The 67,744-nt window shown below is 47.0% G+C and overlaps 3 protein-coding genes across 3 annotated transcripts in view; all 3 read right to left on the bottom strand.

Moving 5' to 3' along the window:
• Positions 1–197: 197 nt before the first annotated feature.
• Positions 198–14,581, bottom strand: LOC307043502 (reticulon-3-like). Its single transcript, XM_079687992.1, has 8 exons — positions 14,421–14,581; positions 12,939–13,089; positions 12,617–12,673; positions 12,374–12,512; positions 3,595–3,664; positions 1,537–1,583; positions 1,211–1,269; positions 198–991 (listed from the first exon to the last, which is right to left on the bottom strand). The coding sequence occupies exons 1-8, from the start codon at positions 14,503–14,505 to the stop codon at positions 943–945; spliced, it is 657 nt and encodes a 218-aa protein (XP_079544118.1). The 5' UTR covers positions 14,506–14,581; the 3' UTR covers positions 198–942.
• A 6,494-nt stretch (positions 14,582–21,075) lies between these two features.
• On the bottom strand, positions 21,076–46,287 carry srsf7b (serine and arginine rich splicing factor 7b). The gene is made up of 8 exons (XM_079687983.1): positions 46,129–46,287; positions 35,628–35,808; positions 33,372–33,551; positions 32,831–32,896; positions 29,199–29,273; positions 28,864–29,013; positions 21,376–21,414; positions 21,076–21,275 (listed from the first exon to the last, which is right to left on the bottom strand). The coding sequence occupies exons 1-8, from the start codon at positions 46,157–46,159 to the stop codon at positions 21,242–21,244; spliced, it is 756 nt and encodes a 251-aa protein (XP_079544109.1). The 5' UTR covers positions 46,160–46,287; the 3' UTR covers positions 21,076–21,241.
• A 19,043-nt stretch (positions 46,288–65,330) lies between these two features.
• sos1 (son of sevenless homolog 1) overlaps positions 65,331–67,744 on the bottom strand; it is a 38,142-nt gene continuing 35,728 nt past the window's right edge. The window contains exons 22-23 of the mRNA XM_079690598.1: positions 67,373–67,543; positions 65,331–66,192 (exon numbers count right to left, since the gene is read on the bottom strand). Of these exons, the coding sequence (XP_079546724.1) occupies positions 65,812–66,192; positions 67,373–67,543 (552 nt within the window). The 3' untranslated portion in view covers positions 65,331–65,811. The remainder of the gene's footprint in view (positions 66,193–67,372; positions 67,544–67,744) is intronic.

The following is a 67,744-nucleotide window of genomic DNA, read 5'->3' as shown; positions in this document are numbered from 1 at the left end:
CATTCATGTAGCCTTTGTTTCTGCTAAAAGAGGTGTCGACCAGCTGGGGAAACAAGAACATCGGCTAAATCGAGTGTGACTATTAAAAAATAAATAATTATTATATTAATTCTGACAATAACAACCGGCCGTCGGGGTAGAGCATCTGCCGGGGAGCGTTCTCATGACGTCTATTATCAACGCTATGGGAGGTCTATGAAGGTCTATGGGGTACCCTGTCCGTAATAGAGTGACGGGGAGGGGCCCTGACCGTCCGTCAACATGTGACGGGCTGGGAGTGAGAACGTGTTGGTGGTACACATTATACAGAGGGCGATCTCGGTATGAATTTGATTGACAGCTCTCTGATCAGTTTCAGATCTGATTCAAGTCGTAAAATAAACCTCAAACTCGTTTCTAGAGAAATTAATAAACTTTATTTTTAACGAACGCTCGGGTACAGATTGATTAGCTGATTGCGTCCTGATGGGGGTCCTGACGAGGGTCCTGATGAGGGTCCTGATGAGGGTCCTGGTAGGGGGTCCTGATGAGGGTCCTGATCGGGGGTCCTGGTAGGGGATACTGATGGGGGTCCTGATGGGGTCCTGATGGGGGTCCTGATGGGGGTCCTGATGAGGGTCCTGATCGGGGTCCTGGTAGGGGGTCCTGATGGGGCTCCTGATGAGGGTCCTGATCGGGGGTCCTGGTAGGGGGTCCTGATGGAGGTCCTGATGAGGATCCTGATAGGGGGTCCTGGTAGGGGGTCCTGATGGGGGTCCTGATGAGGGTCCTGGTAGGGGGTCCTGATGGGGGTCCTGATCGGGGGTCCTGATGAGGGTCCCGATCGGGGGTCCTGGTAGGTGGTCCTGACGGGGGTCCTGATCGGGGTCCTGGTAGGGGCTCCTGATGAGGGTCCTGATCGGGGGTCGTGGTAGGGGGTCCTGATGGGGGTCCTGATGGGGCTCACTCAGCTTTGGTTTTCTTCACCGCTCCAGGTAGACGGTCCTGCAGCCTGAAACACACACAGATATTACTTTAGATAAAGTCTGTAACTAATACTCTATATACTGTATATCAGTGGTGAACCGTCAGGGCCTTCAAGGTATTCAGAGTCTACAGGAGGGGGGGGGGGGTGTCTACAGGAAGGGGGGGTCTACAGGAGGTCCAGCTGGGATACACACGGTTCAACACTGGGATATAATAACAATAGTTAAAACTCGATGTAACTCACTTGTTCATCTTCTCCTCGACTCTGGACCGAGCCAACAGCACGTACCCATCAATCTGAGTCTGCACACACACACACACACACACACACACACACACACACACACACACACACACACACACACACACACACACACACACACACACACACACACACACACACACACACACACACACACACACACACACACACACACACACACACACACACACACACACACACACACACACACACACACACACACACACACACACACACACACACACACACACAGTTTATAAGGTTCCTTCTCTGGTTCTTGGTTCTGGTTCTGTCTGTAATCAGATTACCTTCTTCTTCCGGTAGAGGAGTGGCGAGGTGAAGAACAGGATGTCGGCTGGAACCAGAGGAGAACCTTCGTTAGGGTTTCGTTTCTTAACGAGATGATTTAACGAGATGGTTTAAAGGGGACCTATCATGCAAAATGCACTTTTTTATCTCTTCTCTAAATCACCATGTGTCCCCAGTGTGTGCCCGGTGTGTGCCCGGTGTGTCCCTGGTGTGTGCCCGGTTTGTCCCTGGTGTGTCCCCAGTGTGTCCCCGGTGTGTCCCTGGTGTGTGCCCGGTGTGTGCCCGGTTTGTCCCTGGTGTGTCCCCGGTGTGTCCCCGGTGTGTCCCTGGTGTGTGCCCGGTGTGTCCCCGGTGTCCCCCCGTTGTGTCCCCGGTGTGTGCCTGGTGTGTGCCCGGTGTGTCCCCGGTGTGTCCCCGGTGTGTCCCTGGTGTGTCCCCGGTGTGTCAGGGAACTCACGAAGGGTCAGAAAATAAAGCCCTCTCTCAGTTCCTCCGTACCCACATCTCTAAACAACGGAGCTGATCCAGATTTGCGGCGATTTGAGGTAATATCGGCGTCGGACCCACAGCACGACTGTTTTGGACGTAATATGGCCTTGTTAATCGGATCAGTCATTAGCCCGCATGGTTTTTCATACCACTGCTACGCTGACGACACCCAACTCATTCTGTCCTTTCCCCGCTCAGAGACCCAGGTCGTCACACGCATCTCTGCTTGCCTAGCAGACATCTCTCGGTGGATGTCTGCTCATCACCTCAAGCTCAACCTTGACAAGACTGAACTGCTTTTCCTTCCGGGAAAAGATTGTCCCACTCTTGACCTAACAATCAACATCGGCCCCTCTGTTGTTTCCCCGACTCAGACTGCAAGGAATCTGGGTGTGACCCTAGATAACAAACTGTCCTTCACTGCAAACATCTCTGCTACAACCCACTGCTGCAGATACACTCTTTACAACATCAGGAGGATACGTCCCCAGCTGACCCAGAAAGAGACGCAGGTTCTGGTCCAGGCTCTCGTCATCTCACGCCTAGACTACTGCAACTTCCTCCTGGCTGGTCTACCTGCATGTGCCATCCGACCTCTGCCGCTCATCCAGAATGCAGCGGCTCGTCTGGTCTTCAACCTTCCTAAATGTTCCCACACCACGCCGCTCCTCCGCTCCCTTCACTGGCTTCCAGTAACTGCTAGAATCCACTTCAAGACACTGGTACTTGCGTACCATGCTGTGAATGGATCTGGCCCTTCCTACATCCAGGACATGGTTAAACCGTACACCCCAGCACGTGCACTCCGCTCTGCATCAGCCAAACAGCTCGCTGCACCCGCACTGCGAGGGGGACCCAAGTTCCCATCAGCAGAAACACGTGGGTTTGCTATCCTGGATCCAAAATGGTGGAATGAGCTCCCCATTGAAATCAGGACAGCAGAAAGCTTACACATCTTCTTCAGACTGAAAACTCATCTCTTTGGACTCCACTTCCAGAGATAGAATTACTAACAAAGCACATATACTAATAAAGGGCTGGCTTATCTAAAGCCAGTTGAGTAGCACTTGAAATGTTTGGCTCTATGAAACCTGATGAACTTATATGATTCTGTTTTCTTCAAGGTTGTATCTTGTTGGTCGAACGCACTTATTGTAAGTCTCTTTGGATAAAAGGCTCAGCTGTGTTTAAATTAGCATGGCTAACACTCAGAGCTAACCTGTACTGGAGAACATGTGTGTGAAGAAGCAGGAAGTAGAAAGGAACTCCTTTGAGCTCCATACTGTATCAGAGAGAATCCTTGATAATCCATGATATGGCGTTTCATCACGGCAGCATTTAGTTTAGACAGTAGCTGCCGGGTCCCCCATGAGCTCAGACCCCTCCTCTTTAAAGCTTTATACCCAGAATCAGCACTTTAGAAACAGGAAGTGAAATAGAGGGATATGAGGCGTGGCTAGAATGGGTAATCTGTTTGGAGCAGAACCGTTCATAGACATGCTTCTATAGATCTGAGACCTGTTGCCTCACTTAGCATGCTAGCTGAGCTCTAAGGAGAGGTGACTCACCGAGGATCAGCAGCGTGACGCCGTTAAAGATCGAGCCGACGTACGTCAGCATCCACATCCCCCCTGCCAGCTGGAACACAAAGAACATCAGAGAACAATTTAGAACATTTGAGAACATCTGAGAACATCACAGAACATCAGAGAACATCAGAGAACACTCAGAGAACATCAGAGAACATCAGAGAACATCGCAGAACATCTGAGAACAATTTAGAACATTTGAGAACATCAGAGAACATCAGAGAACATCTGAGAACATCAGAGAACATCAGAGAACATCAGAGAACATCTGAGAACATCAGAGAACATCGCAGAACATCTGAGAACAATTTAGAACATTTGAGAACATCTGAGAACATCTGAGAACATCAGAGAACATCAGAGAACATCTGAGAACATCAGAGAACATCGCAGAACATCTGAGAACATCGCAGAACATCAGAGAACATCAGAGAACATCAAAGAACATCACAGAACATCTGAGAACATCGCAGAACATCAGAGAACATCAGAGAACATCTGAGAACATCAGAGAACATCACAGAACATCTGAGAACATCACAGAACATCTGAGAACATCAGAGAACATCAGAGAACATCAGAGAACATCTGAGAACATCACAGAACATCTGAGAACATCACAGAACATCTGAGAACATCAGAGAACATCAGAGAACATCAGAGAACATCTGAGAACATCACAGAACATCTGAGAACATCACAGAACATCTGAGTACATCAGAGAACATCAGAGAACATCTGAGAACATCTGAGAACATCTGAGAACATCAGAGAACATCAGAGAAAAATTGAGAACATCTGAGAACATCTGAGAACATCAGAGAACATCTGAGAACATCAGAGAACATCAAAGAAAAATTTAGAACATTTGAGAACATCTGAGAACATCAGAGAACACTCTGAGAACATCACAGAACATCTGAGAACATCAGAGAACATCAGAGAACATCTGAGAACATCACAGAACATCTGAGAACATCACAGAACATCACAGAACATCAGAGAACATCAGAGAACATCTGAGAACATCACAGAACATCTGAGAACATCACAGAACATCACAGAACATCAGAGAACATCAGAGAACATCTGAGAACATCACAGAACATCTGAGAACATCACAGAACATCAGAGAACATCAGAGAACATCACAGAACATCTGAGAACATCACAGAACATCACAGAACATCAGAGAAAAATTGAGAACATTTGAGAACATCTGAGAACATCTGAGAACATCTGAGAACACTGAAAAAACTGAGAACATCAAAGAACATCAGAGAACATCACAGAACATCACAGAGAACATCACAGAACATCACAGAAAACACCACAGAACACTAAGAGAACACCACAGAACACTCAAAGAACACCACAGAACACTCAGAGATCCTCACAGAACACCACAGAACACTCAGAAAACACCACAGAACACTCAAAGAACACCACAGAACACTAAGAGAACACCACAGAACACTCAAAGAACACCACAGAACACTAAGAGAACACCACAGAACACTCAGAGAACACCACAGAACGCTCAGAGAACACTCAGAGAACACCACAGAACACCACAGAACACTCAGAGAACACCACAGAACGCTCAGGGAACACTCAGAGAACACCACAGAACACTCAGAGAACACTCAGAGAACACCACAGAACACTCAGAGAACACTCAGAGAACACCACAGAACACTCAGAGAACACCACAGAACGCTCAGAGAACACTCAGAGAACACCACAGAACGCTCAGAGAACACCACAGAACACTCAGAGAACACCACAGAACACTCAGAGAACACTCAGAGAACACCACAGAACGCTCAGAGAACACTCAGAGAACACCACAGAACACTCAGAGAACACCACAGAACGCTCAGAGAACACTCAGAGAACACCACAGAACACTCAGAGAACACCACAGAACACTCAGAGAACACTCAGAGAACACCACAGAACACTCAGAGAACACTCAGAGAACACCACAGAACACTCAGAGAACACTCAGAGAACACTCAGAGAACACCACAGAACACTCAGAGAACACTCAGAGAACACCACAGAACACTCAGAGAACACCACAGAACACTCAGAGAACACTCAGAGAACACCACAGAACACTCAGAGAACACTCAGAGAACACCACAGAACACTCAGAGAACACCACAGAACACTCAGAGAACACTCAGAGAACACCACAGAACACTCAGAGAACACTCAGAGAACACCACAGAACGCTCAGAGAACACCACAGAACACTCAGAGAACACTCAGAGAACACCACAGAACACTCAGAGAACACCACAGAACACTCAGAGAACACCACAGAACACTCAGAGAACACCACAGAACACTCAGAGAACACTGAGAGAACACTCAGAGAACACCACAGAACACTCAGAGAACACCACAGAACACTCAGATAACCTCGCAGAACACTCAGAGAACACTCAGAGAACACCAGAGAACACCACAGAACACTCAGAGAACACCACAGAACGCTCAGAGAACACTCAGAGAACACTCAGAGAACACTCAGAGAACACCACAGAACGCTCAGAGAACACCACAGAACACTCAGAGAACACTCAGAGAACACCACAGAACACTCAGAGAACACCACAGAACACTCAGAGAACACTGAGAGAACACTCAGAGAACACCACAGAACACTCAGAGAACACCACAGAACACTCAGATAACCTCGCAGAACACCACAGAACACTCAGAAAACACCACAGAACACTAAGAGAACACCACAGAACACTCAGAGAACCTCACAGAACACTCAGAGAACACCAGAGAACACTCAGAGAACACCACAGAACACTCAGAGAACACCACAGAACACTCAGAAAACACCACAGAACACTCAGAGAACACCACAGAACGCTCAGAGAACACTCAGAGAACACCACAGAACACTCAGAGAACACCACAGAACGCTCAGAGAACACTCAGAGAACACCACAGAACACTCAGAGAACACCACAGAACGCTCAGAGAACACTCAGAGAACACCACAGAACGCTCAGAGAACACTCAGAGAACACCACAGAACACTCAGAGAACACTCAGAGAACACCACAGAACACTCAGAGAACACCACAGAATGCTCAGAGAACACTCAGAGAACACCACAGAACACTCAGAGAACACTCAGAGAACACCACAGAACACTCAGAGAACACCACAGAATGCTCAGAGAACACTCAGAGAACACCACAGAACACTCAGAGAACACCACAGAATGCTCAGAGAACACTCAGAGAACACCACAGAACACTCAGATAACCTCGCAGAACACTCAGAGAACACCACAGAACGCTCAGAGAACACTCAGAGAACACCAGAGAACACTCAGAGAACACTCAGAGAACACCACAGAACACTCAGAGAACACTCAGAGAACACCACAGAACACTCAGAGAACACCACAGAACACTCAGAGAACACTCAGAGAACACTCAGAGAACACCACAGAACACTCAGAAAACACCACAGAACACTAAGAGAACACCACAGAACACTCAGAGAACACCACAGAACACTAAGAGAACACCACAGAACGCTCAGAGAACACCACAGAACGCTCAGAGAACACTCAGAGAACACTCAGAGAACACCACAGAACACTAAGAGAACACCACAGAACGCTCAGAGAACACCACAGAACACTCAGAGAACACCAGAGAACACTCAGAGAACACTCAGAGAACACCACAGAACACTCAGAGAACACCACAGAACACTCAGAGAACATTCAGAGAACACCACAGAACACTCAGAGAACACCACAGAACGCTCAGAGAACACCACAGAACACTCAGAGAACACTCAGAGAACACTCAGAGAACACTCAGAGAACACTCAGAGAACACCACAGAACACTCAGAGAACACCACAGAACGCTCAGAGAACACTCAGAGAACACCACAGAACACTCAGAGAACACTCAGAGAACACCACAGAACACTCAGAGAACACCACAGAACGCTCAGAGAACACCACAGAACACTCAGAGAACACCACAGAATGCTCAGAGAACACTCAGAGAACACCACAGAACGCTCAGAGAACACTCAGAGAACATCACAGAACGCTCAGAGAACACTCAGAGAACACCACAGAACACTCAGAGAACACCACAGAACGCTCAGAGAACACCACAGAACACTCAGAGAACACCACAGAACGCTCAGAGAACACTCAGAGAACACCACAGAACACTCAGAGAACACTCAGAGAACACCACAGAACACTCAGAGAACACTCAGAGAACACCACAGAACACTCAGAGAACACTCAGAGAACACCACAGAACACTCAGAGAACACTCAGAGAACACCACAGAACACTCAGAGAACACCACAGAATGCTCAGAGAACACTCAGAGAACACCACAGAACACTCAGAGAACACTCAGAGAACACCACAGAACACTCAGAGAACACCACAGAATGCTCAGAGAACACTCAGAGAACACCACAGAACACTCAGAGAACACTCAGAGAACACCACAGAACACTCAGAGAACACTCAGAGAACACCACAGAACACTCAGAGAACACCACAGAACGCTCAGAGAACACCACAGAACACTCAGAGAACACTCAGAGAACACCACAGAACACTCAGAGAACACCACAGAACACTCAGAGAACACCACAGAACGCTCAGAGAACACTCAGAGAACACCACAGAACACTCAGAGAACACTCAGAGAACACCACAGAACACTCAGAGAACACTCAGAGAACACCACAGAACACTCAGAGAACACTCAGAGAACACCACAGAACACTCAGAAAACACCACAGAACGCTCAGAGAACACTCAGAGAACACCACAGAACACTCAGAGAACACTCAGAGAACACCACAGAACACTCAGAGAACACTCAGAGAACACCACAGAACACTCAGAGAACACTCAGAGAACACCACAGAACACTCAGAGAACACCACAGAACACTCAGAGAACACTCAGAGAACACCACAGAACGCTCAGAGAACACCACAGAACACTCAGAGAACACTACAGAACACTCAGAGAACACTACAGAACACTCAGAGAACACCACAGAACACTCAGAGAACACCACAGAACGCTCAGAGAACACCACAGAACACTCAGAGAACACTACAGAACACTCAGAGAACACCACAGAACACTCAGAGAACACCACAGAACACTCAGAGAACACCACAGAACGCTCAGAGAACACCACAGAACACTCAGAGAACACTACAGAACACTCAGAGAACACCACAGAACACTCAGAGAACACCACAGAACACTCAGAGAACACCACAGAACACTCAGAGAACACCACAGAACGCTCAGAGAACACCACAGAACACTCAGAGAACACCACAGAACACTCAGAGAACACTCAGAGAACACCACAGAACACTCAGAGAACACTCAGAGAACACCACAGAACACTCAGAGAACACCACAGAACACTCAGAGAACACTCAGAGAACACCACAGAACGCTCAGAGAACACCACAGAACACTCAGAGAACACTACAGAACACTCAGAGAACACTCAGAGAACACCACAGAACACTCAGAGAACACTCAGAGAACACCACAGAACACTCAGAGAACACTCACAGAACACCACAGAACACTCAGAAAACACCACAGAACGCTCAGAGAACACTCAGAGAACACCACAGAACACTCAGAGAACACTCAGAGAACACCACAGAACACTCAGAGAACACTCAGAGAACACCACAGAACACTCAGAGAACACCACAGAACACTCAGAGAACACTCAGAGAACACCACAGAACGCTCAGAGAACACCACAGAACACTCAGAGAACACTACAGAACACTCAGAGAACACTACAGAACACTCAGAGAACACCACAGAACACTCAGAGAACACCACAGAACACTCAGAGAACACTACAGAACACTCAGAGAACACTACAGAACACTCAGAGAACACTACAGAACACTCAGAGAACACCACAGAACGCTCAGAGAACACCACAGAACACTCAGAGAACACCACAGAACACTCAGAGAACACTACAGAACACTCAGAGAACACTACAGAACACTCAGAGAACACCACAGAACACTCAGAGAACACCACAGAACACTCAGAGAACACCACAGAACACTCAGAGAACACCACAGAACACTCAGAGAACACTCAGAGAACACTCAGAGAACACTCAGAGAACACTCAGAGAACACCACAGAACACTCAGAGAACACTCAGAGAACACCACAGAACACTCAGAGAACACCATAGAACACTCAGAGAACACTCAGAGAACACCACAGAACACTCAGAGAACACTCAGAGAACACTACAGAACGCTCAGAGAACACCACAGAACACTCAGAGAACACTACAGAACACTCAGAGAACACCACAGAACACTCAGAGAACACCACAGAACACTCAGAGAACACTCAGAGAACACTCAGAGAACACCATAGAACACTCAGAGAACACTCAGAGAACACCACAGAACACTCAGAGAACACCACAGAACACTCAGAGAACACCACAGAACGCTCAGAGAACACCACAGAACACTCAGAGAACACTCAGAGAACACCACAGAACACTCAGAGAACACCACAGAACACTCAGAGAACACCACAGAACGCTCAGAGAACACTCAGAGAACACCACAGAACACTCAGAGAACACTCAGAGAACACCACAGAACACTCAGAGAACACTCAGAGAACACCATAGAACACTCAGAGAACACTCAGAGAACACCACAGAACACTCAGAAAACACCACAGAACGCTCAGAGAACACTCAGAGAACACCACAGAACACTCAGAGAACACTCAGAGAACACCACAGAACACTCAGAGAACACTCAGAGAACACCACAGAACACTCAGAGAACACTCAGAGAACACCACAGAACACTCAGAGAACACCACAGAACACTCAGAGAACACTCAGAGAACACCACAGAACGCTCAGAGAACACCACAGAACACTCAGAGAACACTACAGAACACTCAGAGAACACTACAGAACACTCAGAGAACACCACAGAACACTCAGAGAACACCACAGAACGCTCAGAGAACACCACAGAACACTCAGAGAACACCACAGAACACTCAGAGAACACTACAGAACACTCAGAGAACACCACAGAACGCTCAGAGAACACCACAGAACGCTCAGAGAACACCACAGAACACTCAGAGAACACCACAGAACACTCAGAGAACACCACAGAACACTCAGAGAACACCACAGAACACTCAGAGAACACTACAGAACACTCAGAGAACACCACAGAACACTCAGAGAACACCACAGAACACTCAGAGAACACCACAGAACGCTCAGAGAACACCACAGAACACTCAGAGAACACTACAGAACACTCAGAGAACACCACAGAACACTCAGAGAACACCACAGAACACTCAGAGAACACCACAGAACACTCAGAGAACACCACAGAACGCTCAGAGAACACTCAGAGAACACCACAGAACACTCAGAGAACACTCAGAGAACACCACAGAACACTCAGAGAACACTCAGAGAACACCACAGAACACTCAGAGAACACCACAGAACACTCAGAGAACACTCAGAGAACACCACAGAACGCTCAGAGAACACCACAGAACACTCAGAGAACACTACAGAACACTCAGAGAACACTCAGAGAACACCACAGAACACTCAGAGAACACTCAGAGAACACCACAGAACACTCAGAGAACACTCACAGAACACCACAGAACACTCAGAAAACACCACAGAACGCTCAGAGAACACTCAGAGAACACCACAGAACACTCAGAGAACACTCAGAGAACACCACAGAACACTCAGAGAACACTCAGAGAACACCACAGAACACTCAGAGAACACCACAGAACACTCAGAGAACACTCAGAGAACACCACAGAACGCTCAGAGAACACCACAGAACACTCAGAGAACACTACAGAACACTCAGAGAACACTACAGAACACTCAGAGAACACCACAGAACACTCAGAGAACACCACAGAACACTCAGAGAACACTACAGAACACTCAGAGAACACTACAGAACACTCAGAGAACACTACAGAACACTCAGAGAACACCACAGAACGCTCAGAGAACACCACAGAACACTCAGAGAACACCACAGAACACTCAGAGAACACTACAGAACACTCAGAGAACACTACAGAACACTCAGAGAACACCACAGAACGCTCAGAGAACACCACAGAACACTCAGAGAACACCACAGAACACTCAGAGAACACCACAGAACACTCAGAGAACACCACAGAACACTCAGAGAACACTCAGAGAACACTCAGAGAACACTCAGAGAACACTCAGAGAACACCACAGAACACTCAGAGAACACGCAGAGAACACCATAGAACACTCAGAGAACACTCAGAGAACACCACAGAACACTCAGAGAACACCATAGAACACTCAGAGAACACTCAGAGAACACCACAGAACACTCAGAGAACACTCAGAGAACACTACAGAACGCTCAGAGAACACCACAGAACACTCAGAGAACACTACAGAACACTCAGAGAACACCACAGAACACTCAGAGAACACCACAGAACACTCAGAGAACACTCAGAGAACACTCAGAGAACACCATAGAACACTCAGAGAACACTCAGAGAACACCACAGAACACTCAGAGAACACCACAGAACACTCAGAGAACACCACAGAATATGTTGAAATAGGAATGTGTTTTAGTGACCTTGAGAGAGTCCACCAGGTCCTCCACCAGCAGCAGGCGCCGGCTCTCTCGGATGACCCGGTTCAGATAAACTGTGCTGAGATCAGCCAGCTGACGGACTGACTCTGAGGACAAGGAGACGTCCCTCTGGAGAGAAGACCTGGGGGGAGGGGGGGGTAATGATGATGATGATGAAGGTGATGATACACTTAAGAGAGACAGGAGCAGCGATACACTCAATAAGGCAGGGGGGGGGGGTGTTACCTGAATGGATGACCTTCTTCTGATTTCTGGACGGCCTGAATGATGGATTTATAAACTCTGCAGACAGGAAGCAGACTGTGAGAACACACACACACACACACACACACACACACACACACACACACACACACACACACACACACACACACACACACACACACACACACACACACACACACACACACACACACACACACACACACACACACACACACACACACACACACACACACACACACACACACACACACACACACACACACACACACACACACACACACACACACACTACGTGAGGAGAGCTGCTCTGATTGGTCCTCACCTGAAGGTGATGGTGATGCAAAGGACGGCCAGCAGCAGGTAGGACACCACGCTGATGACGGACAGCGTCGCCACAGAGACCAGAACCAGCAGAGAACCAATGAACGCAGCCGCTGACTTCTTAGGTTCCTGCCATTGGACGAGCTGTAGGGCTGAGAGAGAGAGAGAGAGAGAGAGAGAGAGAGAGAGAGAGAGAGAGAGAGAGAGAAGAGACCAAGAGACTAATCACCAAGATGGAGAGGACTAATCACCAAGACGACTAATCACCAAGATGGAGAGGACTAATCCCCAAGATGGAGAGGACTAATCACCAAGATGGAGAGGACTAATCACCAAGATGGAAAGGACTAATCACCAAGATGGAGAGGACTAATCCCCAAGATGGAGAGGACTAATCACCAAGATGGAGAGGACTAATCACCAAGATGGAGAGGACTAATCACCAAGATGGAAAGGACTAATCACCAAGATGGAGAGGACTAATCCCCAAGATGGAGAGGACTAATCCCCAAGATGGAGAGGACTAATCACCAAGATGGAGAGGACTAATCACCAAGATGGAGAGGACTAATCACCAAGATGGAGAGGACTAATCCCCAGTGTTGGAGGACACAGAGCTGATTGTTCTCAGCTGAGAGTCCTTAGCCCTCTCCTCTGGAGGAATGCAGATAATCTCAGTGTGACCGGATTACACCTCAGGACCTGCATGTTGTTCCTCTGAGGACACATTCAACTCCCAGTTCATCATTTCATTCCAGTTGTCTCTGAATTAAATCAACAGAACATTTAGTTTGGTGTGGTGGTTGTGCAGAGGTGCATCATGGGAGTTGTAGTCTAAATGTATATAAATATATAAAGTGGTAAAAACAGTGAATAAAGTTTCAGTTTGAGGTCACAGACAATCAGCTGATCGAACCCCCGGTGGGTTTCTCTCAGAAGTGTTACTGCAGTAAAGTGGAACACTCAGAAGTTTTACTGCAGTAAAGTGGAATACTCAGAAGTTTTACTGCAGTAAAGTGGAATACTCAGAAGTTTTACTGCAGTAAAGTGGAACACTCAGAAGTTTTACTGCAGTAAAGTGGAACACTCAGAAGTTTTACTGCAGTAAAGTGGAATACTCAGAAGTTTTACTGCAGTAAAGTGGAATACTCAGAAGTTTTACTGCAGTAAAGTGGAACACTCAGAAGTTTTACTGCAGTAAAGTGGAACACTCAGAAGTTTTACTGCAGTAAAGTGGAATACTCAGAAGTTTTACTGCAGTAAAGTGGAATACTCAGAAGTTTTACTGCAGTAAAGTGGAACACTCAGAAGTTTTACTGCAGTAAAGTGGAATACTCAGAAGTTTTACTGCAGTAAAGTAGAACACAGCAACATGTTGTAACAACCTGAAGTAACAGCAGAATAAATACTCAAGTATCTCAGACCTCAGTGAAAGTACTGGGTTACTCTCCTGGTCACATGACGCTGAGCAGGTGGAGGTTACCTGAGTGTGAGAGGTCTGTGAGGGAGGAAGACGAGTGGTTGGAGGAAGGCGGTGATGAAGAGCTAGTGCTGCTGGAGTCGGCCATCTTCTTCTTCTTCTTCTCCTCAGTGTGCAGCTGCAGGTTTGAAGCTCTGAGTCTGAGCTGCTGACTCCACTCTGGGGGCGGGGGTTATACTGAGGGGGCGGGGCATGTGTAGTAAGTTTCCAATTCGCTGTCAAATTCTGAGTTTACCTCCACATCATCTTCAGAAAGGTCTTCCTGTTCCACTTCACCGTGTTCTTCTAATGCATTCCACTCTCATCCATTATTAACCCCAAGGCTCTCTGAGCAGAATATCTTTTGGCATGTTGCCGGTAGATGATTGTAGTTCTGCATTGACCCGAACCTCTTATGAAGGACAAAAATGCGGGCGGGCATTTTTTCATAAGTGGAAATTTTTTTAAAACATTCCACGTTTCCTTCACAATAAATAAGTCCCTGAGTTTCAGGTTCAACGAAAATATCCCTATATCTTTTTTTATTCATTGAAAATAGAAATCAGGTCAATTTGACCCGAAGACCGCACAAGGGACAATTCACCTCAAATGAAAACTACCAGAGGGTCAGGAATGAGTCCTGAACCCTGAGTCAGCATGATGAGTCCTGAACCCTGACCTGAGTCAGCATGATGAGTCCTGAACCCTGACCTGAGTCAGCATGATGAGTCCTGAACCCTGAGTCAGCATTATGAGTCCTGAACCCTGACCTGAGTCAGCATTATGAGTCCTGAACCCTGACCTGAGTCAGCATTATGAGTCCTGAACCCTGACCTGAGTCAGCATTATGAGTCCTGAACCCTGAGTCAGCATTATGAGTCCTGAACCATGACCTGAGTCAGCATCATGAGTCCTGAACCCTGAGTCAGCATCATGAGTCCTGAACCCTGACCTGAGTCAGCATCATGAGTCCTGAACCCTGACCTGAGTCAGCATTATGAGTCCTGAACCCTGAGTCAGCATTATGAGTCCTGAACCCTGACCTGAGTCAGCATTATGAGTCCTGAACCCTGACCTGAGTCAGCATTATGAGTCCTGAACCCTGAGTCAGCATTATGAGTCCTGAACCATGACCTGAGTCAGCATCATGAGTCCTGAACCCTGACCTGAGTCAGCATGATGAGTCCTGAACCCTGACCTGAGTCAGCATTATGAGTCTTGAACCCTGAGTCAGCATTATGAGTCCTGAACCCTGAGTCAGCATTATGAGTCCTGAACCATGACCTGAGTCAGCATCATGAGTCCTGAACCCTGACCTGAGTCAGCATTATGAGTCTTGAACCCTGAGTCAGCATTATGAGTCCTGAACCCTGAGTCAGCATCATGAGTCCTGAACCCTGACCTGAGTCAGCATTATGAGTCCTGAACCCTGAGTCAGCATTATGAGTCCTGAACCCTGAGTCAGCATTATGAGTCCTGAACCATGACCTGAGTCAGCATTATGAGTCCTGAACCCTGACCTGAGTCAGCATTATGAGTCCTGAACCCTGAGTCAGCATTATGAGTCCTGAACCCTGAGTCAGCATTATGAGTCCTGAACCATGACCTGAGTCAGCATTATGAGTCCTGAACCCTGACCTGAGTCAGCATTATGAGTCCTGAACCCTGAGTCAGCATTATGAGTCCTGAACCATGACCTGAGTCAGCATCATGAGTCCTGAACCCTGACCTGAGTCAGCATGATGAGTCCTGAACCCTGACCTGAGTCAGCATTATGAGTCTTGAACCCTGAGTCAGCATTATGAGTCCTGAACCCTGAGTCAGCATTATGAGTCCTGAACCCTGAGTCAGCATTATGAGTCCTGAACCCTGAGTCAGCACTATGAGTCCTGAACCCTGACCTGAGTCAGCATTATGAGTCCTGAACCCTGACCTGAGTCAGCATTATGAGTCCTGAACCCTGACCTGAGTCAGCATTATGAGTCCTGAACCCTGAGTCAGCATTATGAGTCCTGAACCCTGAGTCAGCATTATGAGTCCTGAACCCTGACCTGAGTCAGCATTATGAGTCCTGAACCCTGAGTCAGCATGATGAGTCCTGAACCCTGAGTCAGCATTATGAGTCCTGAACCCTGAGTCAGCATTATGAGTCCTGAACCCTGAGTCAGCATTATGAGTCCTGAACCCTGAGTCAGCATGATGAGTCCTGAACCCTGAGTCAGCATTATGAGTCCTGAACCCTGAGTCAGCATGATGAGTCCTGAACCCTGAGTCAGCATTATGAGTCTTGAACCCTGATATAGAAAATAAATAATTCAGAACTCTGAGGGAAAAACAAGAAATTGGACGTAACCCTTAAAACAGTGGTGGGGAACCTCCGGCCTCCGGGCCGTATACGGCCCGCGAGACCATTTGGTACGGCCCTCGAGGTAATTTATAAACACACGCAAAAAAAGAAAAAAAGCGAGTGCCTGTTTTTCCTGGCCAAGATCAGGGTACTTGAACACAACACGAGCCTAACGTGTCTGACAGGGGTGCAGTTTGGACAGAGAGCACCGGAAAGCCAGAACGCCGCTCCCGCACTTGAGAAATGTCAGTACCCATAAGGAGCCGTACACATAGTGATTTGTAAAATATCCATAAAGAAAAATAAATCTGCTTCCAGTTGTGTTTCATCTGGTGTTGAGAGATGGATCCATAGATCTCTCCATGTTGCTCTCTGAGTGCAGCAGATTGATGCTTTTAACTTCAATATTTAAAAACAAATCTTCCCGGGGAGCATCCCCCCGGACCCCCCTAGAGGGTGTGGGGTACCCCCCCACTTAAATCATGTCCACATGGATATGAAACTAAATACATTTTCACACATCTTGTGTCCATATCTTTCTGTTGTGGTGGTCATGCCATACCGTGCACATGCACGTGCATGCATACACGAGTCATGGTGAGATCTCTGGATTCAGAGGTTTCTGTTTCTTTGCACGGGATGAAGGAAAGGTGAAATGAATCTGCTGTGATTTTAGTTTTTTTAAGCAGAGGTCAATAATTTGTACGGCCCTCGGAGGATGTTGAAAAAATTGAAATGGCCCTTGAGAGGGAAAAGGTTCCCCACCCCTGCCATAAAGGTCCCATGTCCTGCGTCTCTGGTTCTGACCCGTCCCCTTGTGTTCTGTAGCTCCTGCATGTGACCGGTCTGCAGACCCTCAGACCCTCAGAGGGCCCCCTGTAGGGAGTAACACTCTAACACAGAAGACCTGTCTGCCCCTGAACGCCTCGTTGGACATTTCTCTTTTCCCATTGTTTACTTCCTGGGTACTCTGACGTGGGGATAGAGACCCACTCTCTCTCTCTCCAGACCCACTCTCTCTCTCTCCAGACCCACTCTCTCTCTCTCTCCAGACCCACTCTCTCTCTCTCTCCAGACCCACTCTCTCTCTCTCCAGACCCACTCTCTCTCTCCAGACCCTCTCTCTCTCTCCAGACCCACTCTCTCTCTCTCCAGACCCACTCTCTCTCTCCAGACCCTCTCTCTCTCTCCAGACCCACTCTCTCTCTCTCCAGACCCACTCTCTCTCTCCAGACCCACTCTCTTTCCACAGACCCACTCTCTCTCTCTCCAGACCCACTCTCTCTCTCCAAACCCACTCTCTCTCTCCAAACCCACTCTCTCTCTCCAGACCCACTCTCTCTCCACAGACCCACTCTCTCTCCACAGACCCACTCTCTCTCCACAGACCCACTCTCTCTCCACAGACCCACTCTCTCTCTCCAGACCCACTCTCTCTCTCCAGACCCACGCTCTCTCTCCAGACCCACTCTCTCTCCACAGACCCACGCTCTCTCTCCAGACCCACTCTCTCTCTCTCCAGACCCACGCTCTCTCTCCAGACCCACTCTCTCTCTCTCCAGACCCACTCTCTCTCTCTCCAGACCCACTCTCTCTCTCCAGACCCACTCTCTCTCTCTCCAGACCCACGCTCTCTCTCCACAGACCCACGCTCTCTCTCCAGACCCACTCTCTCTCTCCAGACCCACTCTCTCTCTCCACAGACCCACGCTCTCTCTCTCTCTCTCTCCACAGACCCACTCTCTCTCTCTCCAGACCCTCTCTCTCTCTCCAGACCCACTCTCTCTCTCCAGACCCACTCTCTCTCTCCAGACCCACTCTCTCTCTCCAGACCCACTCTCTCTCTCCACAGACCCACTCTCTCTCCACAGACCCACTCTCTCTCTCCAGACCCACGCTCTCTCTCCAAACCCACTCTCTCTCTCCAGACCCACTCTCTCTCCACAGACCCACTCTCTCTCCACAGACCCACTCTCTCTCTCCAGACCCACTCTCTCTCTCCAGACCCACGCTCTCTCTCCAAACCCACTCTCTCTCTCCAGACCCACTCTCTCTCCACAGACCCACGCTCTCTCTCCAGACCCACTCTCTCTCTCTCCAGACCCACGCTCTCTCTCCAGACCCACTCTCTCTCTCTCCAGACCCACTCTCTCTCTCTCCAGACCCACTCTCTCTCTCCAGACCCACTCTCTCTCTCTCTCCAGACCCACGCTCTCTCTCCACAGACCCACGCTCTCTCTCCAGACCCACTCTCTCTCTCCAGACCCACTCTCTCTCTCCACAGACCCACGCTCTCTCTCTCTCTCTCTCCACAGACCCACTCTCTCTCTCTCCAGACCCTCTCTCTCTCTCCAGACCCACTCTCTCTCTCCAGACCCACTCTCTCTCTCCAGACCCACTCTCTCTCTCCAGACCCACTCTCTCTCTCCACAGACCCACTCTCTCTCCACAGACCCACTCTCTCTCTCCAGACCCACGCTCTCTCTCCAAACCCACTCTCTCTCTCCAGACCCACTCTCTCTCCACAGACCCACGCTCTCTCTCCAGACCCACTCTCTCTCTCTCCAGACCCACGCTCTCTCTCCAGACCCACTCTCTCTCTCCAGACCCACGCTCTCTCTCCAGACCCACTCTCTCTCTCCAGACCCACGCTCTCTCTCCAGACCCTCTCTCTCTCTCCAGACCCACTCTCTCTCTCCAGACCCACTCTCTCTCTCCAGACCCACTCTCTCTCTCCAGACCCACTCTCTCTCTCTCCAGACCCACTCTCTCTCTCCAGACCCACTCTCTCTCTCTCCAGACCCACTCTCTCTCTCCAGACCCACTCTCTCCCTCTCCAGACCCACGCTCTCTCTCCAGACCCACTCTCTCTCTCCACAGACCCACTCTCTCTCTCCAGACCCACGCTCTCTCTCCAGACCCTCTCTCTCTCTCCAGACCCACTCTCTCTCTCCAGACCCACTCTCTCTCTCCAGACCCACTCTCTCTCTCCAGACCCACTCTCTCTCTCTCCAGACCCACTCTCTCTCTCCAGACCCACTCTCTCTCTCTCCAGACCCACTCTCTCTCTCCAGACCCACGCTCTCTCTCCAGACCCACTCTCTCTCTCTCCAGACCCACGCTCTCTCTCCAGACCCACTCTCTCTCTCCAGACCCACGCTCTCTCTCCAGACCCACTCTCTCTCTCTCCAGACCCTCTCTCTCTCTCCAGACCCACGCTCTCTCTCCAGACCCACTCTCTCTCTCTCCAGACCCACTCTCTCTCTCCAGACCCACTCTCTCTCTCTCCAGACCCTCTCTCTCTCTCCAGACCCACGCTCTCTCTCCACAGACCCACTCTCTCTCTCTCCAGACCCACACGCTCTCTCTCCAGACCCACTCTCTCTCTCCACAGACCCACGCTCTCTCTCTCTCTCTCTCTCCACAGACCCACTCTCTCTCTCTCCAGACCCTCTCTCTCTCTCCAGACCCACTCTCTCTCTCCAGACCCACTCTCTCTCTCCACAGACCCACGCTCTCTCTCTCTCTCCACAGACCCACTCTCTCTCTCCAGACCCACGCTCTCTCCACAGACCCACGCTCTCTCTCTCTCTCCACAGACCCACGCTCTCTCTCCACAGACCCACGCTCTCTCTCTCTCTCCACAGACCCACTCTCTCTCTCCAGACCCACTCTCTCTCTCCACAGACCCACGCTCTCTCTCTCTCTCCACAGACCCACTCTCTCTCTCCAGACCCACTCTCTCTCTCCACAGACCCACGCTCTCTCTCCAGACCCACTCTCTCTCTCCACAGACCCACGCTCTCTCTCTCTCTCTCCAGACCCACTCTCTCTCTCCAGACCCACTCTCTCTCTCCACAGACCCACTCTCTCTCTCTCTCTCCACAGACCCACTCTCTCTCTCCACAGACCCACGCTCTCTCTCTCTCTCCACAGACCCACTCTCTCTCTCCAGACCCACTCTCTCTCTCCACAGACCCACGCTCTCAGCGTTATAAACCTTTTTCTTACTCAATATGAAGCCACACTTGTTTTAACTTCGGCTGTTGTTTAATGTAAACCTATATTGTAAAAAAAAAAAGTGTTGATCATCTTTTCAGAATGTTTCTTCCTAAACCTGAGGGAAAAAACGTTGTTTCAGATTTCTTTTTCAGACTTAAAGAAAATGTCAGACGTTTTTTTTCAAGTCATTTTTTTTCTTCTGACGGTTTCTGAGAATCGAGCAAAAATCTAAATGACCGCTAAAGTAGACAACAGTTTTTAATAGAATATGATCATGCTTTTCAAGAGATCTCTATATATGAGCCTCTCAGCCAATCAGCAGTCAGAACACATGTTGTATAAATCTTTATTGTTTGTTAACAGGAAGGAAACTGAGCTGCAAACATGATCAAATACAAGAGAGAACAGTGTGTTCATACAAAAACTCCTACTACCCAACATCAACTGAATATTTCAAAATAAAAGAATTCACAGAAACTCGAGGTCGTCGTCGTCGTCAGTCCCGGCCGCGACTCCCGGCGCTCGAGGGACTGCAGAGAGGGAGGGTTTCATGAGCAATCAAACATTACTGAGTGTGTGTGTGTGTGTGAGTGAGTGTGTGTGTGTGTGAGTGTCTGAGCCAGGACTCACCTCCTGGCTGGAGATCCAGAGCGGCCCATGGACCCGGACCTGCAGACACAGAGGTCACATTTATTGTGAAGGAGACAAGAAACCACTAAACTGACATCTGAGTCTCTTATTGTGAAAGTCTCCCCTCAGTGATCAGGGCTCTTATTGTGAAAGTCTCCTCTCAGTGATCAGGGCTCTCACAGCTCCTCATATCTGTTCAGAAACTAGACAGAAGTTAAACAAGTACAAACTACAGACAGTCTGTGTCATGGCGAATACAGTCGCTGGTTTATTTATGTCTGTATAGGCCGTTGTTGTTGCTATGGAAACAACGTGATGGAGATTAACGGAGAAAAGTAATATCTACATATAAAGACGGAGAAAGTAAACGTTAAATTGTATGGTTAAGTGTTAGCACTCCCCGAAGAGACACAAGCTCTTACGTTGATATCGGATATTTCAATATTTCAATTCAATCAAAAACGGGAAAAAAACAATCTGTACGGGTCAGCAGCAACACCTCAGACCCCGATCTGTACGGGTCGGCAGCAACACCTCAGACCCCGATCTGTACGGGTCAGCAGCAACACCTCAGACCCCGATCTGTACGGGTCGGCAGCAACACCTCAGACCCCGATCTGTACGGGTCAGCAGCAACACCTCAGACCCCGATCTGTACGGGTCAGCAGCAACACCTCAGACCCCGATCTGTACGGGTCAGCAGCAACACCTCAGACCCCGATCTGTACGGGTCGGCAGCAACACCTCAGACCCCGATCTGTACGGGTCAGCAGCAACACCTCAGACCCCGATCTGTACGGGTCAGCAGCAACATCTCAGACCCCGATCTGTACGGGTCAGCAGCAACACCTCAGACCCCAATCTGTACGGGTCGGCAGCAACACCTCAGACCCCGATCTGTACGGGTCGGCAGCAACACCTCAGACCCCGATCTGTACGGGTCAGCAGCAACACCTCAGACCCCGATCTGTACGGGTCGGCAGCAACACCTCAGGCCCCGATCTGTACGGGTCGGCAGCAACACCTCAGACCCCGATCTGTACGGGTCGGCAGCAACACCTCAGACCCCAATCTGTACGGGTCGGCAGCAACACCTCAGACCCCAATCTGTACGGGTCGGCAGCAACACCTCAGACCCCAATCTGTACGGGTCGGCAGCAACACCTCAGACCCCAATCTGTACGGGTCGGCAGCAACACCTCAGACCCCAATCTGTACGGGTCGGCAGCAACACCTCAGACCCCGATCTGTACGGGTCGGCAGCAACACCTCAGACCCCAATCTGTACGGGTCGGCGGCAACACCTCAGACCCCGATCTGTACGGGTCAGCAACACATCAGTGTTAGGGTTAGGGTTATATATAGATATATATATATGTATTTGTATGTATATACAAATGCCCCCCTCGAAGATTTATTTTTAAATATTGAAGTTCAAAGCATCAATCTGATGCACTCTGAGAGCAACATGAAGAGATCTATGGATCCATCTCTCAGCACCCAGATGAAACAGAACAGTCAGCAGATTTTTCTTTTGGGATATTTTACGAATCCCCTTTCAAACTCTATTCTTGTTATTTTTAACAACTTTTGTGTCATATAGTATTTTATACCTGTTTTTCATTTAGTCTCTAATGCCCCGTGCTGACACCCTCTCTTCCTCCACTTCCACTCTATGCAGTTCATTCCTCCAGTTTTTCTCTTTGACAAAATCCCTGCCATGAATCTCTCCCTATCCGCTGCATCTGACACACAAACATCCCCCCCATCATCCACCGCCACAATTCCTCCCTCCATCTCCCTTGACCTCCTGAGCCCTCCTCCCCACGGCATTCTCTCCCAGTTCACTCTGGTTACCCCCCCTGAAATACTCCAACTGATCAGCTCCTCCAAACCCACAACCTGCTCGCTTGACCCTCTACCCACCCCTCTTCTGAAGTCCTGCCTCCCCGTCCTCTGCCCCTACCTGGTCAACCTTTTCAACTCCTCCCTGTCCCAAGGAACCGTTCCCTCTGCCTTCAAAACTGCTGCTGTCACTCCCATCCTCAAGAAACCCAGTCTGGATCCCTCCTCCCTCAGTAATTACCACCCCATCTCCAACCTCCCCTTTCTCTCTAAAACAATAGAACGGATCATCTCCAAACAACTCCACCGCCATCTCCAAACCAACCAGCTTTATGAACCCCTTCAGTCTGGTTTTCGTCCTCACCACAGCACAGAAACGGCCCTCATCAAAGTCCTCAATTCCCTCCTCACCTCTGCTGACACCGGTTCCCTCAACATCGTCATCCTCCTTGACCTGAGTGCAGCCTTCGATACCGTGAGCCACACCATCCTGCTTACCCGACTCCGGGATATCGAAGGTACTGCACTCAGGTGGCTCCAGTCCTACCTGTCCGACAGATCCCACTTCATCTCCCTCAACAATCACTCCTCTACCACAGCTTCAGTCACCCAAGGTGTTCCCCAAGGTTCAGTACTCGGCCCCCTCTTCTTCATCATCTACATCCTCCCCCTTGGTCAGATTCTCCGCCATCACAACCTGGACTTTCACTGCTATGCTGACGACACACAGATCTACCTCGGCACCAAATCCCCCCACAACCCCCCCCTCACCCACATCGAATCCTGTCTGACAGCAATCAAATCCTGGACGCAACACAACTTCCTCAAACTCAACAGCAATAAAACTGAACTCCTCCTCATCGGCTCCAAATCCACCCTCAGCAAAACCCCCAACCTGACACTCACCATCGATGGCACCCCTGTTTCCCCCTCCACCCAGGCACGCAACCTTGGCGTGATATTCGACCCCACCCTCTCCCTCGACCCCCACATCCGCCAAGTTGTAAAAACCTAATTTTTCCACCTCCGCAATATCGCCAAACTCCGTCCCTCTCTCACCCGCCCCGCAGCTGAGCGACTCATTCACGCCTTCATCTCCTCCCGCCTTGACTATTGCAACTCACTCCTTTTCGGCATCAGCTCCACCTCCCTCAACAGACTCCAGCGTGTCCAGAACGCAGCCGCCAGACTCCTCACCCACACCAAATCATGGCGTCACATCACCCCGGTCCTCAAAGAACTCCACTGGCTTCCGGTCTCACACCGCATTCACTACAAACTCCTGGTCCTCACCTATAAAGCCCTCCACCATCTGGCCCCGCCCCTACCTCACTGACCTCCTCATCCTTTACCAACCACCCCGGTCCCTCAGATCCACCTCAGCTGGTTTGCTCTCAATCCCCAAGGCCAAACTCCGGAGCTTCGGGGACAGAGCCTTCTCTGTGGCAGCCCCGAAGCTCTGGAGCTCCCTCCCCCAAGACCTCCGTGAGTCTGATTCCCTCACCCTGTTCCAGTCCCGTCTCAAAGCCCACCTCTTCAACTCTGTTTATCCTTAAACCCGCCCCTCCCCCCTCTGAACCAACATCCTCCTGACTGCTTTTCTGTTTTTGTTTGTGTTTTTGTTCTTGTTTTGTTTGTTGACCTTACTCGTAATGTAAAGCGTCTTTGGGTCTAGAAAAGCGCTATATAAATCCCATTGAGTCTCTAATGTCTCATTAATAATAATAATGATCATATCAAGGTGTGCCTGAACCTCACTGAGCTGAGGTTATTTGAGCCTCTCAGGAGAGAGCTCTCTTCCACCTGGTTGTAGTAAAGCTCTTTAGATTCGTTAGCATAGCTAGCTAACCAGATGCTAATAACAACAGATCGCCACTGTGCTTACAACTAAAGACACAGCCTCGTAAACACTGCGGTGTGTACGGCTCCTTATGGGTACTGCAATATCTGAAGAGTTGGAGCGGCGTTCCGGTGCTCTCCGTAAGCACTCTAGTCTAGGGGTGGGCAGATCGATCCCAAAATATTGATACTTCCGATATTACATTACGTTTCAAAATATAGATACTAGAGTCAATAGGATCGATACTTTTTTCCCGTCTCCTCTACTCGTCAATTTCTTCAAAAAACTATGTGCAGACGAACAGAAGTATATGCTCTTTTCTTCTCTCTCCATGCTGTCCTCCTCTCCTGGAGGCACGCGCAGCGCGCTCCCTGCCTGAACGCCGATTATCAAGCTGACTGACAGCAGGCCAGTTGGTCTCTTATTGTGAAAGTCTCCTCAGTGATCACTATGTCTCTTATTGTGAAAGTCTCCTCTCAGTGATCACTATGTCTCTTATTGTGAAAGTCTCCTCTCAGTGATCACTATGTCTCTTATTGTGAAAGTCTCCTCAGTGATCACTATGTCTCTTATTGTGAAAGTCTCCTCTCAGTGATCACTATGTCTCTTATTGTGAAAGTCTCCTCAGTGATCACTATGTCTCTTATTGTGAAAGTCTCCTCTCAGTGATCACTATGTCTCTTATTGTGAAAGTCTCCTCTCAGTGATCACTATGTCTCTTATTGTGAAAGTCTCCTCAGTGATCACTATGTCTCTTATTGTGAAAGTCTCCTCTCAGTGATCACTATGTCTCTTATTGTGAAAGTCTCCTCAGTGATCACTATGTCTCTTATTGTGAAAGTCTCCTCTCAGTGATCACTATGTCTCTTATTGTGAAAGTCTCCCCTCAGTGATCACTATGTCTCTTATTGTGAAAGTCTCCTCTCAGTGATCACTATGTCTCTTATTGTGAAAGTCTCCTCTCAGTGATCACTATGTCTCTTATTGTGAAAGTCTCCTCAGTGATCACTATGTCTCTTATTGTGAAAGTCTCCTCAGTGATCACTATGTCTCTTATTGTGAAAGTCTCCTCTCAGTGATCACTATGTCTCTTATTGTGAAAGTCTCCCCTCAGTGATCACTATGTCTCTTATTGTGAAAGTCTCGCCTCAGTGATCACTATGTCTCTTATTGTGAAAGTCTCCTCTCAGTGATCACTATGTCTCTTATTGTGAAAGTCTCCTCAGTGATCACTATGTCTCTTATTGTGAAAGTCTCCTCTCAGTGATCACTATGTCTCTTATTGTGAAAGTCTCCTCTCAGTGATCACTATGTCTCTTATTGTGAAAGTCTCCCCTCAGTGATCACTATGTCTCTTATTGTGAAAGTCTCCTCAGTGATCACTATGTCTCTTATTGTGAAAGTCTCCTCTCAGTGATCACTATGTCTCTTTTTGTGAAAGTCTCCTCTCAGTGATCACTATGTCTCTTATTGTGAAAGTCTCCCCTCAGTGATCACTATGTCTCTTATTGTGAAAGTCTCCTCAGTGATCACTATGTCTCTTATTGTGAAAGTCTCCTCTCAGTGATCACTATGTCTCTTATTGTGAAAGTCTCCCCTCAGTGATCACTATGTCTCTTATTGTGAAAGTCTCCTCTCAGTGATCACTATGTCTCTTATTGTGAAAGTCTCCTCTCAGTGATCACTATGTCTCTTATTGTGAAAGTCTCCTCTCAGTGATCACTATGTCTCTTATTGTGAAAGTCTCCTCTCAGTGATCACTATGTCTCTTATTGTGAAAGTCTCCTCTCAGTGATCACTATGTCTCTTATTGTGAAAGTCTCCCCTCAGTGATCACTATGTCTCTTATTGTGAAAGTCTCCTCAGTGATCACTATGTCTCTTATTGTGAAAGTCTCCTCAGTGATCACTATGTCTCTTATTGTGAAAGTCTCCTCTCAGTGATCACTATGTCTCTTATTGTGAAAGTCTCCCCTCAGTGATCACTATGTCTCTTATTGTGAAAGTCTCTCCTCAGTGATCACTATGTCTCTTATTGTGAAAGTCTCCTCAGTGATCTCTATGTCTCTTATTGTGAAAGTCTCCTCTCAGTGATCACTATGTCTCTTATTGTGAAAGTCTCCTCTCAGTGATCACTATGTCTCTTATTGTGAAAGTCTCCTCAGTGATCACTATGTCTCTTATTGTGAAAGTCTCCTCTCAGTGATCACTATGTCTCTTATTGTGAAAGTCTCCCCTCAGTGATCACTATGTCTCTTATTGTGAAAGTCTCCTCTCAGTGATCACTATGTCTCTTATTGTGAAAGTCTCCTCTCAGTGATCACTATGTTTCTTATTGTGAAAGTCTCTCCTCAGTGATCACTATGTCTCTTATTGTGAAAGTCTCATCTCAGTGATCACTATGTCTCTTATTGTGAAAGTCTCCTCTCAGTGATCACTATGTCTCTTATTGTGAAAGTCTCCCCTCAGTGATCACTATGTCTCTTATTGTGAAAGTCTCCTCTCAGTGATCACTATGTCTCTTATTGTGAAAGTCTCCTCTCAGTGATCACTATGTCTCTTATTGTGAAAGTCTCCTCTCAGTGATCACTATGTCTCTTATTGTGAAAGTCTCCCCTCAGTGATAACTATGTCTCTTATTGTGAAAGTCTCCTCTCAGTGATCACTATGTCTCTTATTGTGAAAGTCTCCTCTCAGTGATCACTATGTCTCTTATTGTGAAAGTCTCCCCTCAGTGATCACTATGTCTCTTATTGTGAAAGTCTCCTCTCAGTGATCACTATGTCTCTTATTGTGAAAGTCTCCTCTCAGTGATCACTATGTCTCTTATTGTGAAAGTCTCCTCTCAGTGATCACTATGTCTCTTATTGTGAAAGTCTCCCCTCAGTGATCACTATGTCTCTGATTGTGAAAGTCTCGCCTCAGTGATCACTATGTCTCTTATTGTGAAAGTCTCTCCTCAGTGATCACTATGTCTCTTATTGTGAAAGTCTCTCCTCAGTGATCACTATGTCTCTGATTGTGAAAGTCTCGCCTCAGTGATCACTATGTCTCTTATTGTGAAAGTCTCCCCTCAGTGATCACTATGTCTCTTATTGTGAAAGTCTCCTCAGTGATCACTATGTCTCTTATTGTGAAAGTCTCTCCTCAGTGATCACTATGTCTCTGATTGTGAAAGTCTCGCCTCAGTGATCACTATGTCTCTTATTGTGAAAGTCTCCCCTCAGTGATCACTATGTCTCTTATTGTGAAAGTCTCCTCAGTGATCACTATGTCTCTTATTGTGAAAGTCTCTCCTCAGTGATCACTATGTCTCTTATTGTGAAAGTCTCCCCTCAGTGATCACTATGTCTCTTATTGTGAAAGTCTCCTCAGTGATCACTATGTCTCTTATTGTGAAAGTCTCTCCTCAGTGATCACTATGTCTCTTATTGTGAAAGTCTCCTCAGTGATCACTATGTCTCTTATTGTGAAAGTCTCTCCTCAGTGATCACTATGTCTCTTATTGTGAAAGTCTCCTCTCAGTGATCACTATGTCTCTTATTGTGAAAGTCTCTCCTCAGTGATCACTATGTCTCTTATTGTGAAAGTCTCCTCAGTGATCACTATGTCTCTTATTGTGAAAGTCTCTCCTCAGTGATCACTATGTCTCTTATTGTGAAAGTCTCCTCTCAGTGATCACTATGTCTCTTATTGTGAAAGTCTCCTCTCAGTGATCACTATGTCTCTTATTGTGAAAGTCTCCCCTCAGTGATCGTTATATGTCTCAGTGATTATTATAGGACTCTTATTGTGAAAGGTTACCTGCTCGGGCCTCGGGACGCGGACCTGGATCTGGGTCTGGCTCGTGGTCTGGACCCTGACTGCGACTTGGACCTGGACCTGGACTTTGACCTAGACCTGGACCTGGACCTGGGTCTGGCTCTAGACCTGGAGGGAGACCTGGACCTGGGTCTGAGAGAGAAACAGAGAAACAGATGATGAGGCCCCTGTGGTTCTGGATCCTGAGGGTCCAGGGACAGGAAGTGGACCATGAGGCCCCTGTGGTTCTGGATCCTGATGGGTCAGGGACAGGAAGTGGACCATGAGCCCCCTGTGGTTCTGGATCCTGAGGGTTCAGGGACAGGAAGTGGACTCACCTGGCTCTCTGTGGCGCTGTGTTGGATCTGGACCTTCTGGGGGAGGCGGAGCGAGAGCCTCGTGGGGAGACGGACCTGAGACAGGAGGCAGAGGACAGGTGAGTTACAGGTGAGTCAAGGACAGGTGAGTTACAGGTGAGTCAAGGACAGGTGAGTTACAGGTGAGTTACAGGTGAGTCAAGGACAGGTGAGTCAAGGACAGGCGAGTCAAGGACAGGTGAGTCAAGGACAGGTGAGTCAAGGACAGGTGAGTCAAGAGGTGCTTTCACACCAAGTACTTTGCCGTACTTAGTTCCCGGTACTATCTAGTAGATCGCGTTCACACCGGAATAAGTCCCTGAGGGAAGATTTGGCAAATGAAGCCGCTGACGTCCCTTCTTCTTCTTCTTCTTCTTCTTCTTCTTCTTCTTCTTCTTCTTCTTCGGGTTTACTGGCAGGCTGCAACCCACTTCACGCCGTATACTGCCACCTGAAGTCCCCGGCCCAAGTCCCCGGAGTTGGGAGTGGCTTCAGTAGAAGCTGCTGGGACTCCCAAGAACTATCTGAACTATTCCTGGAAAAGTCCTCTGGTGTGAAAGCGCCTAAGGACAGGTGAGTCAAGGACAGGTGTGATGGTGTCTCTCCAGAGAAACCCACAACTGCTGAGTCTTCAATTTGTGTTTGAGATTTTATTTAGTGTATTTTTTGTTTTGTTAATGAAAGTAGTTTTTGATGCTTTTATTTTGAAGGCAGCTGTAGGCAGCAGGTGATTGGCTGAACACTAGGGGTGTAACGGTTAACAAACATTTCAGTTCGGTACTACCTCGGTTTGTAGGTCAGGTTCGGTACGTTTTCGGTGCAGCAGAAAAAATGATAACAAAACATGAAATATATATATCTTTTTTTTAAATTATTATTAAACTGTGAATATTCACTCAAATAAATACTAAACAGTGTTTCCCCTAGGTTTACTGCCTTGGCAGGGTGCTGCTCGGGTACCTCGAAAAAAAAATTCGGGGCACCCAAAAAAAATGTATCCTTTGGAGCAGAGAGGCTGTGGATTATTGTTATTGATATCGTACAGTAACAAAGTATTTGTACATTAAAAAGTAATAAAGTACAGTGTTACTCTGTACTTTATTACTTTAATTTAAACTGTATTCCCTTCTTATCATGTTGTCTACACTTCTTCCTTTCATTGATACATTTAAATCACCTGACTACAGCATATAACATACCTGCTGCAACCCTGTGCTGCTGCTGCTGCTTCTCTCTGCCTCATCCTCTATTGCTGGAGGCAGCTCCACCTCATCTGATCTCTGATATGAAAGCAATCGTGTTATGATCATATTGAGCTATTGGTGTGAGTCTAACATTAAACAAGCAGTCTGCTTGTCATACATTGCTGACGATACACTTTAAGTGGCAATTTGTTGAGTCACTGCCGCTAAATGCCGGTAGCATCAAGCTAGCAAATCCTGCATTAGCCTCACATCAACAGGTGTAGACAGAACATCCAATTATCCTGAGCTAATTTACTGAATAAACCAACTCACATCTCCTGTCTTTTAACTCATTAGACTATTCTTCTGCTGGCGTTTCATTGTTGTTTTCTGTCAAATTCAATACTATAGTTCAAAACCGCGGTACCTGCTCACCATCTGTGAGCTATTTTTAGAATGCGCACGCTACGTTCGTTGTCGCGTTCGCGCGCGTCCACCTGGGCAGGCTGTGTGTGTCCTTCTCCTGTGACGATAACGGCTTGCGGTTAAAAAATAATAATAAACAAAATTGAAACTGGGGGGGGACACAAACGGGCAGACTGCAGAGCTGTTGTTCTCCTCCTTTCCTCCGCTTTTGTCTCTGATTGTGAGTGTGTGCATTCTCGTGTGTGTGTGTGTGTGGGGGGGGGAGCCCCGCCCTTCAGAAACAGAGCGGAGGGAGAATGTGAATACGCAAGGCTGTGGACACTGAAACATGCACATTGGATAAATAACATAGGCGTTTAGTTTATTTAATAAAAGAGCACATGTTCAATGTGAAAGTGACCGTAGATATATTACTTCAGTTGCAATTTGGTGCTATATACAGGGGTGCACATAACTGGTACGCAGGTACGCATGCGCGGCAACAATCCGAAATGCGTACCGTCTCTTGTGTCACAAAGCGCATTTGCGTACCGACGTACTTGTGAAGCTTTTCCAGAAGGCGGTTAGATCACCGGACGACAGAGTCGGTCTCCGCGTGCACAGACAGGGCTGCTGTTAACGACGGGCTGTACAACGGAATTGTGCCAAAACTACGCCAACCGGCTGTGGAGGGAGACTCCCCCCCTTCACTGGAGAACTGCGCTAAAACAGCTGATCACAACGGTCACACTCTGGGGTCACAGAGTACTAGCCCCCCCCCCCCGTCGACTTTCCTGAAGTACTCCACAACCACCGTTCGTGATACAGAGGGCTTCATCAAATAACTTTGAGTGGAGCCAGAAGTTGGAGTACCAAACACTGACTCCAGGTACTCATCTGAGTACCTCACTGAGAAAGTTATGTGCACCCCTGGCTATATATATATATATATATATATATATATATATATATATATATATATATATATTTTTAAATAATAAAAAAAAAAAATGTAAATTAAAAAAAACAAAAAAAAAACACCTTGAATTTTCAGGCAGGGCGCGGGGCTCCGTTGGCAGGGCGCAGCGCCCCGCCAAGACAATGGTAGGGGAAACACTGAAATATAATAACATAAACATCAAGGTGCAGCATTTTGATGAACTGAGATCATCTGTATCTGTACTGTACTCGTACCTAAGCAGACAGCTTGACATTAGGACTTGCTTGTCTTTGTATTGTTTCTTTAAAGAAAGATGAACTTGTCCACATTGCTTGCTGAAAGGGCAGATCTGCTGGCACTAGCAATGTCTCCTGCTGTGGAGAACACCCTCTCTAGGGACAGAGGTAGCAGATACAGCCAGGTAGCGCTTTGCTACCATGGCAACATAAGGAGATTTGGCGTTTGTAATAGCTTTGGCTCGGTCTGAACTTGTTGCGAGTGGTGGAGGCTTAAATGCTAGCGGGAGCTGGGTTTGCTCTTCAGTCTTTTTTCTTTTGGTACCGGTGATATTCACGTTCAGGTGATGCCTTTTCAAATGAGTGTGCACGTTTGATGTATTGCCGCGTAACCAATGCTAGTTGAACAATGCCGACAAACAGCTTTGGTTCGTTCCACCTGTCTTTGTCCGTCATCCTTGTACGTAACTGCTAAACCAAAATGTTCCCAAACCGGAGACTTCAACGATGCTGGAGGATTTTAGAGCTCAACTTTATCTGCGTTCGCCATTTCATCAGTTCCTCAAATTACTGACTACATTTGAACGCATCCCTGTGACCAGCTCTCATAGTATGCCTCTCGTCCAATGAAATGACTTGCTCGCTCTATGACGCGTTGAACCCAATGTGAGCAAATTACTCTGAATGCTGCGACGCAGCACCGGAGATTACTTCCAAGAAGTTGTTCATGTTCTCCATTTTTTACGTTTAACGTTATATTCGTTCGGTACACCAAAGGGCCCGTACCGAATATTCTCGGTATGAATACCGTTACACCTCTACTGAACACACAGCGAGGCTCTGACTCACCTCCTCCCTCCTCGGCTCCTGCTCCTGGAGTGACGCCTTCCTCGAGACCTGGAGCGAGACCTGGACCTGCAGGAGACCAGAGACCATCAGGACCACACACACACCAGGACCACAGAGACACACACACACCAGGACTACAGAGACACACACCAGGACTACACACACACCAGGACCACAGAGAGAGCGAGAGCGACACACACACACACACACACCAGGACTACACACACACCAGGACCACAGAGACACACACCAGGACCACAGAGAGAGCGAGAGCGACACACACACACACACACACACACACACACACACACACACACACACACACACACACACACACACACACACACACACACACACACACACACACACACACACACACACACACACACACACACACACACACACACACACACACACACACACACACACACACACACACACACACACACACACACACACACACACACACACACACACACACACACACACACACACACACACACACACACACACACACACACACACTTCCAGGTGTAGTTACCTGCTCCTCCCGCTGCGGCGGCCGCGTCTCCGGCAGTCGTACGCGTAGTGGCCCTTCTCTCCACACTCGTAGCACTTGTCGGTCGGGTCAAAGGGCCGCCGGCTGGAGGAGCGGTCGTACCGTGAGCGCCGAGGGCTTCCTGACGACAACTCCACCCTCACCCGACTGCCACACAGCTGCCTTACGAGCCAATGAGAACATCACATCAACAGGTCTAACATGGTCTAGTGTCATTGTGTCAGCATCAATCACCATATGGTCTACTGTCAGCATCAATCCCCACATGGTCTACTGTCAGAGCGTCAGCATCAATCACCACATGGTCTACTGTCAGCATCAATCACCACATGGTCTACTGTCAGCATCAATCACCACATGGTCTACTGTCAGCATCAATCCCCACATGGTCTACTGTCAGCATCAATCCCCACATGGTCTACTGTCAGAGCGTCAGCATCAATCACCACATGGTCTACTGTCAGCATCAATCCCCAGATGGTCTACAGTCAGAGCATCAGCATCAATCACCACATGGTCTACTGTCAGAGCGTCAGCATCAATCACCACATGGTCTACTGTTAGCATCAATCTCCACATGGTCTACTGTCAGAGCGTCAGCATCAATCACCACATGGTCTACTGTCAGCATCAATCACCACATGGTCTACTGTCAGCATCAATCCCCACATGGTCTACTGTCAGCATCAATCACCACATGGTCTACTGTCAGCATCAATCCCCACATGGTCTACTGTCAGCATCAATCCCCACATGGTCTACTGTCAGCATCAATCACCACATGGTCTACTGTCAGCATCAATCCCCACATGGTCTACTGTCAGCATCAATCCCCACATGGTCTACTGTCAGCATCAATCCCCACATGGTCTACTGTCAGCATCAATCCCCACATGGTCTACTGTCAGCATCAATCACAACATGGTCTACTGTCAGCATCAATCCCCACAAGGTCTACTGTCAGCATCAATCACCACATGGTCTACTGTCAGAGCATCAGCATCAATCCCCACATGGTCTACTGTCAGCATCAATCACCACATGGTCTACTGTCAGAGCGTCAGCATCAATCCCCACATGGTCTACTGTCAGCATCAATCACCACATGGTCTACTGTCAGAGCGTCAGCATCAATCACCACATGGTCTACTGTTAGCATCAATCACCACATGGTCTACTGTCAGAGCGTCAGCATCAATCACAACATGGTCTACTGTCAGCATCAATCCCCACAAGGTCTACTGTCAGCATCAATCACCACATGGTCTACTGTCAGCATCAATCACCACATGGTCTACTGTCAGCATCAATCCCCACATGGTCTACTGTCAGCATCAATCCCCACATGGTCTACTGTCAGCATCAATCCCCACATGGTCTACTGTCAGCATCAATCCCCACATGGTCTACTGTCAGCATCAATCCCCACAAGGTCTACTGTCAGCATCAATCACCACATGGTCTACTGTCAGCATCAATCACCACATGGTCTACTGTCAGCATCAATCCCCACATGGTCTACTGTCAGAGCGTCAGCATCAATCACCACATGGTCTACTGTCAGCATCAATCACCACATGGTCTACTGTCAGAGCGTCAGCATCAATCACCACATGGTCTACTGTCAGAGCGTCAGCATCAATCACCACATGGTCTACTGTCAGCATCAATCCCCACATGGTCTACTGTCAGCATCAATCACCACATGGTCAACTGTCAGAGCGTCAGCATCAATCACCACATGGTCTACTGTCAGAGCGTCAGCATCAATCACCACATGGTCTACTGTCAGCATCAATCCCCACATGGTCTACTGTCAGCATCAATCACCACATGGTCAACTGTCAGAGCGTCAGCATCAATCACCACATGGTCTACTGTCAGCATCAATCCCCACATGGTCTACTGTCAGAGCGTCAGCATCAATCACCACATGGTCTACTGTCAGAGCGTCAGCATCAATCACCACATGGTCTACTGTCAGAGCGTCAGCATCAATCACCACATGGTCTACTGTCAGAGCGTCAGCATCAATCACCACATGGTCTACTGTCAGAGCGTCAGCATCAATCACCACATGGTCTACTGTCAGCATCAATCATCACATGGTCTACTGTCAGAGCGTCAGCATCAATCACCACATGGTCTACTGTCAGCGTCAATGTGTGTGTGTGTGTGTGTGTGTGTGTGTGTGTGTGTGTGTGTGTGTGTGTGTGTGTGTGTGTGTGTTGAACCTACTTTCCATCCAGCTCTCTGACGGCGTCGTCGGCATCTCTTGGATCTTCGAACTCGACGAAGGCGAAGCCCGGAGGATTCCTGGCGATCCAGACGGTCCTGAGGGGTCCGTAGAACCCAAAGGCTCGTTCCAGCTCACTCTTTCCGGCCCCCGAGCCCAGGTTCCCCACGTACACCTTCATCTCTGAGGAACCACATAATTCAGAGAGTCAGCAGCCTTTCACTGGGAACATACCAGACCCCTTCCTCTCTGAGGAACCACATCACTGGGAACATACCAGACCCCTTCCTCTCTGAGGAACCACATCACTGGGAACATACCAGACCCCTTCCTCTCTGAGGAACCACATCACTGGGAACATACCAGACCCCTTCCTCTCTGAGGAACCACATCACCGGGAACATACCAGACCCCTTCCTCTCTGAGGAACCACATCACCGGGAACATACCAGACCCCTTCCTCTCTGAGGAACCACATCACCGGGAACATACCAGACCCCTTCCTCTCTGAGGAACCACATCACCGGGAACATACCAGACCCCTTCCTCTATGAGGAACCACATCACCGGGAACATACCAGACCCCTTCCTCTCTGAGGAACCACATCACTGGGAACATACCAGACCCCTTCCTCTCTCAGGAACCACATCACCGGGAACATACCAGACCCCTTCCTCTCTGAGGAACCACATCACCGGGAACATGCCAGACCCCTTCCTCTCTGAGGAACCACATCACGGGGAACATGCCAGACCCCTTCCTCTATGAGGAACCACATCACGGGGAACATGCCAGACCCCTTCCTCTCTGAGGAACCACATCACTGGGAACATACCAGACCCCTTCCTCTCTGAGGAACCACATCACTGGGAACAAACCAGACCCCTTCCTCTCTGAGGAACCACATCACTGGGAACATACCAGACCCCTTCCTCTCTGAGGAACCACATCACTGGGAACATACCAGACCCCTTCCTCTCTGAGGAACCACATCACTGGGAACATACCAGACCCCTTCCTCTCTGAGGAACCACATCACTGGGAACATACCAGACCCCTTCCTCTCTGAGGAACCACATCACTGGGAACATACCAGACCCCTTCCTCTCTGAGGAACCACATCACTGGGAACATACCAGACCCCTTCCTCTCTGAGGAACCACATCACTGGGAACATGCCAGACCCCTTCCTCTCTGAGGAACCACATCACTGGGAACATGCCAGACCCCTTCCTCTCTGAGGAACCACATCACTGGGAACATGCCAGACCCCTTCCTCTCTGAGGAACCACATCACTGGGAACATACCAGACCCCTTCCTCTCTGAGGAACCACATCACTGGGAACATACCAGACCCCTTCCTCTCCGAGGAACCACATCACTGGGAACATACCAGACCCCTTCATTTCTGAGGAACCACATCACTGGGAACATACCAGACCCCTTCCTCTCTGAGGAACCACATCACTGGGAACATGCCAGACCCCTTCCTCTCTGAGGAACCACATCACTGGGAACATACCAGACCCCTTCCTCTCCGAGGAACCACATCACTGGGAACATGCCAGACCCCTTCCTCTATGAGGAACCACATCACTGGGAACATGCCAGACCCCTTCCTCTCTGAGGAACCACATCAATGGGAACATACCAGACCCCTTCCTCTCTGAGGAACCACATCACTGGGAACATACCAGACCCCTTCCTCTCTGAGGAACCACATCACTGGGAACATACCAGACCCCTTCATTTCCGAGGAACCACATCAATGGGAACATACCAGACCCCTTCATTTCCGAGGAACCACATCACTGGGAACATACCAGACCCCTTCCTCTCCGAGGAACCACATCACTGGGAACATACCAGACCCCTTCCTCTCTGAGGAACCACATCACTGGGAACATACCAGACCCCTTCCTCTATGAGGAACCACATCACTGGGAACATACCAGACCCCTTCATTTCTGAGGAACCACATCACTGGGAACATGCCAGACCCCTTCCTCTCTGAGGAACCACATCACTGGGAACATACCAGACCCCTTCATTTCCGAGGAACCACATCACTGGGAACATACCAGACCCCTTCCTCTCTGAGGAACCACATCACTGGGAACATACCAGACCCCTTCCTCTCTGAGGAACCACATCACTGGGAACATACCAGACCCCTTCCTCTCTGAGGAACCACATCACTGGGAACATACCAGACCCCTTCCTCTCCGAGGAACCACATCACTGGGAACATACCAGACCCCTTCCTCTCTGAGGAACCACATCACTGGGATGAGGAGAGAGGAACACATTGAGGATACGAGGAGAGAGGAAGAGGGACATACTGAGGATACGAGGAGAGAGACACACTGAGGATACGAGGAGAGAGACACACTGAGGATACGAGGAGAGAGGAACACACTGAGGATACGAGGAGAGAGGAAGAGGGACATACCGAGGATACGAGGAGAGAGACACACTGAGGATACGAGGAGAGAGACACACTGAGGATACGAGGAGAGAGGAACACACTGAGGATACGAGGAGAGAGGAACACACTGAGGATACGAGGAGAGAGGAAGAGGGACATACTGAGGATACGAGGAGAGAGACACACTGAGGATACGAGGAGAGAGGGACACACTGAGGATACGAAGAGAGAGACACACTGAGGATACGAGGAGAGAGACACACTGAGGATACGAGGAGAGAGGGACACACTGAGGATACGAAGAGAGAGACACACTGAGGATACGAGGAGAGAGACACACTGAGGATACGAGGAGAGAGAGACACACTGAGGATACGAGGAGAGAGAGACACACTGAGGATACGAGGAGAGAGGGACACACTGAGGATACGAAGAGAGAGACACACTGAGGATACGAAGAGAGAGACACACTGAGGATACGAGGAGAGAGAGACACACTGAGGATACGAGGAGAGAGAGACACACTGAGGATACGAGGAGAGAGGGACACACTGAGGATACGAGGAGAGAGGGACACACTGAGGATACGAGGAGAGAAGGACACACTGAGGATACGAGGAGAGAGGGACACACTGAGGATACGAGGAGAGAAGGACACACTGAGGATTAGGGATGGGTATCGTTAGGATACTGCTTATCGGTATCTTTTCAATACTTTGGTCAAAATGAGACATGAATACAAGATGTGAAGATTAAACAGTCATTTTATTGCAGAAATAACTGAATAACTTAGACACTAGCTTTTCAGAAGCAGACACAAATAAATAACTAACTTAAAGGGGCCTGGCTCGCCCTGTCATGCTCTTTGGGTTTCCCCTCAGAGGATGATTTTTTTTAAACATTTGTAAATCAGTTACGTCTTCATCCAGACATTTCAAACTGAAAGCCAGCTCGACAAGAGATCCTTAAAACATTGTCCTTCAGTGACATCATGCAGAACTGTGATGTGAAGACATTAGTCAAAAGGCTAAGATGGGAAAAAAATACGTGGCGAGTACGTATATTATTCTGGATAACTGAAACACGTCAACATGTGTCTGAAGGTTTAAACATAGAACAACGTATTTGAGCTTAAAATATGTCAATTCCTAGAAAACGACCAACACTTGCCGAACCATACATTGAAACGTTGACCTTTAACATTTAAATGCAGTTTTCCAATTCACAATGACATCTGTAAGTTTAACTGGTTTATAAAGCATTCAATGAAAGGACAAGTTATTCTAGGTGTAGGAGCTCACATTAATACACTGTCAGTGTTAATAAACTAAAAAAAGACAAGGCGATGCGCCTGCAAGACTGCACTCAGGTAAATAAAACATATTACCCGTGCAGCAGCTAACCTGCCTGCGAGCCTTTGCTCAGGTCACATTTACACACGGCGCGGCTGAAGCCCGCTAGCACTATTAGCACTAGGCTAGCAGTATCGCTACCACCGTTTTAGATTCAATGAGTGTCTCGGTTGCAAATGCTTCATTTAGTTGCTTGTGTCCCCCCCTTTAGAAGCAACTCATTGAGAACATAGATTGCACCTTGCACTATCGCCACTACATTTTTTAAAGTGCACCCAGACCTTCGATGGCTTCGCTCTGTCCGCCATGCCTGCAGGAGTCTCACAACAATAATAAGAGCGCTGTTGAGAGAGATGACGAACGGCATTTACAGTGGCCAATCAGAGGGGTCTCAAACCGGATACATCACACGGGATGAGGGTTCCCAACCAACCAGAATAGCCGCGTTCACACCGGAGTACTTTTCCCACTTTACTTCCGATATAGTTCCGAAATGTCGCGTTCACACCAAAAAGAGCCGGAACTCAAATGAGTTCATGAGAACCTTTTTACCCCCTTTCCCGTCCCTTTAGAGAGCAGAGACTCTCATGCGGCTCTCTTGTGAGAAAAGAGCTATATTTCTGATTGGCTGGGCGGATTGCAAACCACGCCCCGTAAAACTAAAAAAAAAAGTGTTGTGAAGCCACAGTTTTATTAGCATTAGCATTATTAGCATTAGCATTAGCCCAGCGCAGAAACGCAGAGAGACTCACTTATGGCAACACAAAATAAAACATGGGAGCGGTGGAGATGAGGAGGTGTCGGCATTCTGGCGATTTACTCTGAAGGCTTCAGTAGAAGCTGCTGGGAGTCCCAGCAGCTTCTACTGAAGCCAGTCCCCAACTCCAGGGACTTCCGGCCGGGGACTCCGGGTGGCAGTAGACGCCGTGAAGTTGTTTGCGGCCTGTCAGTAAACCCAAAGCAGAAGAAGAAGAAGTGACGTCAGCGGCTTCATTTGCCTAATCCACCCTCAGGGACTTATTCCGGTGTGAACACGATCTGAACGCGATCTGAACTTAGTTCTGATGAACTCTTTAGTTCATCAGAACTAAAGAGTTCTGATGAACTAAGTTCTCATGAACCTTTGTGGGAAAAGTACTGCGGTGTGAATGCGCCTAATGGTTTAAAGTTAAACTAAGGAAGTAGACGTTACACTTAGACCGATCGCAGCACCGATTGTCCAGCGGCTTTACGGTAGGGTTGGGTATCGTTTGAATTTCCACGATTCTACTTTTCGATTCCAGTTCTTAACGGTTCTCAATTCCGATTCTTTCAGGGGTAAAAAAATGATACATGCTTCTTCCACCAAAAAAATTACATTTATTGGAGAAACTTTGACACAGGTTAGTTCACAGTAATATTTATATTCAGTCTGTTTACATTCACTGCTATGGAACTGCAACCTGAGAACCACTGAAGCTAAAACAGTGCAACAGTCCAACTTTTAAAGGACCCCCCCCCTATTTAAAAACAGCTCTTGTTGAGAAAAACAAGCATATCTGCCTTCTCAGGCACACCGGGAGGAAAGGTTTGAACATTTCAAAGTAAAATGCTTCAATCTGGTGCACTTTAAGCAGAACGACTAGAGACCTGGGGCCGTATTCACAAAGCATTTTATCTTACCGCTAGGAGTGCTCCTAACTCGCGCTAAAACATTTTACGTAGGAGTTTTTTCTTAAAAGTTATTCACAAAGCCGCTGAGACCTACTCATACTAAGGATAAATCACTAAGAGTGAACTAAGAGTGACGCGCCGTTGCTATGGATGACGTTGATTCTCGTGCATGAGTTTAGAAGCGGTCAGTACGGTGATTGGTTGTTCAGAGCAGGCGGTCTCGGTGAAACTCATCCGCAACATCCCACAAACGAGCCCACTAAAACAAGGAAACAGCCGAGGCTAGAAATGATTCCTATCAAATAGTTATGGACAGTGCAGTTAGCAGAATACATGCATGATGACAAGTTTGTGCAGACCACGATAATGACGTTGCACGTTAAAGAGAGAGAGCAAACAATAAAAATACGTAAATTGCATTAAATCAAGGAGGCAATTAAAAGCACCCTGCAAACTATTATCCAATGAGCATATTCCCAGCACTTAAACACTTTCAATAACAGCCCATACCGCCGTTAAAGCCCCCCTATCATGATGAATGAAAACAATCTGCGTGTTGATGGAATGTACTTTCTTTCTATTGACGAACACGTCCTCATCTTTTGATGGCGCAATTATTTTTATGTGCGTCCCGTCAATAGCACCGACCACACCGGGCATACCTGCATTGCCATGAAGTTGGCTTTGATTCTGTGTAGTTGTTGATTGTCCAAAGGAAACCGGATAAACAGTTGGATGATATGTGGTCTAGAGAGCGCGTTGATGGTTTGGTTTATGGCACGGCTGACTGATGGTTGCGATATTCCTAAATCGTCGGCATTGCAAAGTTGCATTTTCCCTGTTGCTAAATATCGTAGTGTTGCCAAACATTTTATTTCCGGACTAATCGGGTTATTCCTGTTAGTCGGGGATGTTATTGCATCCCGCACTAATTCCACAACAAGTTTGATACCCTCACGATTTAGCCTATATCTCTTGATCAATTCACAGTCTTCCATTGTCTCCAAAACATTTCGTCTGGCAGCCATTTTCAGATTCTTTGTGAATAGGTCTTACTGAGTTAGGAGTCCTCTCGAGGACTTTTAAGCTCTCCTAAACTTAGGTGCTACTTTTAGGCCTAAAATACTTTGTGAATACGGCCCCTGATCTCGGGGGTACAACTCAACACCCATCTGAAAAAGATCGGTTTACATTTTAATAATTAAATAAGTATGTGAGCATAACCAATAACCTTCCATAGACAATAACAAATAAATGTAACACATTTTATTTTTGTTTTTCATTCATATCTTATTTTACTATTTTATTTATGCATATTTTGTTATCTCTCTAGTTTAAAACGATATGTCTGGTTTACTGTCCTATCGTAAACATTGGAATGATTTCAAACCTGTTTTATCCCAAAAATTATAAACGAGATCCTTAGAAATATGTGTTTACATAAATTGTGATCAAACCGTTTGAGACCCACTGAGATAACTTTAGTGAACTATCTAAACCCTCAGAGTCCTTTCCCTCCCTGAGCTGTCAGCGCAGCGCCTCCACCGATCTGGCGCCCTCGGCGAACATCTCTAACGCCAGTGTGACGGGCGGCCCTGGTCTCAGGTTACGCTGTAGGAAGTGTAGGTACAACGCGACATGCCCCGCCCCCCCCGCAGTCATACAGCAGGCTACGGAGAGCGGAGAGAAACATTTCCTCAGGCATCGAAAAGAGGAACCGAAATTCACATTTCTAAATGATGCCGTTGGTACCCAACCCTACTGAGGATACGAGGAGGGAGGGACACACTGAGGATACGAGGAGGGAGGGACACACTGAGGATACGAGGAGGGAGGAACACACTGAGGATACGAGGAGAGAGGGACACACTGAGGATACGAGGAGAGAGGGACACACTGAGGATACGAGGAGAGAGGGACACACTGAGGAGAGAGGGACACACTGAAGATACGAGGAGGGAGGGACACACTGAGGATATGAGGAGGGAGGGACACACTGAGGATACGAGGAGAGAGGGACACACTGAGGAGAGAGGGACACACTGAAGATACGAGGAGGGAGGGACACACTGAGGATACGAGGAGGGAGGGACACACTGAGGATACGAGGAGAGAGGGACACACTGAGGATACGAGGAGAGAGGGACACACTGAGGATACGAGGAGAGAGGGACACACTGAGGAGAGAGGGACACACTGAAGATACGAGGAGGGAGGGATACACTGAGGATATGAGGAGAGAGGGTCACACTGAGGAGAGAGGGACACACTGAGGATACGAGGAGAGAGGGACACACTGAGGATACGAGGAGAGAGGGACACACTGAGGAGAGAGGGACACACTGAGGATACGAGGCAAGAGGGACACACTGAGGATAGGAGGAGAGAAGGACAAACTGAGGAGAGAGGGACACACTGAGGATACGAGGAGAGAGGGACACACTGAGGATACGAGGAGAGAGGGACACACTGAGGATAGGAGGAGAGAGGGACACACTGAGGATACGAGGAGAGAGGGACACATTGAGGATACGAGGAGAGAGGGACACACTGAGGATACGAGGAGAGGAACAGGGACACACTGAGGATACGAGGAGAGGAACAGGGACACACTGAGGATACGAGGAGAGAGGAACACACTGAGGATACGAGGAGAGAGGAACACACTGAGGATACGAGGAGAGAGGGACACACTGAGGATACGAGAGAGGAACACACTGAGGATACGAGGAGAGAGGAACACACTGAGGATACGAGGAGAGGAACACACTGAGGATACGAGGAGAGAGGGACACACTGAGGATATAAGTAGAGAGGGACACACTGAGGATACGAGGAGAGAGGAACACACTGAGGATATAAGTAGAGAGGGACACACTGAGGATACGAGGAGAGAGGGACACACTGAGGATAGGAGGAGAGAGGGACACACTGAGGATACGAGGAGAGAGGGACACACTGAGGATACGAGGAGAGAGGGACACACTGAGGATACGAGGAGAGAGGGACACATTGAGGATACGAGAGAGGAACACACTGAGGATACGAGGAGAGAGGAACACACTGAGGATACGAGGAGAGGGACACACTGAGGATACGAGGAGAGAGGAACACACTGAGGATATGAGGAGAGAGGGACACACTGAGGATACGAGGAGAGGAACACACTGAGGATACGAGGAGAGAGGAATACACTGAGGATACGAGGAGAGGAACACACTGAGGATACGAGGAGAGAGGAATACACTGAGGATACGAGGAGAGAGGGACACACTGAGGATACGAGGAGAGAGGGACACACTGAGGATACGAGGAGAGAGGGACACATTGAGGATACGAGAGAGGAACACACTGAGGATACGAGGAGAGAGGAACACACTGAGGATACGAGGAGAGGAACACACTGAGGATACGAGGAGAGAGGAATACACTGAGGATACGAGGAGAGAGGAACACACTGAGGATACGAGGAGAGGAACACACTGAGGATACGAGGAGAGGAACACACTGAGGATACGAGGAGAGGAACATGGACACACTGAGGATACGAGGAGAGAGGGACACACTGAGGATACGAGAGAGGAACACACTGAGGATACGAGGAGAGGGACACACTGAGGATACGAGGAGAGAGGAATACACTGAGGATACGAGGAGAGAGGAACACACTGAGGATACGAGGAGAGAGGAACACACTGAGGATACGAGGAGAGGAACAGGGACACACTGAGGATATAAGTAGAGAGGGACACACTGAGGATACGAGGAGAGAGGAACACACTGAGGATAGGAGGAGAGAGGAACAGGGACACACTGAGGATACGAGGAGAGAGGAACACACTGAGGATACGAGGAGAGAGGGACACACTGAGGATACGAGGAGAGGGACACACTGAGGAGAGAGGGACACACTGAGGATACGAGGAGAGAGGGACACACTGAGGATACGAGGAGACAGGGACACACTGAGGATATGAGGAGAGAGGGACACACTGAGGATATGAGGAGAGAGGGACACACTGAGGATATGAGGAGAGAGGGACACACTGAGGATACGAGGAGAGAGGGACACACTGAGGATACGAGGAGAGAGGGACACACTGAGTATACGAGAGAGGAACACACTTAGGATACGAGAGAGGAACACACTTAGGATACGAGAGAGGAACACACTGAGGATACGAGGAGAGAGGAACACACTGAGGATACGAGGAGAGAGGAACACACTGAGGATACGAGGAGAGGAACACACTGAGGATACGAGGAGAGAGGAACACACTGAGGATACGAGGAGAGAGGAACACACTGAGGATACGGGGAGAGAGGAACACACTGAGGATACGAGGAGAGAGGAACACACTGAGGATACGAGGAGAGAGGAACACACTGAGGATACGAGGAGAGAGGAACACACTGAGGATACGAGGAGAGGAACAGGGACACACTGAGGATATAAGTAGAGAGGAATACACTGAGGATAGGAGGAGAGAGGAACACACTGAGGATACGAGGAGAGAGACACACTGAGGATACGAGAGGGAAATGTACGGTGTCACAGTAGAGAAGCTAGAGCACGGTAATATGAAAGGCGTGTACATAGTATTTAAATGTACTTTAGTACACATTCAAGTGGGTAAATAAGTACCAGGAGAAGTACAAAGTAACGAAAGGTGAACAAACGTTAAGCTAAATGAAGCTAACAACAGCTAACTGCAGTTTAGCTCAGTGAAGCTAAGCTAAATGTGGCTAAATGAAGCTAAGCTAACTGTGGCTAACTGGAGGCCTGCGATCAGATATCAAGATAGATAAAGGTGCTCCGGGCTTCAGGTGTGGATGCTGTGAGAGTTTGAATACAAAGCGTTAACAGAGGCACATTACTGTGAGATAAACACGTGTGAACCCGGACCTATAAACATGTGACCAGCCGCCGTTAGCTTCGGTGCTAACAGTGCTAACAGCTAACTCACAATAACTGCCAAGGAGCTACGGCTGCAGTAAACAGTCAAATTAATAACTATACACGGGAATCGGATCTCCCGGTTCCCCCCGATTTCTCATGATTCCTCACCTCCTCCCGAGCTGCGGCTGTGTCTGCTCATCTCTCCGGCTCAACGACGACTCTCTGCGCGGGTTAGCTGTTAGCTTAGCTTAACGGAACTCACAACAATAAGAGACTCAGCCGTGCTACTTCCGGTCGGATTTAAAAATGCGGTACTTTTCGAGAAGGGGTTCAGCTGCAGCCACAGAGAGCCGGCATAGACCACGCCCCCTACCAGACACCAGTTTCACAAATCATTTGGTCTAATTAAGACATTCAAACTAAAAGGTGGCTTAGCAAACTTAATTTATTTTTTGAGTAGCCTACATGTTAAATAGGTATTAATGAGATCAACTATTAATTATGTTTGTCCAACTGCTACACATGCATTTATACCAGTCTATGATTTATACATGTAGATATTTATGAACATCTAAATATAGTTATTAAAGGTTTTAAGATATATATAATCCCATCATGGGGTCATTAAGGTTTCAAACAGGTTCATGTGAGGTAGGCCGAATATAAAACGAAGACATGATTCAAACTCATTTCTGACTCTCACAAGATGTAGTTTGGTGTGTTATTGATAATGGCTGGACACCCCTTCACAATGATCATCATTGACTTACTTTAGACCAGACTAGGAGGTCCATGGCCACTAATGAGCTCAGTCATTCACATTTATTATTATTACTTTATAAATTAAGAGTACTAGGGGTCTGCTACAAAACCTTCTGAATGTTTCTATACTTTAAAAAGAGGCATCATGGCTCAAGATCCTGCTCTTGTTTAAGATGATTCAGATTAACTTGTGAATGAAACATCCATATTCACTCTTCAAACCTGAAAAAACTAAAACATGTTTTAAAGGTCACCTGTCATGCTCTTTGTAGGCAACAGCAGAGATCTCAGATACAAATATATAAAAAACATGTCTATGAAGTGTTTTGCTCCGAATACCAAACAGATCAGCCATTCTAGCCATGCCTCATATCCCTCTATTTCACTTCCTGTTTCTAAAGTGTTGATTCTGGGTATAAAGCTTTAAAGAGGAGGGGTCTGAGCTCATGCGGGACCCGGCAGCTACTGTCTAAACTAAATGCTGCCGTGATGAAACGCCATATCATGGATTATCAAGGATTCTCTCTGAAACAGTATGGAGCTCAAAGGCTTTCTCTCTTGCCGGTTATACCACAAGGTGAGTTCCTTTTTACTTCCTGCTTCTTCACACACATGCTCTCCAGTACAGGTTAGCTCTGAGTGTTAGCCATGCTAATGTGAACACCGACCATATTACGTCCAAAACAGTCGGGCATTGTTTCTGATAGCAACGTTTCTGATTGGGCCGTGGGTCCACATTTCAGATATTACGTCATATCGGACGCAAATCTGGATCAGCTCCGTTGTTCCCCCGTTTTTAGAGAGAGAGAAAGAGAGAGGGTCTTATTTTCTGACGCTGCGTGAGTTCCCTGACACACCGGGGACACACCGGGGACACACCGGGGACACACCGGGGACACAACGGGGACACATAGTTATGTAGAAAAGACATCAACAAGTGCATTTTGCATGATAGGTCCGCTTTAAAGCATTGCAGGCCTAAAGCTCCACGTCAGTGACCCTATTTTTATTTCTTCCAACAAACTTAAAAAATGGCAAACAGCATGTTTTTAAAGATTTAATCTTTTAAGAAACAAAATATCAACTTCCAACAGAAGGGTTTAAAAACACGTTTTTAATGCAAATAAACTTGAAACATAAACCTATGAGTAAAAAGAGGCGTGTGGCGCAGTGGATAGAGCCTCGTGTTGGGATCAGGGGGTCTCAGGTTCAAACCCCACTGCAGTCAGCATGTCGTTGTGTCCCTGAGACACTTCCCCCCAAAGTGCTCCTGTGGGGATTGTCCTCAGTTTGGAGTATGTGAGTCTCTTTGGATAAAAGCTTCTAACATGTGACATGTCATGTGATAAAGGCCTATGAAAAATGTCAACATGCTAACCTTTTGAATAAAACATTTATCTTGAATACAAATCTAACCAAACAGCCAGGATTGACCTGCAGGAGGTCAAAGCCTTTTTGAAAAGTCCTCCGAACACTGGTTGGGAACCGAAACCCGGCTCCAGATGAGAACCGGTAAGAAAATGCTGGGTACCGGGTACCCATACAAAATACACAATTTCGGTTCTGCTTAACGGTTCCTCAACGCGGTAGACCCTGTATTCCACCGGGTCCGTCTGCGCCGCGGCGACCCGGTGGAATACAGGTCGGACCGGCCATCTGTGTGTTCTGGAGAATCACAAAACGGCCGGTCTTCAGCGGGCCGTTGACGGCCGGCTCGGTTCGCTGACGGCTGGCACCGCCCCTTAATGTTTTTATACGGCATCATGGAAGTTGCGCTGACCGGCAGAGATGGAGCACTCGAGTCCTGGACTCGGACTCGAGTGGCGATTTTCATTAAACATTAAAAAGACCAGGCAGCTCAGAGACAGTCAAAGGAAGGCAGGCAGCTCTGCATGACGTTCTTCTGGACGTGTTTCATTGTGGTGCGGTATTGCACCCGCGACGTGCAATATCGAACCCGCCCCGCTACCCGCACATATTGCCAATTAGTTCCGCAACCCGACCCGACCCGTCGGCACAGCATCCTCAACCCGACCCGAACCCGCATATCTTATGAGCAGTGAAAACGTGCAATTATTAACACACAGTTGCATATTTGTCTCAAAAAGCGTGGGATGGTTATTCTCTCCATCTAGGAGGACACCAAAAGCCTCCCAGGGGTGTCAAACTCATTTTAGCTCAGGGGCCACATGGAGGAAAATCTATTCCCAAGTGGGCCGGAGCGGTAAAATCATAGCATAATAACAAAAAAATGACGACAACTTCAGATTGTTTTCTTTGTTTAAGTTTAGTGAACTTTAGTGCAATAACAGTACAAGCACATTTAGACTTGGCGTATCAACAAAAAGCCATACAACAACATTAAGTCATATACTGGGAATGAACAAAATACAAAAACTCTTCTCAAATAACTAATTTGTCATTTTAACATATTAATCCTGTACTAACTCACCAAATGATTGAGACAAATTGAGGTAGAAACTTTTCAAGAGGGTTGAGTTACTTACTTCCTGCCTTGTAGGCTACATTACTTATTGATAAATAAAAGCTGTGCAATGCATGAACAATTTCAACAAACCTAACTTATGAACTGAAGTTACTGTCATTATTACAGTAAATCACACACTGTTCACTTTCTTTCAATCTGCACAGAAGACAATCATTTTTTAGATAACTATATCAGGGTGCAGTGTCTTATGCAGCATTTTAAGTTGGGTTACCCACTGTTGTTTTTGCTCCTGAAACCTGGCATCTTTTAGCTTTCACAAGTGCATCAATATCAGGGGTCAAAGCCTGAGTGGCAGCCAATTTCAGGATGTCATTTAAGTGCTTGTGCGTGAGCCTTGAGCGCAGCTTTGTTTTATTGATGCTCATTACAGAGAAAACTTGCTCACAAATATACGTGGTTCCAAACATGCACAACACTTTTGCAGCAAGGGCTGTCAAGTTGGGGTAACCTGGCAAAAGATACTGATAAAATGTGTCTAAGCCAGCTGCAGCAAATTTCCCCTTCAAATCTGAGTCACACTGCAAGTCTATTATTTCAAGTTGAATGTTGACGGGCAGATCAGAGGCATTCGCGGTGAATGGCGAGCAGAAAACTTTGAAGTCTTTCTCCAGTTCACCAAAAATCTGAAAGCGTTGCTCAAACTCCCGCAATAGTCCTATTAGTTTATCTTTGAACCGCTTCATGTCTGCGACATGTTGGGTATCGCACACATTTTTCAGACAAGGAAAGTGCGCTGCATCACCTCCCGCGAGCTGCGTCTCCCACAATGACAGCTTCAACTTGAACGCACATACGCTGTCATAATACTGCGTTACAACTTTGTTGCGCCCCTGCAGCATTGTGTTCAAGTTATTCAAGTGCTCTGTAACATCCACCATGAACGCAAGATCCTGCATCCATTCTTTGGACTTAAATTCTAACACTGGTCTGCCTTTTTGTTTCATGAATTGTTCAATTTCCTCTCGTAAATCAAAGAAACGCCTCAGCACAATGCCTCGGCTTAACCATCTTACCTCGGTGTGGTAAGGCAGGCCGTAGTTGTGGTCTTTATCTCTGAGAAGGTTGTCAAACTGACGGTGATTCAAGCCTCTTGATCGGATGAAATTAACAGTTTGGACGACCACCTTCATGACGTTATCCATCTTTAATGACTTGCAACACAATGCCTCCTGGTGCAAAATACAGTGAAAAGTCCAAAAATCACGTCCTCCATTTGCAGTCTGCACTTTTTCCCTGAATTTCGTCACAACACCTGCTTTTTTCCCGATCATTGAAGGCGCACCGTCTGTAGCCACGCTGACAGCGCGTGACCAGTCCACTCCGACTCTGTCCAGGGCACCCTCGAGTGTGTTGAAAATATCAGCCGCTGTCGTGGTATCCGTCATCGGCACCAACTCCACAAACTCCTCGGTTACGGTCAAAGTATCATCAACTCCGCGGATGAATATGGCCAGTTGCGCAACATCTGTAATGTCCGTGCTTTCATCAATTGCAACTGAAAACGCAATAAACGACTTAACTTTGCGCTTCAATTGGCTGTCCAAATCCTCCGAAAGATCAGAAATCCTGTGTGCAACTGTGTTTCTTGTCAGGCTGATATTTTCAAAAGCTTGACGCTTTTCAGGGCACACAATCTCTGCAGCTGTCAGCATGCATGTCTTCACAAATTCACCCTCGCTAAATGGTTTTGAAGCCACTGCAATTTCATTAGCAATAAGGTAGCTGGCTTTCACTGCAGCATCGCCGATTTCTCGGCTATGAGTAAACACAGACTGCTGTTTTTTCAGACCCGCCAGCAATTCCTTCACCTTTTCGCTTCTCTGTTTTCCTTTCAAGTTATCATATTTGTCGGCATGTTGAGTCTCATAGTGGCGACGAAGGTTATATTCTTTCAGCACTGAAACGTGCTGCAAACAAACCAAACACACGGGTTTCCCATTCACTTCCGTGAATAAATAGGAGGATGACCATTTTTCTTGGAAAACTCTGCACTCTGTGTCCACTTTTCTCTTTTTTGATAGCGACATTTTGGGGAGTGAGGAAGCCAAGCACGATAGACTGTAAACACAGGATTACTTCCTCAGCCCCGTTATACATAGTTTGCTCGCTTCACATAATTGCTATTGCGACACCCAGTGGACACATTTAGAACAGCAGTTTCTTTCATTGAAAAATTGCAGCTCTTTTTATTTTTTATACTTTCCAAAATCATCTCGCGGGCCGGATTAAACTTGTTCACGGGCCTGATCCGGCCCGCGGGCCGTACGTTTGACACCAAAAGCCTCCAGACGTTGGGTTTCGCTCTTGAGGAAGTGTTATTGAAAATGCTGTATTCTCCGTAGAGAGCTTCAGCTCAGCCATTCAGAACGTGGCGCGCTCAGCAGAAAATGGGATCTTACTAAGAAAGAACAATCCAATATTTGGATGTTGGGTATCCTTTTGTTGAACGGTCTGTTTAAAATGAATCGAAGCATCAGACTAAAAAAGCTTTTGAAAATAACCGGACATTTCAATTAAGGTCAAAATATAATATTTGTAAATCTGACTGAAAGAGTCCGTGCCTCACCAGCCATGAACCTCACCGCACGCAGTGCTTGAATTGGGCCGGTACTCACCGGTACGCAGTACCGGCACTTCTTACTGAGTACCGGCAAGGTGCCGGTACTCAGTAAAATGCCGGTACTCAGCCGCCGGCAATATACGTATATATTGTAAACGCAACGCAGCGCAAATGTGGGTCTGACTCTGCCTCACAGAGGGTGACTGGCTGTCTACATGACGTGGCCTGCCGACATTGCCACTTTCATAGAGATCATACTAATGCCCTCGATTGGTCTCTGTGTGTCATTCAAGCTCGGGAGGGTGTGTGTTGGTGTATGTGTGGCGCGAGCGAGCGAGCGAGAAAGCGCGCGCACCGGTTACGTGTATTGTTGTTAGCATCTGGTGCTAGCTAGCTGCGCTAACGGATATAAGGAGCTTTTTCAACAACAAGGTGGAGGAGAGTCCTTTGCTGTCAGACTGAGAGGCTGATAACTACAGCTCTGGTGAGGTAAATTACTCTCTGAGTCTTTAGATAGTTAACTTAGTTTAAGTTATCTCAGTGGGTCTCAAACGGTTCGGTCACCATTTATGTAAACACATATTTCCATTTGAGGGGGTAGTGATTAGTAAAATATGCATGAATAATACAAACAAAATGTTAACTAGGTGAAAAAAGGTAAGATAAACTTGTTGAGAGCTAAAACTAGTCTTTGCTGTTGCCTCGAAGAGGGGCAGGGGCGAGAGGGGGGAGACAGGAGAGGCCGATTCAGGAGCCCAGACACACTCACAACTATAAATGAACCAAAAACAAATAAATAAACAAGTTTCAATGTTTTTTCATATTGGATATTGTATGTTATTGGTTATGGCCATGTACTTATGATTTTATGATTATTTAAATGTATACATTTTTGTTTCATATGGGTGTAGTCTCTTTATTTCCCCCTCAAAATGCACCAGATTGATGCATTTAAGTCCAACATTTAAAAAAAAATCTTACCGGGGGAGCATGCCCCCGGACCCCCCTATAGGATTTGAGGCCCGGCCCCACTGTTCCCAAATAGATTTGCAATTTGTTTTAAATAGTAACCCATCTCCATATGTTTCTTTTTGGGTAGTAGATTTAAACTAGAGGGCTATCACTTTGTGCAGCAACGCTATTGACAAATAAATCCAGCAAAATGGCACAAAAACCTGTTAGTGGCCTCAGGGACGAGGAGTCATTTAACCAGCCAGTAGGAGTCAAGCTTTACTTTCTTTTATATCCATAAAGAAAAAGTAAATCTGTTTACAGTTGTTTCATTATGGATGTTGAGAGGTATCCATATATCTCTTCATTTTGCTCTCAAAGTGCACCAGATTTATGCATCTAACTTCAATATTTAAAAAACAATGTTCCAGAGGGAGCATGCCCCCGGACCCCCCTAGACTAGAGGGTGTCAGGTCCACTCCCCACTTATAAAAAGAGCACTTTACCCCTGCACCCCCTCTAATCTCAGATGCACCCTGAGTCATTTTGTTTAAGTACAGTGAGCCTTTCTAAAATATACAGTAAAGAGACAAACCCACCAGCATTATAGGATATACTATGACTGTGTGCCAAATACTTGTTGCTGATTTAGAGTACTGGCACCTTTTTGATTCCAATTCAAGCACTGACCGCACGTCACTGCTAAGGATCGAGTTCAGACATATAGGCTGTCTTGAACACTATCATCAGACTAACGTGATCCAGGGCCGGTTCTAGGGGGGTCCAGTGCCCCCCTAACACTGACTTTGGACCCCCCTGTGGCCCCCCTAAAAATGAAAAAAAAAAGTTTATGATTAAAACGATTTCTTGGCTGACGGAATAGGCGGAAGTAACAATATTTGTCATTCTAGTCGGACCCATTAGAGCAGGGGTCTCCAACATGTCGATCACGAGCTACCGGTATCTCGCAAGCCCTCAATAGCCCCCACTTTACAAATATGTTTTTTTTTTTTTTTTAACGCAAGCCGTCATCGCCACGGAGGAGCAAATATATTGGCATACAAATATAATCACTTCTCTAAGGTAACTCATTTAAATATAGTTTATTTATATATAATGATAATAATATTAATATTAGTAATAAGCTTTATATTTGTATAGCACCTATTACAAGAATTGTAGCCAAACTGGCTTCACAGCAGTTCAATAGACAGATTAGTATAACATGACAGGATGAAAGCAATGTAGAGGAGCAGCTACATTTCAACACATATATCCACGAAGATTAATACATGAAGACTTGGACTCTGACTCGACTCGGACTCTTCTTAGGTGACTCGGACTCGACTACGACTCTCCCTTGGTGACTCGGACTCGACTACGACTCTCCCTTGGTGACTCGGACTCGAAGAGTGGTGACTCGAGAGTGACTTGGACTTGTGAATTGGTGACTTGACTACAATACTGCTGACAGGCGACAGAGGTCAACAGTTGCCCCGCAGCGAGGCTCCTCCCGCCCTCCCGTAGACAGTTCACGAGCTCAGTCACTTCGTAGACAGTTACCAGTATTTCCCCTAGGTTTACTGCCTTGGCAGGGTGCTGCTCGAAAACAAATGTCGGGGCGCCCACATTTTTGTTATCCTCTGGAGCAGAGAGGAGCTGTGAATTATTGTTATCGATATCGTACAGTAACAAATGTATTTGGACATTAAAAAGTAATACAGTACAGTGTTACACTATACTGTATTACTTTAATTTAAACTGTATTCCCTTCTTATCATGTTGTCTACACTTCTTCCTTTCATTGATACATTTAAATCACCTGACTATAACATACCTGCTGCAACCCTGTGCTGCTGCTGCTTCTCTCTGCCTCATCCTCTATTGCTGGAGGCAGCTCCACCTCATCTGATCTCTGATATGAAAGCAATCGTGTTATGATCATATTGAGCTATTGGTGTTAGTGTAACATTAAACAAGCAGTCTACTTGTCATACATTGCTGACGATACAGTTTAAGTGGCAATTTGTTGAGTCACTGCCGCTAAATGCCGGTAGCCTCAAGCTAGCAAGTCCTGCATTAGCCTCACATCAACAGGTGTAGACAGAACATCCAATTATCCTGAGCTAATTTACTGAATAAACCAACTCACATCTCAATACTGTAGTTCAAAACCGGGTTACCTGCTCCATCTGTGAGCTATTTTTAGAATGCGCACGCTACGTTCGTTGTCGCGTTCGCGCGCGTCCACCTGGGCAGGCTGTGTGTGTCCTTCTCCCGTGACGATAACGGCTTGCGGTTAAAAAATAATAATAAACGAATTTGAAACTTGGGGGGGACACAAACGGGCAGACAGTAGAGCTCGTGCCAATAAAGCAGATTTGTTTGACTTTTTTACACTTTGTTGTTCTCCTCCTTTCCTCCGCTCTTGTCTCTGATTGTGAGCGCGAGTGTGTGCATTCGTGTGTGTGTGTGTGTGTGTGTGTGAGCCCCGCCCTTCAGAAACAGAGCGGAGGGAGAATGTGAATACGCAAAGCAGTGTACACTGAAACATGAACACATTGGATAAATAACATGGCGTTTAGTTTATTTAATAAAAGAGCACATGTTCAATGGGAAAAGTGACCGTAGATAGATGACTTCAGTTGAAATTTGGTGCTATATATATATATTTTTTAAATAAAAAACAAAATAAAAACACCTTGAATTTCAGGCAGGGCGCGGGGCTCCGTTGGCAGGGCGCAGCGCCCCGCCAAGACAATGGTAGGGGAAACACTGCAGTTCACGAGCTCAGTCACTTCGTAGACAGTTCACGAGCTCAGTCACTTCGTAGACAGTTCACGAGCTCAGTCACTTCGTAGACAGTTCACGAGCTCAGTCACTTCGTAGACAGTTCACGAGCTCAGTCACTTCGTGGACAGTTCACGAGCTCAGTCACTTCGTAGACAGTTCACGAGCTCAGTCACTTCGTAGACAGTTCACGAGCTCAGTCACTTCGTAGACAGTTCACGAGCTCAGTCACTCCGTAGACAGTTCACGAGCTCAGTCACTTCGTAGACAGTTCACGAGCTCAGTCACTTCGTAGACAGTTCACGAGCTCAGTCACTTCGTAACACCAAAGATGGATCACGGTAAGCGCTCTAAAGTGAGGCTCCACTACACTGAGAAAGAAAAAGACAAGGCACAGTGTAATGCCTGTTAATAGCTTGCCACAGGCATAGCTCAGTTCAAATAAAGCACAGCTGTTGTGCAACACATTTCTATTGCATGTTTTTTTTTTTTGTAAAAATTTCAGTTAAAGCTTAAATGAATAAAGATATTTTTGTCATCTATTGCACGTCTGTCCGTCCTGGGAGAGGGATCCCTCCTCTGTTGCTCTCCCTGAGGTTTCTCCCATGTTCCCCTTTAAACTGTGGGGTTTCTCTGGAAGTTTTTCCTTGTACGATGTGAGGGTCTAAGGACAGAGGGTCTAAGGACAGAGGGTCTGAGGACAGAGGGTCTAAGGACAGAGGGTCTGAGGACAGAGGGTCTGAGGACAGAGGGTCTGAGGACAGAGGGTCTAAGGACAGAGGGTCTGAGGACAGAGGGTCTGAGGACAGAGGGTCTGAGGACAGAGGGTCTAAGGACAGAGGGTCTGAGGACAGAGGGTCTGAGGACAGAGGGTCTAAGGACAGAGGGTCTAAGGACAGAGGGTCTGAGGACAGAGGGTCTAAGGACAGAGGGTCTGAGGACAGAGGGTCTAAGGACAGAGGGTCTGAGGACAGAGGGTCTGAGGACAGAGGGTCTGAGGACAGAGGGTCTGAGGACAGAGGGTCTGAGGACAGAGGGTCTAAGGACAGAGGGTCTGAGGACAGAGGGTCTGAGGACAGAGGGTCTAAGGACAGAGGGTCTGAGGACAGAGGGTCTGAGGACAGAGGGTCTAAGGACAGAGGGTGTCGTGTTGTCATACTGATATTCTGTACAAACTGAAGTCCACTGAGACAAATGTAACATTTGTGATATTGGGCTATATAAATAAACATTGATTGATTGATTGATTGATTGATTGATTGAGTTACAGATGGACTTACCTCTGAAGTTACCTACTGTAACTCCAGCTTCTATGAGTATTGGCTTCGCCCTCTAAGGCTATCGCTATTGGGTTAAGGGCGAAGCATGATGTAGTCTGCGCCCCACTGGGTCCGCCCGGCACTAGAAGCACAGACACACCTGCTCAATAACACCCCATGCCTGATGTGCCATGCGTAATGGAGCATCACCGTCCCTGGAATATAGCATAACATGAATATTCTCCATGAGGGACGAAGGGTGGGAACAATACATACCTGCCGCTGAGAGAAGTAGAGACGAAGGTCACACTTTGCCCAGTGACAAAAAGAGGGGGAACAGCAGCTCTCTGCGTGCAGACAGGAGAGCACAGCTGGATCCCTGACGTCTCTCACTCTGACAGGACACTCCGTACAGGGTGTGTCAGAGAGGAACGGGAGACATCCCTTAAATACAATTGAATCAATGAACAGGGGGAAGACCAAGATGCAGCAGTGCAAATGTCTTCCACTGACGTTCCTCCGTGCCAAGCCGTGGAGGAGGACCTTCCTCTGGTGGAGAGCGCTTGTACGCATTGTACTTCATACTATACCCTTTTGTTAAGTGTTGCATACATCAAAGTGTATCTCAAAGTATCTTGGAAGCAGAAAAGCTTTTAAAGTTGTGTGAAGTAGTTAAGCATTAAAGAACAAGATCAGGGGGTCATTAAGATCTTTTCAATTATTATTACCCTCTTCATAAAAGAGACTTCCTTATAGTTAGTAAAATAATTAAACATTAGTTAACAGTCTCTCTCAGCTTAAAAAGAAAACATCCTTAGTGAACACAAATCATTTAAAAACCTAAATCTAATTTAGAGAGGACAGTTGTTTGGCTCAGTGAGTGAAAATGAATGGCTTTTTATTTAGTTTGAGCGTATTTCTTTTTAAAACTAACTCCACCCCCCTATCTTCTGGCATAGGATAAAAGCAAAATCAAGGGGTGACCGGAGGGGGGGGAGAGAAAGGGGGGGGGGGGAAGAAGGGGTGTGAGGGGGACGGGGGGCAGTCATCCAGACTCCATTTTTCATGAAGAGCCTCAGACGGAGGGTCTGAACCCGCACAGAGACTGCATCCGTTTCTTGACTGGCGCTCCAGGCGGATGGCGTCTCGCTGATTAAACCTATCGATGCGTCTCGTGGCCATTTTCTTTTTGAAAGGTGACTTGATGAGTGGAAATCACTGGCTTTTGATCTAGTCTGCACGGATTTCTTTTTTACCTAACTCCACCCCCCACTGTCTTCTGGCATCTCTTTGTGCCAAGAGCAAGGACTGTCTTAGGTGAGACAGCTTCTATGTGCGCAGCTCCACTTGCTTGGAACAATCTTCAGCAAGAATTGAAACTGAGCGATCTCATTCCTCTGCATGTTTTTAAAGCTAGGCTAAATGAAATGCTCGTTGATACTATGGGCACTTGTAAATGTCTATAGCTATCTAAATGTATCCTGTAAATATAATGTATGATGTCCTTTATTGTTTTATGTTTCAAGTGGAACCTATATACAATATACAGGTATTGGATATTCCCAGTATTGCTTATATATGCATTTCCTTTTTTCTTGCCCTAATTTATTCGTTTTTTTCCAGTTTTCATTGGTTTTCTGTGTTTCTTTGTACTCCTTAATTTCTTTACGTTTTTGACGAAATAAATGCCATCATTATTATATTGATGCTAATGATGATGCACGGGAGGGCTACTCCCCATAAGCTATGCTTCAGCCCTCCCGCTTCTACTCATTTGGATCATTTGTGTGTATGAATTATACGTTTTTGTATGATTTTAGTAGAATAAATATTTAAAAAATAAAAAGAAATGTGCTGCAGGTCTCCCTTGAACAAGAGATCTATGATCTCAATGGGACCAATCTGATTAAATAAAGGTTTGAAATGAAAATCACAGCAAAAGGAAGCGGGGTGTGACAGGAAGGGGTGCGAGTGGACGGGGTGCGAGACAGTCTCACATAACTTCAAAGAGACTGCCTTAATTAACACTTAGATTGACATCAAAGGCTTATAACATGCCGGTTTGATGGCTTGATATAACACCTCACATCAAAGGACAAACATCAAAAGCTAATTAGATTAGACAACAAAGGCTCTACCATCTATCATGACCGAAAGAACGAGATCGCGGGTACAAGCGGCCGAGATGGGTTTTCTCCGCAGGGTGGCTGGCGTCTCCCTTAGGGATAAGGTGAGAAGTTCAGTCATCCGGGAGGGACTCGGAGTTGAACCGCTCCTCCTTGGCGTTGAAAGGAGCCAGTTGAGGTGGTGTGGGCACCTAGTAAGGATGCCTCCCTAGGGAGGTGTTCCAGGCACGTCCAGCTGGGAGGAGACCAAGGGGTAGACCTAGAACCAGATGGAGGGATTATATCTCTTCGCTGGCCTGGGAGCGCCTTGGGACCCCCCAGTCAGAGCTGGTTGATGTGGCCAGGGAAAGGAAAGTTTGGGGCTCTCTGCTTGAACTGATACCTCCGAGACCCGACCACGGATAAGCGGGAGAAGATGGATGGATGGAACAAAGGCTCTACTACAGGGGGACATATCACACCTGCGTGTGATAACACCTCAACCCTCACATCAAAGGATATCACACCAACCTGTGTATCACACCTAAATGTGATAACACCTCGAACAAAGCGGTTATTAGCATATCAAAGGGGGCATTAGCATATCAAATGGGGTCATTAGCATATCATAGGGGCAATTAGCATATCAAATGGGGTCATTAGCATACCATAGGGGCCATTAGCATATCAAATGGGGTCATTAGCATATCAAATGGGGTCATTAGCATACCATAGGGGCCATTAGCATACCATAGGGTCCATTAGCATATCAAATGGGGTCATTAGCATATCATAGGGGTCATTAGCATATCAAATGGGGTCATTAGCATATCATAGGGGTCATTAGCATATCAAATGGGGTCATTAGCATATCATAGGGGTCATTAGCATATCATAGGGGTCATTAGCATATCATAGGGGTCATTAGCATATCAAATGGGGTCATTAGCATATCATAGGGGTCATTAGCATATCAAATGGGGTCATTCGCATATCGAAGGGGGTCATTAGCATATCATAGGGGTCATTAGCATATCATAGGGGTCATTAGCATATCAAATGGGGTCATTAGCATAAGTAGGGAGAGGCGGGACATGTCACACCACCTTTCACTTTTTATGCATACTAATCTGATGGAAAGAGCATGAATATTACTACTTGCAGCTACTGGTACGTGTACTTCTTGTGGTACGTGTGCATCTACTGGTATGTGTACTTCTTGTGGTACGTGTACTTCTACTGGTACGTGTACTTCTTGTGGTACGTGTGCATCTACTGGTACGTGTGCATCTTGTGGTTGGTGTACTTCTACTGGTACGTGTACTTCTTCTGGTACGTGTACTTCTACTGGTACGTGTACTTCTTCTGGTACGTGTGCATCTACTGGTACGTGTACTTCTTCTGGTACGTGTGCATCTACTGGTACGTGTACTTCTTCTGGTACGTGTGCATCTACTGGTACGTGTGCATCTACTGGTACGTGTGCATCTTCTGGTACGTGTGCATCTACTGGTACGTGTGCATCTACTGGTACGTGTGCAGCTACTGGTACGTGTACTTCTACTGGTACGTGTGCATCTACTGGTACGTGTGCATCTACTGGTACGTGTGCATCTTCTGGTACGTGTGCATCTACTGGTACGTGTACTTCTACTGGTACGTGTGCATCTACTGGTACGTGTGCATCTACTGGTACGTGTACTTCTACTGGTACGTGTGCATCTTCTGGTACGTGTGCATCTACTGGTACGTGTACTTCTACTGGTACGTGTGCATCTACTGGTACGTGTGCATCTACTGGTACGTGTACTTCTACTGGTACGTGTACTTCTACTGGTACGTGTGCATCTACTGGTACGTGTGCATCTACTGGTACGTGTACTTCTACTGGTACGTGTGCTTCTACTGATACGTGTACTTCTTCTGGTACGTGTACTTCTACTGGTACGTGTACTTCTTCTGGTACGTGTACTTCTTCTGGTACGTGTACTTCTTCTGGTACGTGTACTTCTACTGGTAAGTGTACTTCTTCTGGTACGTGTACTTCTTGATCAACGTCTGCTCCTCTATTTGTAATATTTTTTTATATTTCACTGTAATATGTTTGGGTTTGTATCTAAATGGATTCTGTTCTAATCAGGTACTGAAAGCACCCAAGAGAGGACGACCATCAAGGAGCCCAACGTCCTCAGGAGAGACCTGAACATCAGCTGGAGAGGACTCTTTAAAGTAGAGACACTACATACTGACCTGAACATCAGCAGGAGAGGACTCTTTAAAGTAGAGACACTACATACTGACCTGAACATCAGCAGGAGAGGACTCTTTAAAGTAGAGACACTACATACTGATATACACCTGAACATCAGCAGGAGAGGACTCTTTAAAGTAGAGACACTACATACTGATATACACCTGAACATCAGCAGGAGAGGACTCTTTAAAGTAGAGACACTACATACTGATATACACCTGAACATCAGCAGGAGAGGACTCTTTAAAGTAGAGACACTACATAGTGATATACACCTGAACATCAGCAGGAGAGGACTCTTTAAAGTAGAGACACTACATACTGACCTGAACATCAGCAGGAGAGGACTCTTTAAAGTAGAGACACTACATACTGATATACACCTGAACATCAGCAGGAGAGGACTCTTTAAAGTAGAGACACTACATACTGACCTGAACATCAGCAGGAGAGGACTCTTTAAAGTAGAGACACTACATACTGATATACACCTGAACATCAGCAGGAGAGGACTCTTTAAAGTAGAGACACTACATACTGATATACACCTGAACATCAGCAGGAGAGGACTCTTTAAAGTAGAGACACTACATACTGATATACACCTGAACATCAGCAGGAGAGGACTCTTTAAAGTAGAGACACTACATACTGATATACACCTGAACATCAGCAGGAGAGGACTCTTTAAAGTAGAGACACTACATACTGATATACACCTGAACATCAGCAGGAGAGAACTCTTTAAAGTAGAGACACTACATACTGATATACACCTGAACATCAGCAGGAGAGGACTCTTTAAAGTAGAGACACTACATACTGATATACACCTGAACATCAGCAGGAGAGGACTCTTTAAAGTAGAGACACTACATACTGATATACACCTGAACATCAGCAGGAGAGGACTCTTTAAAGTAGAGACACTACATACTGATATACACCTGAACATCAGCAGGAGAGGACTCTTTAAAGTACAGACACTACACACTGATATACACCTGAACATCAGCAGGAGAGGACTCTTTAAAGTAGAGACACTACATACTGATATACACCTGAACATCAGCTGGAGAGGACTCTTTAAAGTACAGACACTACACACTGATATACACCTGAACATCAGCAGGAGAGAACTCTTTAAAGTAGAGACACTACATACTGATATACACCTGAACATCAGCAGGAGAGGACTCTTTAAAGTAGAGACACTAAATACTGATATACACCTGAACATCAGCAGGAGAGGACTCTTTAAAGTAGAGACACTACATACTGATATACACCTGAACATCAGCAGGAGAGGACTCTTTAAAGTAGAGACACTACATACTGATATACACCTGAACATCAGCTGGAGAGGACTCTTTAAAGTACAGACACTACACACTGATATACACCTGAACATCAGCAGGAGAGGACTCTTTAAAGTAGAGACACTACACACTGATATACACCTGAACATCAGCAGGAGAGGACTCTTTAAAGTAGAGACACTACATACTGACCTGAACATCAGCAGGAGAGGACTCTTTAAAGTAGAGATACTACATACTGACCTGAACATCAGCAGGAGAGGACTCTTTAAAGTAGAGACACTACATACTGACCTGAACATCAGCAGGAGAGGACTCTTTAAAGTAGAGACACTACAAACTGACCTGAACATCAGCAGGAGAGGACTCTTTAAAGTAGAGACACTACATACTGACCTGAACATCAGCAGGAGAGGACTCTTTAAAGTAGAGACACTACATACTGACCTGAACATCAGCAGGAGAGGACTCTTTAAAGTAGAGACACTACATACTGATATACACCTGAACATCAGCAGGAGAGGACTCTTTAAAGTAGAGACACTACATACTGATATACACCTGAACATCAGCAGGAGAGGACTCTTTAAAGTAGAGACACTACATACTGATATACACCTGAACATCAGCAGGAGAGGACTCTTTAAAGTAGAGACACTACATAGTGATATACACCTGAACATCAGCAGGAGAGGACTCTTTAAAGTAGAGACACTACATACTGACCTGAACATCAGCAGGAGAGGACTCTTTAAAGTAGAGACACTACATACTGATATACACCTGAACATCAGCAGGAGAGGACTCTTTAAAGTAGAGACACTACATACTGACCTGAACATCAGCAGGAGAGGACTCTTTAAAGTAGAGACACTACATACTGATATACACCTGAACATCAGCAGGAGAGGACTCTTTAAAGTAGAGACACTACATACTGATATACACCTGAACATCAGCAGGAGAGGACTCTTTAAAGTAGAGACACTACATACTGATATACACCTGAACATCAGCAGGAGAGGACTCTTTAAAGTAGAGACACTACATACTGATATACACCTGAACATCAGCAGGAGAGGACTCTTTAAAGTAGAGACACTACATACTGATATACACCTGAACATCAGCAGGAGAGAACTCTTTAAAGTAGAGACACTACATACTGATATACACCTGAACATCAGCAGGAGAGGACTCTTTAAAGTAGAGACACTACATACTGATATACACCTGAACATCAGCAGGAGAGGACTCTTTAAAGTAGAGACACTACATACTGATATACACCTGAACATCAGCAGGAGAGGACTCTTTAAAGTAGAGACACTACATACTGATATACACCTGAACATCAGCAGGAGAGGACTCTTTAAAGTACAGACACTACACACTGATATACACCTGAACATCAGCAGGAGAGGACTCTTTAAAGTAGAGACACTACATACTGATATACACCTGAACATCAGCTGGAGAGGACTCTTTAAAGTACAGACACTACACACTGATATACACCTGAACATCAGCAGGAGAGAACTCTTTAAAGTAGAGACACTACATACTGATATACACCTGAACATCAGCAGGAGAGGACTCTTTAAAGTAGAGACACTAAATACTGATATACACCTGAACATCAGCAGGAGAGGACTCTTTAAAGTAGAGACACTACATACTGATATACACCTGAACATCAGCAGGAGAGGACTCTTTAAAGTAGAGACACTACATACTGATATACACCTGAACATCAGCTGGAGAGGACTCTTTAAAGTACAGACACTACACACTGATATACACCTGAACATCAGCAGGAGAGGACTCTTTAAAGTAGAGACACTACACACTGATATACACCTGAACATCAGCAGGAGAGGACTCTTTAAAGTAGAGACACTACATACTGACCTGAACATCAGCAGGAGAGGACTCTTTAAAGTAGAGATACTACATACTGACCTGAACATCAGCAGGAGAGGACTCTTTAAAGTAGAGACACTACATACTGACCTGAACATCAGCAGGAGAGGACTCTTTAAAGTAGAGACACTACAAACTGACCTGAACATCAGCAGGAGAGGACTCTTTAAAGTAGAGACACTACATACTGATATACACCTGAACATCAGCAGGAGAGGACTCTTTAAAGTAGAGACACTACATACTGATATACACCTGAATATCAGCAGGAGAGGACTCTTTAAAGTAGAGACACTACATACTGATATACACCTGAACATCAGCAGGAGAGGACTCTTTAAAGTAGAGACACTACATACTGATATACACCTGAACATCAGCAGGAGAGGACTCTTTAAAGTAGAGACACTACATACTGATATACACCTGAACATCAGCAGGAGAGGACTCTTTAAAGTAGAGACACTACATACTGATATACACCTGAACATCAGCAGGAGAGGACTCTTTAAAGTAGAGACACTACACACTGATATACACCTGAACATCAGCAGGAGAGGACTCTTTAAAGTAGAGACACTACATACTGATATACACCTGAACATCAGCAGGAGAGGACTCTTTAAAGTAGAGACACTACATACTGATATACACCTGAACATCAGCAGGAGAGGACTCTTTAAAGTAGAGACACTACATACTGATATACACCTGAACATCAGCAGGAGAGGACTCTTTAAAGTAGAGACACTACATACTGATATACACCTGAACATCAGCAGGAGAGGACTCTTTAAAGTTCTTAGTGATGAAGGGCTAAATTAATATTTTTGATAAAGACAAGTGTGTGTGTGTGTGTGTGTGTGTGTGTGTGTGTGTGTGTGTGTGTGTAGTTAGTTATCAATGTGTGAATAACGAGGCGTTGCTGTGGTCTCCGCTCGGTGGTACAAACACGTTTATTCCCTTGTTGTTTTAAAGAGTACTGCTTCATGACCAATCAGAGGTCCATCAGTACCTGAAGGCTGCAGCACTACGTTACCCACAATCCTCTCTGTTCACCACAAAGGCCTGACGCACAGACACGAACACAGACAGACAAATGTTCTCAGAGGTTCTGCAGAGTTCTGCAGCTGGAGGCCACAATCAATTGGTTTTTCAGAGTAAGAGCACATTATCAGTTTGTTTTTCAGAATAAGAGCACATCGTCTGTTTGTTTTTCAGAATAAGAGCACATGATCTTTAGTATTGGTTCTCAGCCCTCCAGGCTTTACATCCACTGTCTGCTCTGATCCAATCAGCTGTAGCGTTAGCCCCGCCCCCTCGACAGGCCGTCCAATCAGCTGTAGTGTTAGACTTGCCCCCTCCGCAGGCCATCCAATCAGCTGTAGTGTTCGGCCCACCCCCACCAAGGTCGTCCAATCACAGCATGGGGTCCAGCAGGGGGGCGTGGCCGAAAGAATCCCTCTTGTAGGTTTTGGGGGGCAACTGGGGGACGCTGTGTCGGGGGGGCACGGGGGGGCCGTCCAAAGGGAGGGGGGGCAGTGGAGAGGCGAGGGGAATATTCCTGGAGGCGGGGCTTGGGGTGACTGGGGGGGGCGAGGAGCATCCAATGGGAGGAGAGGAGGAGGAGGGGAAGAAGGTCCGGCCCTGGGGGGGGGGAAGCAGGTGCAGGGGGGGCTCCCGGGGGGGGAGGGAGGGGGGGCTGTCTGGGGGGGAGGCCGACAGAGAGTAACGAGGGGGGAGGAGCTTAGTACGGGGGGGCTGACGGGGGGGCACAGCAGGGGGGCTGTCCAGCATCACCTGGGGGAGACATTACATCATACATCAGAGAAAACTACACTACCCATAATCCCCTGCTGGGAAATTCATTATGGCCCTTTCTCACTTCTCTTATTTTTCATTTCCTCGCTCCTCGCTCCTCGCTCCTCGCTCCTCGGTCTCACCTGAAGTTGATTTGTCTGAGCCATCTTGAGTACGGTCCCAATGGCCTTATTTTTGCCGGAGGAGCGAGGAGCGATAATGGAGGAGCGATAATGGAGGAACCGCCAGTCCATCCTCCGACACTCGCCCCGCCCCCTTACTGTGTATCGCTCACTGATTGGACGATGCAGTGCATGAACTGATCTCATGCTTCTTGTTCTTGACACGAGAAGTTTCCCAGCAGAGTGAAGGAAACACATGAACCTCACGAGAGCCACTCCTCAGTTTAAACTGTTTTGTTTGAATTCATGTTTCATTGAGTTCCAAACATGTGAAATATCTGAACAACAAAGTGAAATCATTTTATTCACTGGAAACATTTTCATGATCGCTTTCTTCGTTTTACATTTTCATTTACTGTCATTTCCATCCAGTCAGTCATGAAGTGCTATTAAAATGTTAGTGTGCTACATATCCACACAAACAGACAAAGAGTGCAATCCAGTGAATGTTAATCTAACTGGGTTTTGAGAGATATCTTTTTCTTCTCTCAGTTATTTTATTTCTATCGTGCACTCTAATCAATATTAATCAAACTATTGTTCGTTTATACATTTTAAGAATGGCGTTTATCTTTTTTGAGAATGAGTTCTTATTTGATTTTATTTATTGGGGTCTAAAACAGATGATACAAATGTGTGTGTCAGTAAATGTGTGGCGGGGGTGTTTGTGAAAATAACGGGGACAGAGCTGCTGTCAGACGATCAGCTGTGCGGCGTCATCAGAAACGGACGTCGCTTCACGTGACGCTCCGGAGGAAAGGACGTCCCATTGCTCTTAAAACTCATTTCCTGCTTCTCGTGGTTTCCTTGCGTCCCTCCTTGCTTCCCTGGTGGGAGGGACTAGACGCAGGGGAAACAACGCAAGTGAGGGACGCAAGGAAACCATTTAACCGACCTGAGACGGGGCCTGCTACATCAAACATCAGAGCAAACTACACTACCCACAATCCCCTGCTTCCTTCTTCTGTATGAATATAAACACACATATATATATTTACCTTGGAGGGGGAGGAGTCAGCGGGGGTGGAGTCTGGGCGCCTGCGGGGGGGAACAGGGGGGGGAACCGACTCCTCCCCCCTGCTGAAGCTCACTATGGAGGAGACAGAGGACGACCCTGAGAACAGAGGGGGGGTTAGTGTGTGTGTGTGTGTGTGTGTGTGTGTGTGTGTGTGTGTGTACAGTGTGTGTGTACAGTGTGTGTGTACAGTGTGTGTACAGTGTGTGTGTGTGTGTGTGTGTGTGTGTGTGTGTGTGTGTGTGTGTGTGTGTGTACAGTGTGTGTACTGTGTGTGTGTGTGTGTGTGTGTGTGTACAGTGTGTGTACAGTGTGTGTGTGTGTGTGTGTGTGTGTGGTGTGTGTGTGTGTGTGT

This window comes from Notothenia rossii, assembly GCF_949606895.1.
Source record: "Notothenia rossii genome assembly, chromosome: 1".
In the NCBI taxonomy this organism is placed as follows: Eukaryota; Metazoa; Chordata; class Actinopteri; order Perciformes; family Nototheniidae; genus Notothenia; species Notothenia rossii.
Note: the sequence above shows the minus strand (reverse complement) of the source record. Positions and strands in the feature narration are given on the sequence as shown.

What these genes read in the sequence shown, in the direction of transcription:
- LOC307043502 (XM_079687992.1), bottom strand. Translation starts at nt 14,505, where the DNA reads ATGGCCGACTCCAGCAGCACTAGCTCTTCATCACCGCCTTCCTCCAAC. An exon ending in CACAGACCTCTCACACTCAG is followed by an intron (nt 13,090 to 14,420) that starts GTAACCTCCACC and finishes TCTCTCTCTCAG; the next exon opens with CCCTACAGCTCGTCCAATGG. An exon ending in CGTCACGCTGCTGATCCTCG is followed by an intron (nt 1,584 to 3,594) that starts GTGAGTCACCTC and finishes CTCTGGTTCCAG; the next exon opens with CCGACATCCTGTTCTTCACC.
- srsf7b (XM_079687983.1), bottom strand. Translation starts at nt 46,159, where the DNA reads ATGAGCAGACACAGCCGCAGCTCGGGAGGAG. An exon ending in CGCCGCAGCGGGAGGAGCAG is followed by an intron (nt 32,897 to 33,371) that starts GTAACTACACCT and finishes GGTCTCCTGCAG; the next exon opens with GTCCAGGTCTCGCTCCAGGT. An exon ending in ACAGCGCCACAGAGAGCCAG is followed by an intron (nt 29,014 to 29,198) that starts GTGAGTCCACTT and finishes TTTCTCTCTCAG; the next exon opens with ACCCAGGTCCAGGTCTCCCT.